General features: G+C 39.1%; 1 protein-coding gene and 1 pseudogene across 1 annotated transcript; both read left to right on the top strand.

Annotated features, from left to right (window-relative positions):
• Window positions 1–35,617: 35,617 nt before the first annotated feature.
• LOC127518879 (membrane-spanning 4-domains subfamily A member 4A-like) lies at window positions 35,618–43,397 on the top strand (annotated as a pseudogene).
• Window positions 43,398–56,279: 12,882 nt separating this feature from the next.
• Window positions 56,280–58,287, top strand: LOC127518876 (membrane-spanning 4-domains subfamily A member 12-like). Its single transcript, XM_051906092.1, has 5 exons — window positions 56,280–56,563; window positions 56,810–56,920; window positions 57,007–57,063; window positions 57,217–57,324; window positions 58,258–58,287. The coding sequence occupies exons 1-5, from the start codon at window positions 56,396–56,398 to the stop codon at window positions 58,285–58,287; spliced, it is 474 nt and encodes a 157-aa protein (XP_051762052.1). The 5' UTR covers window positions 56,280–56,395.
• The last annotated feature ends 13,802 nt before the right edge of the window (window positions 58,288–72,089 follow it).

Here is a 72,089-nt window from a genome sequence, read left to right as displayed (position 1 = left end):
CAGATCCAACAATGCAGAAGAGCTGAAGGCCACTATCAGAGCAACCTGGGCTCTTATAACACCTGAGCAGTGCCACAGACTGATCGACTCCATGCCACGTCGCATTGCTGCAGTAATTCAGGCAAAAGGAGCCCCAACTAAGTATTGAGTGCTGTACATGCTCATACTTTTCATGTTCATACTTTTCAGTTGGCCAAGATTTCTAAAAATCCTTTCTTTGTATTGGTCTTAAGTAATATTCTAATTTGCTGAGATACTGAATTTGGGATTTTCCTTAGTTGTCAGTTATAATCGTCAAAATTAAAAGAAATAAACATTTGAAATATATCAGTCTGTGTGTAAGGAATGAATATAATATACAAGTTTCACTTTTTGAATGGAATTAGTGAAATAAATCAACTTTTTGATGATATTCTAATTTGAATTGATATTCAAAACAAACATTTAACTTACCCATGTTAGAACACAAGAAATTCGAGAAAAACAACGTAGGACAATTACGTGGTCTCGCGAATCCTGTCGCTTCCCTCCTAAAATGCTCCTGGTGTGAGTTGGTACCGCCTAGAGGACAAAACAAAACCTGGAGCCATGACGCACCGCAGACGTGTGCAGTGTAAACAAGGCTTTAGAAAAGAATAAGGTTAAGGGTTAAGTTTGGAAACATCCGAAGTTGAAGCTTTATTTCTCGTTGATTTAGCCACAGCATCGAATAAATACCTAGGGTTGAATTTGTTTGTTTGAAAAGTAAGCAGTTACACTGTTCTACCACGAAATGCAAAATAACTTGGTAACGCTTTAGATTACAGCCCGGAAAGTATACTGCATAATTAAAATTGTGTAATTTACAGCATAACTTTCGATAATTATAATGTACCTATAAAGTAAGTATGTGTAAGTATAGGGGAACAATATGTAAAGTCTTGGGAATGAAGGAGTAACAACCAGGAAAATAACAAATTATTTATATTGTAAGTATTTTAGAACTAAGGGGTACTTATACTATTATGATAGACAACAATCTTACGTTTGTTGTCAGTTTAGCGAGAAAGTGCACTGATTAAGTTGTTTCATAGCAAGTAGAAAGAACTATTGCAATCTTTTTTAATACATGGGGAAATATACTTTTGTTTCATGTAGTTACAGGGTAAGTATGACATTAAGGGCCGTAAATTAAAGTGGTGTTTGTTACACTCTTGTTTCATGTAGTTACAAGGTAAGTAATAATAATTTAAAAAAACCGCAAAGGCCTTCATTTTTGTGTGAAAATTTTCAGATTTATAATAATAATAATAATAATAATAATAATATGTTTATTTTTTTATAGCACCTTTCAAGAACCCAAGGTTGCTTCACAAAATGAATACAATCAATAGACAAACAATAATACAATCAATTGACAACAAAATATAACACAGTCAGAGGGGACATTCAGAAGAACAGAAATTGACAACAAATAACTACAGATAATTAACATGAAAGGTCAAGCAATCAGATGATAAACATCACTTAGCCTATATCAAGAGAGTGGTCGTGTAACATACAAACAGAAAAAAGGGAGACAGAGAAGCAGGAAGGGAAAAGAATTATTTACCGAGCAAAGTGAATAGATGAGTTTTAAGTTGAGACTTAAAGGTCTGAAGAGAGGAGGTAGCACGAAGATTATGGGGCAGCTTATTCCATAGCTTAGGGCCTATAATACTGAAAGCCCTACTACCCACAACAGAGAGTTTATACTTGGGCACGACAAGCAAGTTATCATTGCTAGATCTGAGGGTCCGGGCAGGAACATAAGGTTGCACTAACTCGGCAAGGTATTGAGGTGAGAGGCCATGACAGGCCTTATAAACTAAGACTAAGAGTTTAAACTGGATACATTTGACCACAGGAAGCCAGTGAAGTTAGTAAAGGATGGGAGTGATATGCGCAGATTTTTTGTTATATGTAAGGGCTCGAGCAGCAGAGTTTTGTACCATTTGAAGGCGTCTAATTGCTTTGGCAGGTAGGCCGCTGTATAAGGAGTTACAATAGTTCAATCTGGAGGTTATAAAACATGGATAACAGTTTCCGCATCTCTAGAATTAAATGAGGGACGTATACGAACAATGTTTCACAATTGGTAAAAGCATGATTTAACAATCTGACCAATATGTGAATCAAAACATAGCGTAGAGTCGAACAATACTCCCATATTCCGCACAGTTGTTTAAGGCCTAATCTGGACAAAATTGATATCAATAAAAATGTTGTGCTGTGAGAAGCTCTGTGATTTAGGGCCAATCAGCAGGATTTCAGTTTTATCAGCATTAAGTTGTAAAAAGTTATCAGACATCCAGGTTTTAAGTTCCTGAAGACAAGAAATAACAGAAAGTGGTGGACAAACTGAGTTGGGTTTAACCGTAAAATAAATTTGAATATCTTCAGCGCAACTATGAAAATTAAGACCATAACGTCTGATGATCTGACCCAGTGTCAGCACATAAATGAGAAACAAAAGGGGACCAAGTACAGAACCCTGTGGTAAACCACGGGAAATAGTGACAGTACGAGATCTAATCTTACCTATCCTAACAAATTGCTGTCTATCAGATATGAAGTTAACCACTGAAAAGCAGCACCAGTAATACCTATTTCAGATAGTCGAGAAAGAAGTATAGAATGGCAAACAGTATCAAATGCTGCACTGAGATCAAGGAGAACCAGGATACTGTGGGTACCTGAAGCAGAAATCAAAAGGGGATCATTTACCACTTTTAAAAGTGCTGTTTCTATGCTGTGAGAGGGGCGAAAGCCAGATTGAAATGGTTCAAAAAGATTGTGTTTCTATAAATGTGACTGCAGTTGTGCTACAGCTACCTTCTCAAGTAATTTAGCAACAAATGGGAGGTTTGATATTGGTCTATGGTTGTTCAGATAAGTGTTATCAAGACCAGACTTCTTAAGAATTGGGGTGATGGCAGCTACTTTTAGATCATGCGGAACACAACCAGTGGAAAGAGTTCTGTCTATAATATGAGTAATAGGTTGGATAAGTGAAGGCAAAAGGGTTTTAAGTAGGTATGTTGGAATAGGATTGAGTGTACTGGAGGCAGAGTTAGATTTGGTGATCAGTTGTTCAACCACAGATGTATTTGTGAGTAAAAAAGCGTTTAGTGGACGACCTATTAGACATGGAGATGAGTAGGAAGAGACAGTTGGGGAAAAAGCTTGATAAATTTTATCAATTTTACGTAGGAAAAATGACTGAAAGCTTTCATCAACAGAGCCATTAATAGCTACGGATGATGGTTTGACAAGTTTGTTTATCTCAGAGAAGAGAGATTGAAAAATGAAAAATAAAAAAACTCTAATATATTCTAAAACTCTAACTCTAAAAATATTTTCACCTTTCCCATTCATTTGTAATTTGACCGTGAGTGCGCCTTTTTCTTTACATACCTTTAGAACAACCAAAGCAAGCCCAGTTTTTTTGTTTGTTTGTTTGTGTGTGTGTGTGTGTGTGTGTGTGTGTGTGTGTTTACATAATGTAACAAAAGTCACAAAATCTCATGCCACTGAGATGAAGGGAGCAGTGTTTTTTAATAAGGGAAACATCATGACCCTATGAGGCACAAAGGAGCAACCATGTCTAAAGTGTTGGAAAAGAGAGAATCAATAGTTATTACAAAAGTTATTTATCTATAAAGGGTAAGATTTTATTTCTATGTTTATAGTCTGAATACTTTTTTTTTTTACACATATAGATTTCTAAGGAAGAGGCTCATGAGCAATATAATCAGTCTGATCAGTTCTTCAGACAGTAGTTGGGAGAGGAGTTCCAGTAAGTAGACTGTCAGTTACTTTATTCAAAAACATCGGATGAAGTGATTATTTTCTCTTTAATGCAGACGATGCTGAGTAATTAGTATATAAAAAAAATTAAAAAATGATGATAACTGATGACGGAACTGGTTTTCCGTGAGTCTGTTATGTTAGCGATTATAATGTTACCTAGCTTGTTTACGATAGCTTGTTGGATACTAAGTCACCCACACCAACAACAACTAACATTGTGATAAGCATAAGTGTGAACTGTAATAAGGCTAATAGATTTACTGTTGTGTGTTGGGTTTTGCTCAATGTGTATTCATCGTATTTTGGTGACTTGGTTGTGAACAACTTTAAAAATATTAGAATAAATAAATGGTTTTGAAGAAGAATATTTTGGTCAATTTAGTCAGTTTTTTTTTTTCATTGAACCAAAGAGAAACATTGAGTATAATGGCACAGTCTCCATACACTAATAATAGTAGTAAAGTTTACTTCTGTGTAACGTTACATATATCCTTTATAAGTAAAATTTTGGCTGTATTATTTGTGTCCCCTTCAAAAATTGCTCTTGAGAAATTTTATGTTTACTGTTACTGTCAGATGAAATTTACGCCCCTGCATGTTTCCCATGTGTTTGTAGTCAAACTCGAGCTCTAAATGAATTTCAGGGAATTTAAAGAGTATGTTCACAGTTAACACACAAGACTCAACAGAGCATCAAATCAATGAGTCACCATGGAAACGGACTCTAAGAAAAAGTGTTTCATACTTCTTTCTTCTTTTGTTAATGGCTGTTTACATACTTATTGCATATCGCCAACTGTTTGGTGGTTGTGCAATCAGTTTTCAATCTTTTCAAACTATATTGTTATAATAAGAACTATATTATTTGTTTGATGCTAATTATATAATAAAAAGAAAGACTGATTAAACTAAACTGTTTGTGTCTGTGCAAGGGTCTGCCTTGATGGAGGACTGAGACTTCCCAATTTTAATATGTATTATTGGGCAGCCCAATGCAGGCATTTGACATGTGTTCCCTGTGTCTCCATTGTTGTTTGTTCACCATGTTTCCCTGCCACTTGTTAGTTACCATGGACACACATTGGACCACGCCCCCTTGTTAGCTTGTTACCTCATTACCTTGATTAGCTCAACAGCCTTGTTAACTCTGCCTATATAAGCCTGGTTCACTCTTCTTTTCCCAGCGAAGTATTGTATGTGTAACTCTGTGATTTTCTGGTTCCTTGTGTCTTGTTTTTTTTTCTGCCCCGTGTTCTGGATTTCTCTTTGCCTATGTACCTTGCCTTGTTTTGTGTTTCTTTGTTTGGACTGCCTCCCTGTGTTCTGACCCTGGCCTGTACATTAGATTACGATTGTGGATTACCCTTCTTCAATAATCTGCGTTTGGATCCTCAACCTTTGAGTCTCAGAGCAGTACATTACAAATACAGAGAAATCGGAGATAAAAGAAGAGTGTCCTGCCAATATATTATACAGTTGTGGTCAGAATTATTGGCACCCTTGGTAAATATGATCAAAGATGACTATAAAAATAAATCTGCATTGTTTATCCTTTTAATCTTTAATTCATAAAATTAGCAAAAGTCTAACCTTTCATTGAAGGAAAAGAATTGAAAGTGGGGGGGAAATCACATTATGAAATAAATGTTTTTCTCCAAAACACGTTGGCCACAATTATTGGCACCCCTAGAATTTTGTATGAGTAAAATATCTCTGAAGTATATTCCCATTCATATCTACATTTTTTTTTAGCACACCAGGGTGATCATGAACATAAAATTGTCCAGCCATGACTTCCTGTTCCACAGGAGTATAAACATGAGGAAACACAAAGGCCAAATTCCCTTAATCATTCATCACAATGAGAAAAACCAAAGAAATATATTCTGATGTGCAGCAAAAGATTGTTGAGCTTAGAAAATGGCTGTAAGAAAATAGTTAAAGCATTGAAAATCCCCATTTCCACTATCAGGGCGATAATTAAGAAGTTCCAATCAACTAAAGATGTTACAAATCTGCCTGGAAGAGGACGTGTGTCTAAATCGCCCTAATGCGCGGTGAGGAGGAGAGTTTGAGTAGCCAGAGACTCTCCAAGGATCACAGCTGGAGAATTGCATAGATTAGTTGAGTGTTGAGTCTCAGAAAGCCTAAAGAAAATTATCAAACAGCACTTACATCACCACAATTTGTTGGGAGGGTTACAAGAAAAACCCTCTGCTCTCATCCAGAAACCATCTCCAGCATATTCAGTTGTCAGACAAGACTGGAACTTCAAACGGGACCGGCTTCTATGGTCAGATGAAACTAAAAAAAGAACTTTTTGGCAGCAAACCCACCAGATGGGTTTGGTGCACACATGGATAAAAAGTACCCCATGCCCACAGTTAAATATACTGCTGGATCTTTAATGTTGTGGGCCTATTTTTCTGCTGGAGGTCCTGGACATCTTGTTCAGATACATGGTATCATGGATTCTATCAAATACCAACAGATAAAAAATAAAAACCTGACCGCTTCTGCTAGAAATCCAATAATGGGCTGTAGTTGGATCTTCCATCAGGACAATGATCCAAAACAAACACAAAACCAACACAAAAATGTGTCACTGAGCACAAAATGAAGCTTCTGCCATGGCCGTCCCAGTCCCCTGACCTGAACCCTAAAGAAAATGAGTGGAGTGAACTGAAGAGAAGAAGCACCAACATGGAGCTGGGAATATGAAGGATCTAGAGATTCTGCATGAAGGAATGTTCTCTGATCTCTTGTCAGGTGTTCTCCAAACTCATCAGGCATTATAGGAGAAGACTCAGAGCTGTTATCTTGGCAAAAGGAGGTTGCAAAAAGTATTGAATAAAAGGGTGCCAATAATTGTGGCCAACGTGTTTTGGAGAAAAACATATATTTTATAATGTGATTTCCCCCCCACTTTCAATTCTTTTCCTTCAATGAAAGGTTAGATTTTTGCTAATTTTAATGAATTAAAGATCACAAGGATAAACAATGCAGATTTATTTTTATAGTCATCTTTGATCATATTTACCAAGGGTGCAAATAATTCTGACCACCACTGTACATGTGGGATGGCAAACTGATCAAAACAAGAACCAATAACCCCATGAGTATTCATTCAGTTCAGACTTGGTATAAACTGCGGTCGTTGCTGGGACAGGGTAATTTTCTTGCCCCTGAAACACCTTTATGGGGGAACAGATTGCTCCCAATGATAGCAGATAAGGGAATTACATATTTGGAGTATTGTTTTGGTGATTATGTTTCAATGTCATTTGAATATTTTTAAAAATAACTATAATTTGAGTAATAAAGAATTATTTGGTTATCTACAATTATGAGATTAAGTGTCAAAGCAAAAACCTATACCTAAGGTACAGGATTTGACATGTATTGAGCAACTCTGCTATTCTGATAAACCACTATATAAAAGAATCTCTAGAATATATGAAGCTCTGGGCCCGTATTTATCAAGCCTCTGAGATTGCTCCTGTCTGCCTCGCTGCTCAGATTGGTTTGCGTCTGTAACTCCGTATAGCTTTGTTTTGAATCTCTTACTTTTATTCATTGTTGCTTATTTTTTTTTATTACCTTATATGTAATATTGCCTACCACACTAATCTGACGTCGCTAGCTTGTAATATTTGAATCTAAATCGCTGTTACAACGCATTTGCATTTGCAGCGCTAGCTTGTTAACTTGTTAACAGTCGCTCGCGCGCTCCTTTTTCAACGCGTTCTTCAAACAGCTGTGGTAAGTCGGATCAGTCTACAAACACGGTGAGTCATGTCATCCTCTCCCAGCATTGCTACCTGTTCCATTTGCCACATGTTTACCATAGCTCTCTCTGTCAGCGACGAGGGATTTACATGTCATAAATGTAGGGAAATAGTCAGGCTCACAGAGAGAATCTCAGAATTAGAGACACGCATCCAAACTTTAATCGAGGATAGTAAGAATGCAAGGGTTTCAGATACTGTTTTGGATGCGACTAGCTTAGTGAACTCTGTACATTGTTCAGTTCCGGCTGTAGAGCCCGCGCAGCAGGGCACTTGGGTAACGGTGAGGCGGCCTAGCCGCGGAAAACACCACTCTTCCGTTCCAATAAGAACATCAAACAGGTTCTCCCCACTCAGTGATACACCCACTGAGAATCCTGTTGAAAGTGCCCTAGTTATTGGCGATTCTATTACACGGAACGTGAAAATAGAGACACCAGCCACCATAGTCACATGTTTGCCGGGAGCCAGAGCACCTGACATCAAAGCAAATTTAAAAGTGCTGGCTAATGCTAATCGTAAATACTCTAAGATTATTATTCACGTCGGCACTAATGATGTTCGACTTCGCCAGTCGGAGATCACTAAAATTAACATTAAAGAGGTGTGTGAACTCGCAAGTACAATGTCAGGAGAAGTAATTTGCTCTGGCCCCCTTCCTGTTCGTCGGAGTGATGAGATAGTTAGCAGATTATCATCACTCAATGGCTGGCTGTCTAAGTGGTGTCCGCAAAATAATATAGGTTTCATAGATAATTGGAAAAGTTTTTGGGGCAGACCTGACCTGTTAAAAAGAGATGGTATTCATCCCTCCCGGGATGGTGCTGCTCTTCTCTCTAGTAATATGGCACATAGTCTTAGAACTGAAACATGACAAACTGGGGCCCAGGTCAGAAAGCAGACAGACTGGCTAAACCGACCGTCTGCTAGCTGCCTCACGTTACAGAAGTCAGAAAATTCAGATAACTCTCAACACATAGAAACTCTTACACCTAGATATTTTCAAATAGAGACTGTGTCTGTACCCCGAATTAGTAAAAACAAAAAACTTCCAAACCCATTTAATGGTAAAAATTTAATTGATGTTCAACAAATAAAAAATAGAGATAATAATGCTAAACAAATGATAAAACTCGGGTTGTTAAACATTAGATCCCTTTCTTCAAAATCACTTATTGTTAATGATATTATCAAAGATAATAATCTAGATGTGCTGTGTTTGACAGAAACTTGGCTAAAACCGGACGATTACATTACTTTAAATGAGTCTAGTCCTCAAGGTTATGATTATCGACACAATGCCCGTCAGAAAGGCAAAGGGGGAGGTGTTGCTGTAATCTATAGTAATATTTACAGTATTAGTCAGAAGTCTTTCAAATATAATTCCTTCGAAACTATGGTACTTTACGTAACATTATGTAAGTTGACATTTGTGCTGGCTACTGTATACAGGCCACCAGGACACAATACAGACTTTATCAAAGAATTTGCTGACTTTCTATCAGAGTTAGTACTAGCTGCAGATAAAGTCCTTGTTGTTGGTGATTTTAATATTCATGTAGATAATAAAAAAGACGCATTAGGATTGGCATTTGCAGATATTCTAAACTCTATTGGTGTTAGACAACATGTGTCAGGACCCACTCATTGTCGTAATCATACTTTAGATCTAATATTGTCACATGGAATCGATATTGATGCTGTTGAAATTCTGCAGCAGAGTGACCACATCTCAGATCATTATCTAGTCTCGTGTATACTACATTTAGTCAAGGCGGCTAAACTGCCTCCATGCCATAAATATGGTAGAACCATCACTTCTACCACTAAAGATTGCTTTATAAATAATCTTCCTGATCATTTTCATCGCCTTAGCATACCAGACAGCTTAGAAGACCTCGATGTTGCAACAGAAACTATTGCCTCTGTCTTTTCCAGCACATTAGACTCAGTTGCTCCTTTGCGTTTAAAAAAGATTAAGGAAATTAATCCAATGCCATGGTACAATGACCACACTCGGGCCCTAAAGTTAGCAGCCAGAAAAATGGAGCGCAGCTGGAAGAAATCAAAACTAGAAGTATTTCGTATTTCGTGGAGAGAGAGAATGATTGAGTACAGAAAGGCCTTAAAATCTGCTAGATCTGCCTATTTTTCAAAACTCTTAGAAGAAAATAAACACAACCCTAGGTATTTATTTGATACAGTGGCTAAATTAACAAGAAATAAAGCTTCAACTTCTGATGTTTCCAAAGAGCACAGCAGTAATGACTTTATGAACTTCTTTACTTGCAAGATTGATAATATTAGAGAAAAAATAATAACCATGCAACCGTCTACTACAGTATCGTGTCAGATAGTGCATTGTAGTGTCCCTGAGGAAAAATTCAATTCATTTACTGCTTTAGGAGAGGAAGAATTGTCTAAACTTGTTAAATCATCAAAATCAACAACATGTATGTTAGACCCTATACCGACTAAGCTATTGAAAGAAATGCTTCCAGAGGTCATAGACCCTCTTCTCAATATCGTCAATTCATCTTTATCATTAGGATACGTACCAAAAACTTTTAAGCTGGCTATTATTAAACCTCTTATTAAAAAACCACAACTTGATCCTAGAGAATTAGTCAATTACAGGCCGATCTCAAATCTCACTTTTCTGTCAAAAATACTAGAAAAGGCAGTATCATCACAGCTATGTTCCTTTTTAGAAAGAAATGGTATCTGTGAGGATTTCCAGTCAGGATTTAGACCGTACCATAGTACTGAGACTGCTCTCATTAGAGTTACTAATGATTTGCTCTTATCATCAGATCGTGGTTGTATCTCTCTATTAGTGTTACTGGATCTTAGTGCAGCATTTGACACTATTGATCACAATATTCTTTTAAATAGACTCGAAAATTATGTTGGCATTAGTGGAATTGCATTGTCATGGTTCAAATCATACTTATCTGACCGTTATCAGTTTGTAGTAGTAAACGAAGACATGTCATATCGATCACAAGTTCAATATGGAGTACCACAAGGCTCAGTACTAGGACCGTTACTGTTCACTCTGTACATGCTACCCTTGGGAGATATCATTAGGAAGCATGGCGTTAGTTTTCACTGTTACGCTGATGATACTCAGCTCTATATTTCTTCGCACCCTGACGAAACTTACCAATTCACAAAATTAACGGAGTGCATAGCTGATATAAAAAATTGGATGACCAGTAATTTCCTACTACTAAATTCAGAAAAAACAGAGATTCTAATTTTTGGACCAAAAACTTCTTCACGTAATAACCTAGAATACTGTCTAACACTTGATGGCTGCTCTGTTAAGTCTTCGTCGTCAGTTAGGAACCTGGGTGTGCTCTTTGATACCAATCTTTCATTTGAAGGCCATGTTACTAGCATCTGTAAAACCGCACTCTTCCATCTTAAAAATATATCTAAACTACGACATATGCTCTCAATGAAAAATGCAGAACAGTTAGTTCATGCGTTCATGACCTCAAGGCTAGATTACTGTAACGCTCTACTGGGTGGTTGTTCTGCTCGCCTGATAAATAAACTACAGCTCGTACAAAATGCAGCAGCTAGAGTTCTTACTAGAACCAGGAAGTATGACCATATTAGCCCAGTTCTGTCAACACTGCATTGGCTTCCTGTTAAACATCGTATAGATTTTAAAATCTTGCTAATTACTTACAAAGCACTAAATGGTTTAGCTCCCCAGTACCTGAGCGAGCTCCTAATTCATTATAGTCCTTCACGTCTATTGCGATCTCAGAATTCAGGCCAGCTGATAATACCTAGAATATCAAAATCAACTGCAGGTGGTAGATCCTTCTCCTATTTGGCACCTAACCTCTGGAACAATCTTCCTAGCATTGTTCGGGAAGCAGACACACTCTGTCAGTTTAAATCTAGACTAAAAACGCATCTCTTTAACCTGGCATACACATAACACATTACCAATTTATATTTCCAAATCCGTTAAAGGATTATTAGGCTGCATAAATTAGGTCAGCCGGAACCGGGAACACTTCCTATAACACCTGATGTACTCGTTACATCAGAAGAAGAATGGCATCTACGCTAATATTAGTCTTTCTGTTTATCCCGAGGTTCACCGTAGTCAACCGGATCCGGGCCGTATCCAGGTGAGACCAAGGACCTGCACCTTGACACGACCACAACGCAGCCCTGAAGTATCAGCAGAGATTGAGTCAACTAGATCATCCCCTGTGAAGGCCTCATCGACACGACAGCCACGACACAGTTCCTCAACAACCATCCATACCGGCGTGATGAATACGATCCTCAATTGGATGGAACTGAAATAAATAGTCAAGTCAAGTCACCTTTATTTATATAGCGCTTTTTACAATGTAGATTGTGTCAAAGCAGCTTTACATTGATAACTGGTACATTGTTTGACTGCACAGCAGCTCTTAAAGAATAGTGTCAATGCAGGCAGATCAAAAGCACTGTTGAATATCAAAATGTCAAGTCAAGTGTCCCCAACTAAGCAAGCCAGAGGCGACAGCGGCAAGGAACCCAAACTCCATCAGGTGACATCAGGTGGCAGACAAGTGGCAAATTGGTGTTAAAATGGAGAAAAAAACCTTGGGAGAAACCAGGCTTAGTCGGGGTGCCAGTTCTCCTCTGGCCAACAGTGCTTTGTTACAATTCAGGTTGCTATCATAAGTCCAATAGGATCGCAACATTAAAAGTATTTATTTCAGTTCCATCCAATTGAGGATCGTATTCATCACGCCGGTATGGACGGTTGTTGAGGAACTGTGTCGTGGCTGTCGTGTCGATGAGGCCTTCACAGGGGATGATCTAGTTGACTCAATCTCTGCTGATACTTCAGGGCTGCGTTGTGGTCGTGTCAAGGTGCAGGTCCTTGGTCTCACCTGGATACGGCCCGGATCCGGTTGACTACGGTGAACCTCGGGATAAACAGAAAGACTAATATTAGCGTAGATGCCATTCTTCTTCTGATGTAACGAGTACATCAGGTGTTATAGGAAGTGTTCCCGGTTCCGGCTGACCTAATTTATGCAGCCTAATAATCCTTTAACGGATTTGGAAATATAAATTGGTAATGTGTTATGTGTATGCCAGGTTAAAGAGATGCGTTTTTAGTCTAGATTTAAACTGACAGAGTGTGTCTGCTTCCCGAACAATGCTAGGAAGATTGTTCCAGAGTTTAGGTGCCAAATAGGAGAAGGATCTACCACCTGCAGTTGATTTTGATATTCTAGGTATTATCAGCTGGCCTGAATTCTGAGATCGCAATAGACGTGAAGGACTATAATGAATTAGGAGCTCGCTCAGGTACTGGGGAGCTAAACCATTTAGTGCTTTGTAAGTAATTAGCAAGATTTTAAAATCTATACGATGTTTAACAGGAAGCCAATGCAGTGTTGACAGAACTGGGCTAATATGGTCATACTTCCTGGTTCTAGTAAGAACTCTAGCTGCTGCATTTTGTACGAGCTGTAGTTTATTTATCAGGCGAGCAGAACAACCACCCAGTAGAGCGTTACAGTAATCTAGCCTTGAGGTCATGAACGCATGAACTAACTGTTCTGCATTTTTCATTGAGAGCATATGTCGTAGTTTAGATATATTTTTAAGATGGAAGAATGCGGTTTTACAGATGCTAGTAACATGGCCTTCAAATGAAAGATTGGTATCAAAGAGCACACCTAGGTTCCTAACTGACGACGAAGACTTAACAGAGCAGCCATCAAGTGTTAGACAATATTCTAGGTTATTACGTGAAGAAGTTTTTGGTCCAAAAATTAGAATCTCTGTTTTTTCTGAATTTAGTAGTAGGAAATTACTGGTCATCCAATTTTTTTTTTTTTTTTTTTTTTTTTTTATATCAGCTATGCACTCCGTTAATTTTGTGAATTGGTAAGTTTCGTCAGGGCGCGAAGAAATATAGAGCTGAGTATCATCAGCGTAACAGTGAAAACTAACGCCATGCTTCCTAATGATATCTCCCAAGGGTAGCATGTACAGAGTGAACAGTAACGGTCCTAGTACTGAGCCTTGTGGTACTCCATATTGAACTTGTGATCGATATGACATGTCTTCGTTTACTACTACAAACTGATAACGGTCAGATAAGTATGATTTGAACCATGACAATGCAATTCCACTAATGCCAACATAATTTTCGAGTCTATTTAAAAGAATATTGTGATCAATAGTGTCAAATGCTGCACTAAGATCCAGTAACACTAATAGAGAGATACAACCACGATCTGATGATAAGAGCAAATCATTAGTAACTCTAATGAGAGCAGTCTCAGTACTATGGTACGGTCTAAATCCTGACTGGAAATCCTCACAGATACCATTTCTTTCTAAAAAGGAACATAGCTGTGATGATACTGCCTTTTCTAGTATTTTTGACAGAAAAGTGAGATTTGAGATCGGCCTGTAATTGACTAATTCTCTAGGATCAAGTTGTGGTTTTTTAATAAGAGGTTTAATAATAGCCAGCTTAAAAGTTTTTGGTACGTATCCTAATGATAAAGATGAATTGACGATATTGAGAAGAGGGTCTATGACCTCTGGAAGCATTTCTTTCAATAGCTTAGTCGGTATAGGGTCTAACATACATGTTGTTGATTTTGATGATTTAACAAGTTTAGACAATTCTTCCTCTCCTAAAGCAGTAAATGAATTGAATTTTTCCTCAGGGACACTACAATGCACTATCTGACACGATACTGTAGTAGACGGTTGCATGGTTATTATTTTTTCTCTAATATTATCAATCTTGCAAGTAAAGAAGTTCATAAAGTCATTACTGCTGTGCTCTTTGGAAACATCAGAAGTTGAAGCTTTATTTCTTGTTAATTTAGCCACTGTATCAAATAAATACCTAGGGTTGTGTTTATTTTCTTCTAAGAGTTTTGAAAAATAGGCAGATCTAGCAGATTTTAAGGCCTTTCTGTACTCAATCATTCTCTCTCTCCACGAAATACGAAATACTTCTAGTTTTGATTTCTTCCAGCTGCGCTCCATTTTTCTGGCTGCTAACTTTAGGGCCCGAGTGTGGTCATTGTACCATGGCATTGGATTAATTTCCTTAATCTTTTTTAAACGCAAAGGAGCAACTGAGTCTAATGTGCTGGAAAAGACAGAGGCAATAGTTTCTGTTGCAACATCGAGGTCTTCTAAGCTGTCTGGTATGCTAAGGCGATGAAAATGATCAGGAAGATTATTTATAAAGCAATCTTTAGTGGTAGAAGTGATGGTTCTACCATATTTATGGCATGGAGGCAGTTTAGCCGCCTTGACTAAATGTAGTATACACGAGACTAGATAATGATCTGAGATGTCGTCACTCTGCTGCAGAATTTCAACAGCATCAATATCGATTCCATGTGACAATATTAGATCTAAAGTATGATTATGACAATGAGTGGGTCCTGACACATGTTGTCTAACACCAATAGAGTTTAGAATATCTGCAAATGCCAATCCTAATGCGTCTTTTTTATTATCTACATGAATATTAAAATCACCAACAACAAGGACTTTACCTGCAGCTAGTACTAACTCTGATAGAAAGTCAGCAAATTCTTTGATAAAGTCTGTATTGTGTCCTGGTGGCCTGTATACAGTAGCCAGCACAAATGTCAACTTACATAATGTTACGTAAAGTACCATAGTTTCGAAGGAATTATATTTGAAAGACTTCTGACTAATACTGTAAATATTACTATAGATTACAGCAACACCTCCCCCTTTGCCTTTCTGACGGGCATTGTGTCGATAATCATAACCTTGAGGACTAGACTCATTTAAAGTAATGTAATCGTCCGGTTTTAGCCAAGTTTCTGTCAAACACAGCACATCTAGATTATTATCTTTGATAATATCATTAACAATAAGTGATTTTGAAGAAAGGGATCTAATATTTAACAACCCGAGTTTTATCATTTGTTTAGCATTATTATCTCTATTTTTTATTTGTTGAACATCAATTAAATTTTTACCATTAAATGGGTTTGGAAGTTTTTTGTTTTTACTAATTCGGGGTACAGACACAGTCTCTATTTGAAAATATCTAGGTGTAAGAGTTTCTATGTGTTGAGAGTTATCTGAATTTTCTGACTTCTGTAAAATACTTTTAATGTTGCGATCCTATTGGACTTATGATAGCAACCTGAATTGTAACAAAGCACTGTTGGCCAGAGGAGAACTGGCACCCCGACTAAGCCTGGTTTCTCCCAAGGTTTTTTTCTCCATTTTAACACCAATTTGCCACTTGTCTGCCACCTGATGTCACCTGATGGAGTTTGGGTTCCTTGCCGCTGTCGCCTCTGGCTTGCTTAGTTGGGGACACTTGACTTGACATTTTGATATTCAACAGTGCTTTGATCTGCCTGCATTGACACTATTCTTTAAGAGCTGCTGTGCAGCCAAACAATGTACCAGTTATCAATGTAAAGCTGCTTTGACACAATCTACATTGTAAAAAGCGCTATATAAATAAAGGTGACTTGACTTGACTTGAATTACTCACAAGAACTGCTAAGAATTGACTTAAGAGTAAAAAAATTCTTGGCTCAAAGCTGCGCTTAAAATTTAGTTATCAAGCATCTCTGTTGTAATTTAAGTGAAGTGTAGCACTAAATCTTAAGTGTCAGTCTTAGAGATGATTGACAACACTGCTGTGCTACAAACGGGATTTTGGATGACAACATAGGCATGGACCAATCACTGAATAGATTTCCTTATTTAAGAATATTCTCAGATAAAATCACATTGAATGGTGAAATTCCTAAGAGGAGTTTACATTCAACACACATCTGACAATAAAGAATTTTCAAGAGAATACATTATGATATACACATTGGAAATGAAAGATAAACACGTTTTCCACCATGTTTTAATTGCAAATTAGCTGTTAACTGACCTGCCTATATATAGCCTAGATTTTATGATATAATCAGTCACCATGCCGCGCCACTTTCTCCTCCTTTCCACAAGCGCTTGTGCTCCTGTGGTGTCTGTCGTTGCTGTGCAACCATGAACTGCGCTCTCCACGATGACGAGGAAGTATCAGCAAAGGATTAATTGATTTCAAGCCCTTGCATTAGCTTTACTACTAGATATATTTATGAAGATGAGAAATAAAAATAAGTACAGCTACGATCAGCTTTTCGGCTGAGTTTTCGATGTTACGGAAAGGCCGAAGCTGATCGGTAGGTCCTTGTCACACGACCTACGTTGTGCTTATCCCATTTCTTCTTTGTCTGGAGGGGGTGACTGTGCCCTGCAGACCCATCTTCTAATTTTATTGCTTTCTATGGGAGATAAAGGAACCTCTCAGATTCCATCAAAAAATATCTTAATTTGTGTTCTGAAGATGAACAAAGGTCTTGTAGGTTTGGAACAACATGAGGGTGTGTACTTGATGACAGAAATTTAATTTTTGGGTGAACTAACCCTTTAAATTGGTACATTGTTTAAACTAATACATTGTTAGCTAACTGCATGATTTGTGTATGTACAGTTCTGTAATATTTAGTCACCTCTGATAACAGATCAATCAAAATTGTAATGTAGACATGCATTTTCTGCTTTGAAACGATATGTATTAATTGTGAAAAGCGCTATACAAATAAATGTGAATTGAATTGAATACAGTGTAAGAGAGCAATAGCCGAAATCACTACTGCGGCAGCGAGAAATAAAGTTTTGGTCTGGATGCTGTTGCGAGAGTGGTGGCTGAAATCACTGCTGCGGCAGTGGGGAATAAAGTCAATCTGAAGACTGATCAGAGAAAAACACTTGGAAGAGCGACTGGGAGTGTGAGGAGGTACGGATATATTGGCCAGATTGCGGATTGAGTATATTATTTTGAAGTATTCTATATAAAATTAATGCTATGTCGATTAGTTGTATCATAAATATAATTATTCTTATGAAAATACCTGAGAAGACTTGAAGAACACAGATAAACCATATACTCTCGCAGTCTTGTGTTTATTGTCTTTATACTTAATAAGTCAAAGCGTTTCTATCTTTTTATTTATTTAGCTTTTATTATCCTCGAATGCCATAAGTCACATTACTTCTGTGAGGCATATTTAGACTTTCTGCATGAGGGCGCCCTCCGGCTTCCAGTATGAATTAAACATACATAACATTTATAATGATTTAAAGTTATAGGCCGTCTGCATTTTTCCCCAGAAATAAAAGCTTTCTGTATGGTATAATTATTACTATTATTATTATTATTATATGCAGCCCTACAAGTAGGCACAACAAACCTGGTGTCCTTTATATTTTTTGTGAATTTTGAATAAAAATTTTAACCAGAAAAATCACAATTAGATGCAGCCCTTGTTGCTTCTGATATCAGCATGTTCACAGCTGTTTTGTTGTTTTTACAGGGACCGATGCCACTGATGAGTCCTGCTGACTCAAACTTTCTCAAGTCTCTTCAAACTGTTACAGCCGTTTAACACCGCAAGCATGAGCAGCACAAGCTGTGCATATTTTTGGGGGCGTGCATGTTAACCAGTGACTGCATTCACACCGGGAGCAGGAGCAGTGCATGAGCAGCAGTGAAGCGGGGGTTTTAGTGCAAAACTCAGTGTTACTCACATGATAAGGAATCAAAGCAGCCTCCGCATCTGTTTTCAGGCCTTCCCTCTTAGCTCTCTCCAGCGCTAGAAAGCTTTTCTAATATAAATGCAGGTCCTAAATCGCTTGCCCAGTCATAAACCTTCATTCCAGTGATATTCTTTTGAGCTGTTTTGTATTGTGTCCCATCTCTTGTTCTGCAGTTTTTTTTTTTCTTATATTCAAATCTCCCTCTTGCTCGTTCTCTCTCCTTGACCGTCATACGCCCCCTAATGCTGATTGGTTACATGTTTGTTGTTGGTCTCAGCCTGACTAACTTCCAAACAGTGTTTTTGAAATTCTACTGACTCCACCTTTAAGTTAGGAGTTATAAATACTATTAAAGTTTAAGAATTAAACTGCACAAATCAATAGTCATGTTTCCATCCATCCAACCTATTTATTTGTATTTTTTTTTGCATTTTGGTATATTGCATAAAAAAAAAAAAATGCTGAATGGAAACGCCAAGATGCGCAAAAATTCTAAAAATGCGCATAAAAAAAACGTATGCGCTCAAATGAGTAGGATACATTTTTATGCGATACGAAAAAATGCACATAAACTACAAAAGAAAAACTTTTGCTGAATAAATTCCTTGATGCGCATAAAAAAAGACGTGACTTTGCGATGGGACGGCATAACTGGAACAACCAGCAGACCGATCTTGTTGCACAGTTTCTGTTTTGGTCATTCTGTAATGCCTGAGCAAAGTCTGTCGTTAAAGTAGTTTAGTGTTATTCCCTCCCAGAAGCGCCTCACATGATTGCGTTCACAAACACCAGGCATCTGAATGCAAGATAACACGACAGTGTTTATTGGGTTTCATCTTTGAAGCACAAATAATTTATTATATACAGCGGCTTCTACTGCAGCAATTTCCATTTTTCTTAGTGATATTTAGTGCCAGTTTATCAGGAAGTGACTATTTTGTTCTCTTCGACTCACTGGATGGAAACAGTGCTTTATTCGCAAATGTTTTATGCGATATTCCAAATTTGCACACAAGTTAAATACACAACTTTGGATGGAAACATAGCTAATGAAAGCGTGCAGCTCTGATAAACCATATGCGCACTCAAGTTACTATATAGAGTCCTTATTAAACATTCCACACACATCAATATGACTGTGATGCATGTGAAAACTCCATTCATGTGTACCCGGTCATTTCATGTGTTCATAGAAATATTGTAGAACGAGGTATCACATTGCCAAGTTCAAATGAAGTTTTTAAAATACAAAATTTTGCCATATTCAAATAAAGAATTTAAAATACAAATGTTGCCATATTCAGATAAAGGTCTTGAAATACAAATGTTGTCATATTTTAAGAGTTTAAAATGTGTCTCTAATTAAATAAGTATATGCTCAGCTAATTGTCAGCCTCTTACATGTGTGCATCCTGTAAACAATTAGCAGATATGCATATAAACAGCCTTTTAATTAACAGACCAGAAAAATCATGGCTGATGTGCAAGATGTGCGAACATAAAAGAAAACCAAACTGGACGCAAGAACAGTTACTGTTACTTCTTGCCCAACTTGTACATGAAAAGCATGCTCCCGCCCCCCACTATTCTCAGAAACTGAACATGCTTAAACAGACAATCTCTTGAATAAAAACATTACATTAATTTGTGTTTTGACTAATTTGTAAGATGCAAGATAAAGCTACAATAATTGTAATTTAAGTACTTATTATAGCTTGGTAATCCAAGGTCCATGTATCTACACTATTGCACTATTCAAGCTGAAAAGTAAATCTGCTAGTCTGTGATTCTGCTTTTATTGTTGTTGTGATGGTTTACCCAAAGTATGTATTGACAAAGTGGTCCCTGTATGCCAGTCCACTTTGTAGTGTGTGAACAGCCACTCTGCCTTCATCATCATCTTCAATTAAGGTGTTTATGTGACCAATATAACTATAATTTCAAAAAGAAAGAAAGCATTTTGTTAACTTACCTGTTGTAATTTAACTGAGGTCCTGGTTGTGGGTGGATGTGAGGCGTGAGGAGCCACGTCATGACATCCAGCTGGAACATGACGCTTCTCAAACGGGGGTCATGTGCTGTGCCTGGCCACTTGGCGACAATGTCCAGAATATTGTAACTGGCATCAAAAAACACCTGTGCGTTAATACAAGTAATTTTTTTTTTTCTGTTTACAAAATGTGTGTTCATCTTCTGATGGTACAATGATTCAGACATGTGTCCCATCTATAATACCAGGTAGTCCAGCTATGGCCATGAAGCGGGCTTTGTTTCTTTGTAGTTGGCGAACATCAAGGGGAAACCATATGAATTGTGGGATGATGTTTGGGTCTAGGAAGGGCATTTAATGTTTGATGCAATATTCTACTAACAGATGGCTGAGATATACGTAGTTCATCTACGCTGCATAGCTGCATTTTCCCTGTGGCCAGGTAGTGCAGAGTTGACAACTAGTAGGAACTAGTTTTAGCTCTAAAATGCTTTGTAAAATACTCTTAGAGCAAAAATGTAAGAGTCCTAAAATTAGGACTGACGCCCATTATTTTTTAAGACTTTCTCTTAAATCAGCAAGTTAGGAGCTACTTTTAGCCTTAAGATGTTTTGTGAATACGGCCCCAGATGATACATACAACATATTATAAGGTTGTTTATAAAGCATAATGCATGTATTATAATGCATTAAGGATACCCTTATAATGCATTATAAAAACAGGCGTCATAGAAAGTGTTACCAGATTTTTTGTTGTTGTTGAAATGTTAAAAATGCTGTAGTTGCACGCACTGAACTTGATTCTAGTTAGAATCACTTGGGTGCGCTCTGGTCAGTTTATTAGCGCTCTCAGTTTGTAATTGTAAACTTTTGATTATTCGTTGCTGTATTTAACAAGTTTATCACATTCTTTTGTTAAGAGAAAATTTATATAAGTAATTTCCCTATAAGTTTGAGTGCATATTTATGTTTAATGAGTCAACCTTGTTAGATCACTAACGATCACCTTGTGCAGTGTGTCTGTTCTTTTGACAGCAATCATGTTAAATCGTTAATATATATATTCTGTATAAGGGCTTAAAATAACTCGGCTCTTGTTTGAAGCACAGTCTTTTGCCACTAGATGGCCTTAGATGACCTCAATATGGAGCAAATGTACTGTTCCCCTGGGTCCTAAAGTCAAGTTTCTTCAGTTTTTCTCTTTTGCAGGGTGGCTGCGGGTCCTTAAAAAGCCTTAAAATGTCTAAGTTTTCCTATTAAAAGGCCTTAAAAAGTATTAAAATGTCTATAATTCAGATTTGATGGGTGTTAAATATCTTTGGTCACATTACCGCTAAAATTTCTCCAGTCTGACGGACCCATGTCTGTTTAAAATCATTGGACACACCAAAGTTTTTTTTTTTTTTTTCCCAGCGATAGTTACTGCGTCATCAGAGAGAACTGAGGTAGCAGAAAACAGGTCGAACTACAGCTAGCTCAGCTGACCAGCCTTAGCCTAGGTTAAAAAGGGTAAATGCAAGTTTACTGCAAAATGGCTCAAGAACAACGAGTTCTCGTGGTGGTTGAAGCGTGTGCTGGAAATGTCTATGAGGCAAACTGCTCCTTGTGACGGAGATGTTTTAAACTGTGTAGTGTACAATAGGCATCATCAAGGCGGTGGAATCACACACGCAGAGTGCAGGGCTCGACATTAACGCTTGTCTGCTTGTCCAGGACAGGTGGATACATTTGAAGGAGCAAGTGAAAGAGAATTTTACTTGCTTGACCGGACAAATAGCCTGATTAAAACTTAAGTGAAAAAAATAACCAGTGAAGCATCGAAACGCAAGAATGATTCTGCAAGAATGATTACATTCAGTGTAACAGCAACTGATTATGGATAGTGTATTTCTGGTAACACTGTTGAGCCTCGCGCTGCCGGTCTCTTTGTGAGAGACAGGATTTTTTCATTGGGGTAGCCAGGCAGGGGCAGCAACCAGTCTGGGGTGGCACATAAATCTTCATTATTTCAACATAAAAAATGAGTCTGACTATAATGTACTGGACTGTGCCTACAACACAACTGAATACAGTTAATTTGTACTTAATTGTAATTGAGTGAATTAGATCATGGAATGCTGAGTGATTTTTTTTTTTTTTTTTTTTAATTATTCCTCACCTGCAGGCATATTAATAAAGGGGCTCACACTACAGCTGAATTTCAACTTGTTCAGTCAGCTTGTTCTGGTTCTCAAAACCCCCAATAGCTTGTTCTCCATTGTTGCATCTTCATGGATGAGACATGCAGATAACTACATACTGTAGTGTAGTTCAAAGATTATTCAACCTTCATTGAATTTTATGTATAATCAATGAACTCTTCAACAATTCTGAGTTTGTCTGTTTCAAAAACTAACCGAAAAAGTAAACACTAAATGTTTAACTTTCTATATTGTCAAAATAAATAATTGCAACAGTTCTATCATACCTAAATTAAACTCAGTACAAAGGGGGGAAAAAAAGTGTTCTCTTTTGAATTCCCATTTGCAAGAATGTGAATGAGGGCGGAAGTCAACAGCACATGAATGCCAGAATGTAAAATTAATTATTTTATGCATTTAAATGTGATACATTTTTGTTTGTACTTTATAAATTAGCACAAAATTAGCATCTTCTAGTACAAATGCACAGTGCTCACATTTATTTATGCATAAAAAAATTACATATCAGCTTGTGTCTTATATTGTGATATCACGTAGCAGAATATTTTAGTCCAGAGACATGTGACGCATATATATATAACAAATACATACATGCATGCACAGTTTTAACGCAGCTTTAATCGCCTTTTTGGTTATTTCATGACTTAATTGATGACAGAACTATGACATTGCATGCTCGTAATTTCTTTTGTGCTTTATTTATACTGAAATTATATACAGAGCGCCGTATCTGCGCGATTGAAAAGTGCGCACCGCGAGCGCAGTATAATGGCTGACACGACAGGAAAGTAAATTTTTTCTGAGTTTTACTGACATATAGCCTGACAACATATCATCTGATCGCAGATACTAACTGAATAAGGACTGCGTTTCTCTTAACATCTGACAGGAGTGTCACCAGCTTTCACACGTCTTTCAAAATAAAAGTGGCATCAGAAAAATAGAGTATTATGTTTGGCGTTGTTGTTTCTTTGACTGCACGCAATGCGACCCACACAAAATGGTCTTGCAACCCACCAGTTGAGAAACATTGACGCAGGCTATATATAATGTTAGCCGTTCACTGTTGTTCTGCTGAAGATTATTCGGCACCTGTATCCTTTCCATGCACGTATGACTTGCTCCTGGAGCTGAGGCGAAGTTGGAGTGCGCGTCTGAAAAGTCTCCCATTTTTTGTGGTCTAAAGCCCGGGATACACTGCACGATTTTAACAATCCTATAAGATCATTACAAATCACACTGTCCGACATGGATCTATTAAACTTGGGTACGACATGCATGTAGACTGTACGATGATGACACCTGTTGACTCGTAGGCTACGATTCAAGTTTCTATAGAAGAATAAAACGTCATCAGCATGCGCTACTGGTAAACAAATGTTGAATAACATTTTGGCAGTTGTAGTTTTTATGTGTGCTGAAAAAAGAGGAAGCGGCAAAAGTAGAAGGAAAAAGAGCTTGAGGTAAGCAGTTTTAAATTTTAGCGCCATGTCGCTTTGATTTCATGTCGCATTTTTATTGGTTGGTCAGTAGACGTAGGTCGTAGCAGCAAACACACTAGGCGTTTCTCAATGTCAAGGATACTTCCTTGGCAGGACTGGTCCTTCCAAGTCACTTCCTTCAGAGGCTAGGCGAGGCTCCTCTTTAGCATTCGGAGAACACGTAAATGGAACAGACTAGCAAGTGCACGTCATTGCTTCATTATGTCAGTGAAAAGGCAACCAAGCTAACAATTAAATGACGGTCCGGTTCAGTTAGCCATCAATAACGTAATTTATATTTGTATAATTTATAATATCAATACGGTAGTAATTTGTACTGGCATTTAAACGTTAAACTTTATTTATCTGACATATTTACTACAGTTATAACAAATGTTTGGTAACGTAAATATACTTACATTTGAAAGCATATTACCCGCTAACGTCCGACATTTCTTTAAAATTTTTTGAACAAGATCGGAAAGCTGCGCGCATAGGATTGTGGGTGATTTGAGAGCGTGCAAAGAGCGCGAAGGCTACACATATGCATCCTTTCCTGTATATGGGATATTTTTCGAACGAAGGACTCAGTCCTTGTTTGAAATTCTGAGGATCCTTGACATTGGAACAGTCCTTCGACGGATGTCGATGACGTAGCATCCTCGAAATTCTGGTTTCCGAGGATCCTTCCTTGACATTGAGAAATGCCTACTGTGCGTTGATCATGCTGAATTTCTGACACTGACAGAAAATGATCGTAGGCTATCTTTGGTCGCAAGACCGGGAAAACGGCCGTCTTTGAACCTCTCTCACTGTACGACAGGACCACCGATTAAGAGCCACGATCACAGAAATCGCCACGATTGTTTCACGATGGTAATCTTTCGTCTGGGACAGCCAAAAATCGTGCAGCATGTCCCGGGCTTTAAAGAGACGGTTCTGCGATTAAATAAATGCAATTCTTGTCAAGAAAAAAGGAGACAGTAGCAGCAGTTGTGAGCGGGGTGGCCAAGTTTAGGCCACGGCCACCCCCTAGCTCTGCCCCTGAACAGCACACATAAAGAAACCTACAGAAACATACTGAGGAAAAAAAATTTTTTTATTTGTGATATGAAATAGTTAAGTAACATAACACTATTTTGCCGAATATTCTCATGATTACAAATGTTACATTGATTTTAGTTCAATAAACAAGTAATTTACATTTTGGACACAATATTGACTGTTTTGTTCTGTTTAACCAACGAAAATACTCCCAAACAAAGATCACAGCAGAACTATTGCATATCTCAAAGCAACTCTTAGCGGTGTTTTGTTACTGAATGATTCAGCGTTTTGAACAAATCGGTTGAATTACTCAATTACTCATTAAGTGACTTGCCACCTACTGGTGGTTTAGTTTCTTGTTTAAAAGTATGCATTTTCCCCAACATTTCTTTATTTGTATATTCAAAAATGTATTTAAAATATTAATCTCATAACATTATTCATTGCAATTGTAATTTTGCAGCGTAAATTTAATTTAATCGATAACAGCCCTATAATGCATTTATCAAATGTAAAATGTATGACGCAAAGTTAAAAAAGGTTAAAACATTTTAATTTGCCTTTATAAAGGTCAAGAACAAAAAAAAAAATGCAGATTTAAGTATGTAAAAGCTGATACAACACTGATGAAAATATTTCTTCACAATAAACTGTTTACATCACCAAAAATCTCAGTGATGCTGTGCTTTTGAGGGATTTTTTTGTATAGGATATTGTCTACTGATATGAAAAGTTCACTGTGTATCATAATAATAAATAACATTTATGACAGTGATGATAGTGTGTTTCCTTTTTATATTAAACACATTAAATATTACATATATGTACGTACTATAATGTGTATTTCCATCACAGGTTTGCTATTAAAAGGTTTGGTGGTATTAAAAAGGTCTTAAAAAGTCTTAAATTTAACTTGTTTATATCTGTAGACACCCTGGTATGCATTCAGGTTGTTACACCTGTCAGCTGCGGATGCCATTATGTACCAGCAGATGGCAGCCTCATCCCTTACTGTCACCATAGACCTGTGGTTCTCAAAGTCTACATTCAAAGGTCCCAATCTGGATTTTCATCAATGTCAAAGGTCCGGAACAACTGGTTATTACAAAACTTGTTTTTAATAAAAATGCATAACCATAACAAATCAACACAAATTTTTAAAAAAAATAAAGGGCATTTTGCATTCAAGGCTTTTATTTATTTATTTTTATTTATTTTACGTTTATATGCAAGTGTTGTACACCTCCCCATGTTAAACTTTCAAGACTCTCAAGTTTATAAATGACCAACAAATTTATAGCTGTCTTTGTAAAGAAATGCTCACTTTATATGCAGCTTGGAGCCGCTGCTGTGACGCTGTACAAACGCTTCCAGTGTGAATACTTGCGCGTCTCTACAGCTGTAGTTCACGCTCACGCGCTGCTAACGCGACGGAACCGGCCTAAGCCTTGGCTGTGAGTGCAGCCGAGAACTTACAGGACTTGGATGGGAGACGCAGACGACCCTGCTAAGTGGCAGCATTTTGCGGGCACAATTGCTCCGCAACTGCATACTCCACCTGTGGGATCTCCACGTACCCTTTGAATGCCACGCCATTGAGAGAAGTGAGAGTGGAGGAAGCAGTGGACATCCAGGAAGAATGGCACTGGAGTGGGATGCTGCTGTTCAGCATGCCCTACCCCGAGATGTACCATTCATCCAACCTTGAAGGTTCTGGACACAGTGAAGTGTTTCACTTGAAAAAGTAGACTTCCATAATGTACTTAAAAATTTTCTCCCACTAATTTTGTACTTAATATACTAAAAGTTCTTCTCTTAAGAACTAAGTGTACTCAACTGTGCTATTTTGAGACACCATGAATATGAACTTAAATGTGCTTTTAACATAATATCTCTGTATTACAGAGATAGTATGTTAAAAGCACATTTTAGTTGGTCCCCACAATGTAGGGTTTACCAGGAACACACACACACACACACACACCAGTGGCATAGCCCACCCAGATTTCTGATCGCTTAAAACAAAAATATTAAGGAGCTTTTGCTGGCTCTGAGACACTCGCTTGGTATTTCTCCTGCTCTTTGTCTAGCAAAAAAATCCCTCATCACTAAATGAAAGCTTAAAATGAAGGCATGATTATTTCAGGGGCCTTGTCACAAGTCCATTGTTTTTGAATTTCTGTGTTATTTTTGCTATATTTTCACACTTAAAACAATGATTTGGTAATCCTCTTGTAGCACTGTCCTCTTTTGTGCTAAGAAATAAGTCTCCTGACAGTTCTCTACCAAGTGCTTCCATTGTTGTCAGCATTAAGTCTGAGAATGATTCAGTGGGCTATATAACACCTTTAATTGTCAAGAAATTACTTCTCTTTAAATGTTTTGGTTCAACATACTTACCTGTTGATCAAACATTGCCTTAAACTTACACCAGAAATTTTTTATTTCATTTTATGTAGTAACTTTTAGGAGGGTGTACTCATTTTTGCTACACAACATTTTATCACCTTGATAAGAAAATCTTATTTTCCTGAATAATTTTGACATGCTTCTTTGGTAATTGATTAAGCAGACTTGCTGGAACATTATATCTCTAAAGAACCATAACATGTTTTCTAAGTAATTGAGTAATTGCTGACTTTCAGAAGTTTCAGAGGGGGTGTACTCATTTATGTTCTGTACTGTATATAGGCCCCCTCATTTAAGATGAGCCCCCCTAAAAAATAAAATTCTGGCTACACCACTGACACACACACACACACACACACACACACACACACACACACACACACACACACACACACACACACACACACACCTGTCATTGGTAGGTGTTTGTGGTTTGTGCTCAGTTTCGTCCTCTACACCTGTTCTCAGTGTTTCTGACCAATGTTTCAGTAAACAGAGTAAATGGTTTTGATATCTCAAAAGTATAGATATTGATCAAAATATGATATAGTGTGTTGCTCACATTTCTTTGTTTGTTCTCAAAGGGAATCCAATTTGGTCAATGCTGTAAAAAGAACATTGCATTTTATTGATGTTGTAAAGTTAAGTCTGCTCAAGTTAAAGTTTTATAGATAAATATCTCTCATTACCTAAAACATCAAATGTACAGCTAGCAGGATGAAAAGGAACTATAAGGCAACCACAGATGTGGCATAATAAACCACCTTTAAACTGATTGGTTTGAATCTAGAGCAGTCTACTGCAGAAGCAATGCTAGATTTCTGATCAGTTCAGATCTAGGAACCTTTCCATCGAGCTTTGTCCCGTTATGTTTTCTGTAATATTGTGTATTAAATATTCGTTGTATTGCTGTTGTTGATAAAATTAAAAGTGTGTGATGAGTCTAATGTGGACTAAGTAACTCTAAGTGCCTAAATTCTAAACGGAGTATCCAATGTGACAGAGCAAATAATGACTTGTATTGTAACTATGGCTGTCAACCAATAAAACCGATTATTTAATTTAATTTATAAATAATTACTATTAATTATAATAATATCTTATGAGTGCCAGATTTACTAAACAGGGAAAATTAGAGTGAGAGCGCAATTCCAAAACAGCACAGATGGCAGTGGAAGTTTCTGAACGTCATCAGTAGATCACACACAGAACTTTCCATTCCCATTTGCGCTCTCACGCTAATTAAGGAACACAGACGCAGCTGGATCATTTCCATAATGACCACCGCAATCTACCAAGAGCAGTGCAAATTAGCACCTGGTTTAAGACAAGCTCTTTTGGGGCATTAAATGATGGCGCAAATACCAAAATATTGATTAGCGTAAACATTAGTAAATCACCTTGCATGATTCATTTAAAAACTCTCCACCCATAAATTTTATGTCTGAAAGGAAAACTCATGCAATAAGGTCAGCCACAAAAATAACCCTGTCCATGCCTTTTCAGCACTAATTTTTCACTGTGTGTCTTTAGTAAATCCTGACAGTAGTTTTTAACGACAAAAGAAAGTTTGCGCTGGCACAAGCTGTTAGTAAATCTGGCCCTTAGTATGTAATCAAAATGTGTGTTTTGAACACAGACACGTGCTGTTGCTCTTCAGTCAAAATAATAGTTTGTTTAATTAACCTTTTTAATTAAATTAATAAAAATTGTATTAGGTTGGCTCAACAAAACATTATTTGTTTAAATTAACTCGTTTCATTCTTATTGTACTGACCTAAACTAGTTGTGTGAAAAAAATATTAATTAATTTAAGCCGTCAGCCGACATATAATGCCGTTGTGCTTCGGGTGACCCGAGTTCGAGTCCCAGCACTCAGACCTTTCCCAATCCCATCCCCCATTCTCTCTCCTACTTCGCTTCCTGTTTGCTTACTGTCCTATCATAATAAAGGCAAAAATGCCAAAAATAAATTTAATTAAGTTAATTAAACTAGACTTGAAAAGATTAAAAAGACTAGTGTCAGTACTGACATTAGTATCGTTATTACTCACTAGATGAAGCAACTAAACTATCATGACTATCATGTGCAGTAGCTGCCCACAGCAAGCACAAACCCCACGCTTGAGCACTGGAAACCACAAAATTAAAAAACATTACAGAATCTCTTCTAAATGTCCAACATAACTGAACACTAAACTTGTCTTTCTATTTACTGAAAAACACATAATACTTTTGTACATTTGCTGTGGTTTGCTGCAGAGTTGGTCTGTCTGCATTCATTTCCATTCATGGGGCATTCATTTGCCATTTAGTTCAACAAAATTATTGTCTGTGTGTGTGTGTGTGTGTACAGATATATGGTTCTTGTTGTTATTATTATTTCTTCTTCTTCTTATTATTATTATTATTATTATCTTAATAGTTCATTCTCTATTATTTAGCGAAGGGAGATAGAAATATTTGGTAACACTTTATTTTAAGGTCTTTTAACTAGTTGCTTATTAGCATGCATATTACTAGAATATTGGCTGTTTATTAGTACTTATTAAGCACATATTAATGCCTTATTCTGCATGACTTTATTCTACATTCTTAACCCTACCCAATACCTAAACTTAACAACTACCTTACTAACTATGAATAAGCAGTAAATTAGGAGATTATTGAGGGAAAAGTTGTAGTTAATAGTTTATATGTGTTCCCTATACTAAAGTGTTACCAAATATTCTTGTCCTTTATCAATGACCATAAGTTATTCTATTTTCATCTATATGTAAAGCACTTTTTTTTATTTTAAGAGGAAGGAGGCCATCAACAGAAACTTTTAGCCCCTCCTTAACTGTTCTTCAAAGAGTCCACACACACAAAGATGCATCAAAAGAGCTACTAGACATCAAAAAAAATCTAAATTCAGGTAATATATCTATATATACATATATGTTAATAACCTAAAATATTTTATAAACTTAATTATAAAATTATAACAATTAGCATCTTTGTTCTTTGTTTAGATTGTGTTTGTGTTTATATACCATTTTTGATACATTAATTGAATTAATGTTTGGTTACACTATTTCGCTGGTCCACTTTAGACACTCTACTAACTATAAGTAACTTTGCAACTACATGTCAACTAACTCTCATTAGAGTATTAGTAGACTGTAGTAGACTAGTAGTCTGTTAGGTTAGAGTTAAGCGCAGTGTTCGCGTTAGTAGAATAAGTTGACATGTAGTTGCAAAGTTACGCATAGTCAGTAGTCTAAAGTGGTCCATCGTAATACAGTGTTACCTAATGTTTTGACTAATATTATCTTTTTATCTACTCCATTTAAATGTTTTGTAATTTGTTCAGCATTAGTCTACAAAAACCACAATAATATAGCCTATTTCAAAATCAAATGAAATACAATGTAAATTTTGATCTCTGACCTTTTCCAAAGGCGTCCTTGTCAAAAAGAATGCATACATGTAAATTAGTTATTTATCAGGCAATCAAAGGATTTTCATATGAATATGATTCTGAAAGACAATGTTTTCACACACTTTTCTGGAACAGAAAAAAAAAAAATCTATGACAAGCACAGATCTTTTTGTCCTCTTTAAATAGCCATAATTTCTCCTGTTCATATATTTCTTAATGAACTTGAATAAGATTAAATGAACATGCTTATTACAGGTGAAATCCAAAACTTTTCCTAGAATGGAAACTATCGAAGTCATCTCAACCGACAAAGCTACAGTTGTCATCCAAGTGAATCCACAGGCGGATCAAGACAGCACTATTTTTGTTGATGGACAGAAGGCCAGAGGAACAAATCACAATGTGGCTCTTAAAGTATTTTTCAAAGCACAACCGAAGGCATTAGGGGTAATGTATTTAATGATGAATTAGAATTATATGGTTTTAATAATATTCTTAATATTTAATTTCTTCTAGGTAATTTAAAATGAAGGAAATCTCTTGTCATATGCCTCCAAGTGCAAAGCTATGTGTTTGATTAAGTTTTGACTCTAGTACATTAAACATCAATAGCTTCTGTTTTTTGTGTATCCATTCCATGCATGCGTATTATGCCATCATGAATAAAACACCTGACCTGTGTCTGCCTTCTAGACTGTCCAGATAATGATTGGAGTGGTGATCTTCTTTATTGGTATTCTACTCACCATCAGTTACCATCTTATTGTTGTCTTTAGTGGAATAACCTACTGGGGATCTTTCATCGTAAGTTTCACTTAATTGTTTTGCTTTACTTCCCGTTTAATTTTAATTTCCAGAATGAACTTTATCATGCCCTGTGTTTCTCTCAGTACATCAGTGCTGGATCTCTGTCTGTTGCTGCAGAGAATAAACTCAATCTGTGTGTGGTACGTACACCCAATGATTTTACCACATTATAACTTTTCTTTTGTCACATTATTTTCAATGTATTTCCACACTGTTATTAGTTATGACTGTGCACTTTAAATCACCTCTGTTTTGAAGTAATTTCCTGAAACTAACACATTCTTTTATTGTAGGTGAAAGCCTCTCTTGTAATGAATGTGATCAGTGCTATAACTGCAGGACTCGCCATTCTTCTGATGTCCATAGAATTAATATTGACGCATCCATGGTTTTATCCTGAGGTATTACATGCACAATGTGCAAAACAATTTCTGTCAAATCCTGATTATTGACACACTCACATAATTAGCTCAAAATGATCCCTGCTTCAATATATTTTTAAGAAACTCACTCAATATAGATGTTATTTCTGAAACTACTTTCATAAATGGGCATGTTGAATGTTTTGCAGGCTTTGCGGATCGTTGTAATATTGCTGGTGTTCACCATTCCTCAGTTCATCATCTCCTTATATATCTCAGGATTTGCCTGCAAAGCCACCTGCAACACAGACTCTACAGCGGTCAATGTTTTGCTAAACTAGGTCAATGATTTAGTTGTGGTGATGCTATTAGTGCTATTACATGCTTTGCAATCATTTTTATCAGAACAATCAATAGTTATTTTAATTTAGACCTTTTTGTCGAAGTCAAAGTTTTTAGAGAACGATGCCACTCCACTGAAGCAAGCAGAATGTAAAGGAAATATAAAGCAACCATAATATTTCATAGTAAGCTGACTTTAGTCTTAGTTCATATTTTATAATTATTGGAAAAGTGAACTAATTATGCTTCTGCATCAGGCAAGGCCCAATGTTTTGTTCATTTCATGTTTGACATGGACAGAGATTGTATTTGTTAACCAAGATTCTGAATGATTATATCCTAGAGTCATCAGAGAGACCAGCACAGTGATTGACATACTGCGAGAATTGAAATCAAATTATTTTTATTGTTGTCACAAAAAACATGCACTTTTGTGTCTTTTTTGTATTTTAATAAGTTACTGTCAGTAATTGTCTACTGCAGTCTGCTCGTGTCAGATAAAGCAATAAAGCAATCCATCCTCAGTACGGCTGATGAGCAAAAATATAGCTAGCAGAATGGAAAGGAAATGAAGCAACCACAATGGTAAACTGCCTTTCACCTCATGGGTGTGAAACTAAGGCATTCAGCTATAGTTGTCTGACACTGACATTATTCATGATTACATTATATCTAAATTACTATTCATTATTATACATTTGATCAGTTAAGCTTATATATTTAAAGGAAAACTTAAACTAAAAAACTTTTTTTTTTTGTAATTTTTTGTGCTCCATTGACCCTCTCATGTCTCATCTTATCACTAATAAGTGAAATTTAAGATTCGTTGAGTTGAGTCAATAATTAAATTCATATAAATGTATATATATATATATATATATGTTGACGGCCCTTTGAAGGCCATCAACATAATATACATATAACACAAACACAAGCTCCTCCTCAGTGGTTCTTCTCCACACACACAAAGATACGCCATAAGAGCGATCAGACTTCCACATCAACAACTCATTTCATTTCAGGTAAAATATTTCATGCATCAATTCATATTTATGATTTTATTATTATTATTATTATTTACACACGTTGATCTACATCAGTTAAAATTAACCATAATCTTTTGACTTTTGTGATTCTTCACACCATGATTGTTTTGGTGCAAATTATTGTTCATTTATTGTTGCTCTTTGGTGTATAAAATTAAATTTGAATGTTTTGAGATTTGTTTGGAAATTAGGCTACAAAACACTATTATTATGGACCATAACTTTTACAAAACATACATTTTAAATTCTGATCATTCAGATGAGAGGACAAACTCCAAAGGCATCATATCAAAAAGACTGTACACATTCACAACTGTTTTATCTCAGACAATTAAAAATGGGAACAATTTGCAATAAGGTCCCATAAGTTAGTTATAGCTAACATTAACAAAACATTTGTTACAATATTTATTAATATTAATAAAAATAAATAAAATAAATAGATCATAATAATATTAATAACCAAAAATGCAACTGTTCATTGTTAGTTAATGTCAGCTCAGGACCATTAAATAACATTAACATATACAAATTTTGATTTTAATGAAGTATTAGTAAATGTTGAAATTAACATGAACTAAGATTAATAAATTCTTTAGACATTTTTCATTGTTAACTAAGTTTCATGTTAACTAATTGAGTTGGTTACAACTAATGTTACAAAATGGAACTTTATTTTAGTGTTACTTTAAAACATTCATTAATAAATCATCAACAAACATATAATGTTTAACAGATCATTGGTTATTATATATTCACATAGCTAGAAATATGAGATAATGTGCTTGTTAATGTTTACTAGTAAACTTATTAAACATTACATAATAATAATCAGATCATTATTTAATGTAAATTAAAATGCTTACAAATGTCATTCAACTTTAGTTCATATATACCTGAAGCACTTTTTTTTTTTTTTTTTTTTTTTTTTTTAGATTTACAAAAGTACAAATGCAAAAAGGTGTTTAGTAGCTATACATGATCTAGATGTTCAACAGAAAATCTTACTTTTTATTAGGTGTCTTTAACTACTATGTACTAATATAAAAATAATAATTGTTAGGTACAATGCACTTATTGTGTTCATGTTAAGCACTTGCTGCTATTGAGGTGTGATATGGGTAAGGTTAAGAACGGGTTTGGTGGTACGGGTAGGTTTAAGGGTTGGTTAAGGGGTCAACAGTGTACAGGGGTTTTAATTGACAGGTCAGTTTCAAACTGTTTATATTACATTGTTTTGATAAATGAACAAGCGTTTTCTCTTGATGTATATGATTCAAGGAATAACCTGTTTAAGGATATAGTATACTAAGTGGTGAGGTAATAAAACATGTTTAGCACACAACTTACAATTTGTTATTATTATTGTTATTATGATTGTCGCAAGCATTTGGCTAAACTTAACTAACCACCCCATACACAAACGCTGTTACAGTAGCTAAAAGTAGGTAGTAATGATTAATAACATTTATAAACATTTGCAAATGATGAACTTTAGAATCAGTACTGCAAAAACATGAACAGATAGTTAATAAATGATTTGTAAAGATGTGTAAATGGGTGAATTCAGAGCATTTGGGACACTTTTTCCATTGAGAAGACTGGGGAAAAGTGTCTTAATAGGTTCTAAATTAATTATAAACATAAACATATAATGAATAGTTTCAACTGTAGATTGGGTACTGCAAAAACATGAACAAATCATTAATACAATGATTTGTAAAAAATACACACCACAACAAATGAAGACCAAACGTATGGTTTTTATAGACTGTGGTTATGAGTTAATGAACAATATGTTAAATTACTAATTAAACTATTTTTTCACAACTTTTGTAAATATAAACAATTCCATTAAGTAATATATGAATCAAAGGTTAATGGCATCTGTAAGCATTTTAATTTACATTAAATAATGATCTGTTAACCACTAGTTAATGTTTAATAAGTTCATTAGAAAACATTAACAAGCACATGATCTCATATTTCTAGCAATGTGAATATATGTTAACTAATGATCTGTTAAGCGTTATATAATGTTTGTTAATGATTTATTAATGAAAGTTATTTTAAAATGTTACCCCTGCCTGTTTCCCTGTATTTCTCTGTTTGTCTGTATCTTGGACTCTGTCATTGATGGCAACATTTTAGCTGTACTTTAAATATAAATGCAGATTTACAGGAAAAGCAGAGAAAATCTGTATTAAGCGTATTAAATCATATTAGTTATTAATAAATGTGAGTTGTGAAAAGCATAATTTTAATGCTTAATTTCTGCAGGAGAAATCCAAAACTTTGCCTAGAATGGAAACCAGCAGGGCTCATCTCAACTGACAAAGCAACAGTTGTCATCCAAGTAAATCCACAGGCGGCACAAAATGCTGTTATTTGTGATGATGGACAGGAGGCCAGAGGAGCACATCACAATACAGGCTCTTAAGGGATTTTTTAAAGCACAACCAAAGGCACTGGGGGTAATGCATTAAATTATGAATTTTAATTATGTATGATTTTGGGAATATTTTAGCATCTCATTTTTTTCTGTGATAAAATGAACAGAAAATAAAAATCTGTTGTCATATGTCCTCAAGTTAATAGATGTGTGTTGGTCTGATTGCCTTTAGACTGTAATGCATAAAACATTAAAGAGTTGGTTCACCCAAAAAATTAAAATTCTGTCATTAAGTACTCACCCTTATGTCGTCCCAAACCCATAAGACCTTCGTTCATATTCGGAACACACATTAAGATATTTTGATGAAATCAGAGGGTTTCTGAACCACACTTAGGCAGCGATGTCATTGCACCTTTTGAGGTCCAGAAGGGTATTAAAGACATCCATAAAACAGTCCATGTGACTACAGTGGTTCAACCTTAATGTTATGAAGTGACTAATATTGTTTTGAATACTTTTTGTGTGCAAAAACAAAACAAAAATAATGACTTTATTTCACAGTTTGAACTGTTGTCATACGCAGTTGACGTTGTGAACGCAGTTCAGCACTTTCGCATTTACGGCTGAACGCTGGTGTCAACTGCGTGTGACAACAGTTCAAATTGTTAAATAAAGTCGTTATTTTTGTTTTGTTTTTGCACACAAAAAGTATTCTTGTCGCTTCATAACATTAAGGTTGAACCACTGTAGTCACGTCAACTGTTTTCTTGATGTCTTTAAAACCCTTCTGAAGGAGCAATGTTGTTGCTGCCTATGTGTGGATCAGATCAAAAATATTTTCATTTGTGTTCCGCAGATGAACAAAGGTCTTACAGGTTTAGGACGACATGAGGGTGAGTACTAAATGACAAAAACTTCATTATTGGGTGAACTAACCCTTTAATATAGCTTCTTCTGTGTGTGTGTGTGTGTGTGTGTTTGTATCCAAACATGAAGGATATGCCATCATGGAAAAATATATAAAACTTGACCCATATTTGCCCTCTCTAGACTGTCCAGATAATGATTGGAGTGGTGATTTTCTTATTTGGTATTGTACGCACCAGCAACATCAACAACAATTACCATTACCCAGCTATTTCTGTCATAAGTGGAATAACTTACTGGGGATCTTTCATTGTAAGTTTCATTTAATGGTTTTATCTTTATTGTCTCTAATTTTAATTTCCTGAATGAACTGTAAAAAATGTCATGTTTCTCTCTCAGTACATCAGTGCTGGATCTCTGTCTGTTGCTGCTCAGAATAAACTTGATCTGTGTGTGGTATGTACATACAGTGTGCTGAATTCTGTTGGTGATATCTTTTTTTTGTCACATTGTTTCTAATGTATGCATACACTATTATTCACATTCCCAAGTAATTGTTGTGCAAGCACAAAGTGCTTTAGTCATCTGTTCTTTGAGTAAAGACTGCATGCAGTATAGGGTATAATGGGGCTATGAAGTAAAAGGCCATTGAGATTTTATTTTCATCCCTAAACACTAAATAACAAAAACAAACAAACTAACAAACAAACAAAAAAACACAGCACTTTCCTACCTTTCTATGGCTTTATATTTACGTTTTTAATGAAAACTAGGCTTTCTTAGAACAATAAGGATCTGAAAAGGATATCTGATTCATTATCAATTTACATATTTAAAGATTTAGTTCAGGTCATTTCATAAGTGTACACCATTATTATCACTATTTCACTTTTCACATGTCAGCTTTTCTTCCTGTAGGTGAAAGCTTCTCTTATAATGAATGTGATCGGTGCCATAACTGCAGGGATAGCCATTCTTCTGATGGGCATAGAAATAGTAGAGTTTTCCCATGTAAGTTGCTACAATGTCTATGTATCACACTGTCACCATCATGTTCTGTTTGTTTCGGTTTCCATTCGTCACACGTGTTTCCTTTGTTCCAAGTTCCCGCCACTCATCAGTCACCATGGACACTAACTCACAGCGGTGCATCATTAGTTCATCATCTACACCATGTATATCTGTTCCTACTTGTGTTCTGTTCATTGTCCAGTCTCGTTTCAGTTTGATGTGTGTGTAACACTGCCTGTAGGAACTTTGTTATTAAAACCTCGTATTGGATTATCACTCTTCTTCGTCTGCCTGCCTACACACCACTCGTTACAGAAGACCGGACCAAATATGGATTGCGCAAATAAGTTTGTGTTCGTGGCTCAGGAGAGCCATGATTTTTTGTTTTTTTCTAAGGAGTTTTTTTGTCTTGCACTCACCTGCCCCTACAACACCGAGACCTTGAAGTCGATGTTCTGGATCGGGGCGAACTTTCACCACACTGTTGACCTCCCAGACACCTCCGGATTAAACTGGAGAGAAGCCATCATCCGGTGTCCAGAACACAGCCAGACCCAGAGCCTATTCCACCACCTACGACCATGGAAGGATCACTTGAGTCCCCCGCAGATGGAGAGCTACCGCCCGCTACGATGTGTCAGCCAGACCCCGAGGACAAGTGGCCTGCGCGGAACCTCGCCCCGGAGGAGCCCCCAGTGAATCTAATCAGGCTGAGGGGAAACTGGTGGAGATATGGACTGAGCAACATTTTTCTTCAACCAGTACCCCCTATCAACAACAGGACACTTTCATTTCAATGCATTGTTCCCTTCTATCTGCGTCATATTTCGAGTTTCGCGTAGCTCAATTGGCAGAGCATTGCAATATATAACAATATGCAATCATGTGATCATGCGATCGTGGGTTCAATCCCAGGGAACGCATGTGCTCATAAAGTGTATATGCATTATAAATCACTAAGGGTAGGTTTAGGGGTGGTGTGGGTGTAGTTGTTAATTAAAAAATGAGTTTTGCTAAATGGAAATAGGACAAATGGTGTAAAAAGTCCACACATTGCATTTAAATGAACACACATTTTGATTGGTAACGACAGTCATACGTCATTTCATGGCAACAGACGTAACATGACACTGTCATTATTTTTACGCCAGCTAGAGGGCACATGACTTTAAAATGTAAATATAGGTCGTAATAAAGTGCTTGAAAAATGACCTATAGGGTTGTTTTTTTTGGAGGACAGTCTGGGACTGAGGACTGGCTGATAGACTTCAGCGCGGAGGTATCATCACCCACCCTACCCCACCCCGTTTCTCAGCCTTCATCGCTGATGCCAGACAGCACAGAGACTTGCATGGACTATACTCTTCATCCTACCCTTCCAAGTCTCCTTCTGCCTCAGTCACCGATCTTCCCAGCCAGCCTTCCAGCCCCACTTCAGCTGGAGGTTTGCTGCCCTTCACCGTCTCCGGAATCGCCATGCCGTGACGTTGAGCCTCAGGTCACGTAACCTCCATCAGCGCCTGATGGAGTGGATCCTGTGACTCCGCCTCTGATCGCCTCACTCCGTCTCGGCCCCTCGACCTGGCAGCTCCGCCCTGGCTCCTCCCATCTTCGGCTCCACCAGACCCCCTCGGCTTTTCAACTCAACTGGGTTCCCTCGTCCCAGCGGCTCATCACTGGTCATTGTCTTACCACCTCCGCCATGGACTTGTGGACCTGCTGCTATGCTCCGTTCCTCCACCCCTATGGCTGCTGCGGGCTCCTCCTTCCCTTCTTACTCGTCTCGGTCCATAGTCACACTGGTTCGTCTTAGTCCTCGGGTTATCGCGCTCCTTCTCCAACAGTCATTGTTGTGATGTCGCCTAGGCCTCAGAGGCCAACAATGTCACTCTGCTCCATCGGCTCTCCATCTGCGCTCCGGGGATCCATCGGTTCCACCTACATTGGTTGCCCAACAGATTTTGACAGTCCTGTCTACACCTTGTTGCCTCCCTCCCTCGTCTCCACCGTGGGCTGTCATCACTGCCAGGCTCTGGGTCTGCGCCATCGGCTCTCCACCATCAGCGCCGCCAGGGGATCGTCGTCCTCCCTTCACCACTCCTCCGGCACCATCACCTCGTCCACCTCTAGAACCCCTTCCGGCCCTCCCTTTGATGTTCTGTTACAGCACGAGGGCATGCCTTGCCGGAGGGGGACATACTGTCACATTGTCACCATCATGTTCCCACCACTCATCAGTCACCATGGACACTAACTCACCATCACAGCGGTGCATCATTAGTTCATCATCTACACCATGTATATCTGTTCCTACTTGTGTTCTGTTTAGTGTCCAGTCTCGTTTCAGTTTGATGTGTGTGTAACACTGCCTGGTGGAACTTTGTTAATAAAACCTTGTATTGGATTATTACTTCACTTCGTCTGCCAGCCTACACACCATGCGTTACACTATGGTAGTTCCACTGACACCTGTTTCCATTTTAAGGTATTAAATGTACAATGTGCAATACTATATTAATTTTATCTGCTTAATTTTGTTTTTTCACTTAAAAATGACAATTATATCATCATTTACTAATTGAACTTTTTATAATTAATAAAGATTGTGCTGGCCAGTCTTTTCCATATGCAATTACAGTGACTAGCAACTGGAAATTTTATGCTTCGGAATGACATCATAAGGCATCATAAAAGTATTATAAAAATGACAAAGTAGTCCATTCCACTTGTGCACTATGTTCCAAGTGTTCAAAAGCCATATTATGCCTTCTTGTATATACAGTAGTTACATATGTAACGACTAAGACAAATCAGACACAATTATTTGTTATAGTTAACCAATAATGGTTTAAAGCTCACTCTGGGGTCTGTCCCCCATCCCCCGAGAAGTTCTCAGTTTTATTGCGCTAAAGAATGTTGGTTGCCACATGGAAGAGCAGAGAACAAAGAGACACACAGAAAACCTGCATCTTTCCTGCATCTTTCCCACAGAAAACAGACTTACCTGCATTAATTTATAGACAGACTGTTCTATAAACTAACATGCATATCCCAGGAAATGGTATCCATTATTACTGTTTGTTGTACTGTACTCAGTATTGTATTCACATGTTTTATGATACATTTAAGGTAACCTCAATTATGCCATGTTTAGTGTCTATGGGTTCGTATTGAGAAGATTTAAATGCTTGTGTATGCGATATGTCGATACCTCATGCAACACATCAGTATTACAAGAATCTTTAATAGTTCTTCTTCAAAAACTCAGCCAGTTAATCTTGCTCGGTCGTAAAAGCCCTGACAGGAGGCGTGTTGTCGCCCGGAAATACAAAATCTTCATTGGTCAGGTCAACCCTAAGAGGTGTGACTTTGACCAGAGGTTAAAAGTCAGTGCACAACGCCCCTCCCTCTCTCCTTCTTGCTTCTTGGACAACTGAAGAGACCCCCTTTTTGCTCCAGGCCTCTTCAGGCCAAAGCCTGTGGGCCTGGAAGGCCTGTAGACCTAGGCCTGCAACCCAGCCATGTGCTCATCTATGAGAGAGAGAAAGAACTCTTTCCCCACTGAGAGTCAAATTAACAGCTTAAGTTGTTTCATATTACTTCATCCAATGCAGAAGATACTGACTACAACTTCGGACTGAATCATTAAGGACTCCTCAGCCTGCAAATCCGATGCTCCTCGACCTAAAGGCATCTTGCAAGTATCGTACATTTGAACACTAAACAGCGATTTAGTATTAATTTGTAAACCACCCGTGTCAGCAAAGGTGTTTTATTACTGCGGAAACTGATGATTCTTTTCCAGATTGTCTATGACTTTTTTCCTATAGCTCCATTTCCGGTCCCACTTCCGGTTCAACTCTATCATTGCTCATTTTTACCTACGTATGTGTGTGACCTGCGTGTATGTTATGTGTTTGTTAGTTTAGTTATGTGTTTGTGAGTTAGTTAATAAAGATTGTGCACAATACATGTTTGGTTCTGACTCCGTCTGCTAATAAATTGCCTCTTAAATGATTTAGATCTTGACTACATGCTCTGAGTAGTACTGTACAATAAGAATGTTGTTTTTCCATAACCTGGAAATGAACATTTCTTAGAATTAATAAACAATTAAAACTGAGTGTTCACTGGACGAACAGGTTAATTGATTGTAATATTAATTTTAATGTAGCTACATCAAGTTAATCTGATTAACTGATTCACATATTCATAATTAATCATAATTAATAATCATAATGAGTTATGAATAATTATTAATATTTCCCCTTTGAGTTAATTCGCTACACCTAAGTAGTTTTTATTTGTTTTATAACAGTTATATTTGATTTGTATTTTTAGAGAAGGATCCCCAATGATCTGGGGACCAACGGAATATTGCTGCTGTTCTCCATCCTTCAGTTCATCATCTCCATCTGTATCTCAGGATTTGCCTGCAAAGCCACCTGCAACAGAGACTCTACAGTGGTCAATGTGGCACTAAACCAGGTAATGATTTACAACATGCTTCATTGTAAATACATCCTTTTTCCTACTGCTAGATTGTTGAAGTGGGTGACAGTAGGTTTTTCCACTTTGTTAATTTAATGATCTGTCTTGGCTTCAGTTTCATTTCCACTTTAGGCTTTAGGCTTGACTTCAGACTTGATCTAATTACTTCAGACTTGACTCGACAAAAAGTACTCATGAATATTTCAAAAACAACTCAAGTATTTTATCCCTAACTACTGATATCATAAAGAAAGAATTTATGATTTGTTTGAATGGTTTCATAATATTACTCCTGTGTATTGTGTGTAAACTCTGAAATGTCATAAAACTCCCATGAAACGTGACGGGAGCCACCGTGCCATATATTCTCATATTTGGCTTTATTAACATGTCAAGTCAGGCTAGATGCAAAGAATGTGGGAAAACAATTAGAGACACTGGAACGACAGCATCAAATTTTATTAGACATCGCATCCACAAAGGTTAGTCACATTACAATACTGTGGTATAGCTGCATGGCTCCTTTGGATTGCCAGGCTGTTAAAATATGGAAAAAAAAAAATCTAGCCTTTAAACTTAAAGTTTACTACTGACTTAAAACAGCTGGAAACATTCGGAGGTTTGATATTTTCTGATAATTATTGTTGTCAGTGACTATGCTATATAACAAACTTCTGTAAACCGTGACTGGCGCCATCTTGCGTCCACTTAACAACTGTATTGAAAATGACTACTCGTCTAGTTGCCAGAACGATTTTGTACTTTGTAATGGATTGTAACAGGCTAGATGTCTTAGTACCTCTATTACAAACAAAACAGATAATAGAAAGATCATATTTTTTGTTTATATAATACAACTAGGATAAAAATAGGATTTTTCAGTATGATGTTTTTTTTCAGGGTTTTTTTTTTTTTTTTTTTTAAAGTAAGGCATGAAATAACTTGAGACTCAACTCGGACTCATGACAAAGACTCCAGACTTGACTCAGACTTCAGATGAAAGACTTGTGAACATCTCTGAGTCAGTTTGTGTTATGTGTGGATCTACAGTAGTTAAAACTGATAATGATTGTGAATGTCATGTAACTTATCTTGTCTGTTACTTCCCAGGAATACTGAGTCACAGTGAGAAGATCTTACCAAGGTTGCAAGGAATTAAAATCTCATATTGTTGCTTCCAAGCAAGTTCTCCAAAAATTGAGAATTGAAAGTACATCAAATGATGTGTATACATTAAATGTTTGCTGACACAAAGAAATTTTTGTCTGTGGTGTCTTTATTTTTAACCTATAATTAATAAGAAGAATTGTTATTATTATTATTTCAACAAAGGCATACAGTTTAAATTTAAATGTCGAAGCAAGTTAAACCCAGGTTCAGTGAACAAGAAGCTGTCCCAGTGTGCATGAAAAGAAAACACACCATTAATGGTTGTATCTGCAATGCCACCTGTATCTAGTGCCAATGTTTCACTAAACAAATTAAAGATACAAAAAAATCCCAACTGAATTTAATTTATAAATAATTTAAAGTCTTTCTCCTTTTAATGATAAATGAGTGCCCAACAATAGGATTATGTGTGTTCTGAACAGAGAAACGTGCTGGTGCTTTTAAGAACAGAATTCATTTAAACTTAACCTTGTAGTTTTTATTAATATGTAAAGCCCTTTGAATTTTAGGAGGAAGAGCATCAACATAATCCTTAAAAGTATAAAGCAAGTTCATATGCAGCAAGCTCCTCCTCAGTGGCTCTTCTCAGTCCAACACGCAAAGATACACCGTAAGAGAGAGACTGCTGCACGAGCAAGATCTTACGTTAGAGAGAGCTGTAAACATGCTGAGACTACTCACGCAGAAGCAAAAGAACTTAACAAACAAGATAAAACTGTGTATGCTCTCAAACACACAAAGCCACCACAAAATAAAAATAAACAAGGAAAGATCCGAACAGAATCGAGTAATTACTATGCATGTGGAAAGTGTGGCAGCAGAGAGAACGAGCAAGAGGGAGATTTGAAAATAAGAAGAAAAAAAAAACTGCAGAACGAGAGATGGGACTCAATACAAAAGAGCTCAAAAGAATATCACTGGAATGAAGGTTTATGACTGGGCAAAATGCTTTAGGACCTGCGTTTATATTAGAAAAGCTTTCCAGCGCTGGAGAGAGCTAAGAGCAGAGGCCTGAAAACAGACGTGGAGGCTGCTTTGATTCCTTATCATGTAAGAAATACTGGGCTTTGATTGTCTGGAGCTGCTGTTCTGTTGGCGATTAACAACAAACTCTTGTTTGTATTTACTCTTGTGTAGTTTGTATTTGCCTTGCATGCCAGCAGTGATCGGGCCGGGGTTCGAGACGGACTTGGAGCAGGGTGGTTAGGATTGGAGTGTGAGTTTTGGAGGCGGAGCAATGAAGAGAGGGGTGGGTTTGTTTGGTTTGATTTCAAATATCAAGTGTTCAACAACGAATTTGAGAAATCACATACAGCACCTTTAAAGAAGAACTTCTCTGCATGGAAAAACTGGGTGTGATAGCAAAGACAGAAGAGCCCACGGATTGGGTGAGCTCATTGCATATAATTGAAAAGAAAAACGGTCAGCTCCGAATCTGTCTCGATCCAAGAGATCTAAATAAAGCCATTAAGAGAGAGAATTTTAAGTTACCCACTCGAGAGGAAATTATGTCTCAGTTTGCAGGGGCAAAATGGTTTAGCAAGTTGGACGCCTCCTCATGGTTCTGGCAGATGAAGCTAGATGAGGTGTCATCAAGACTCTGCATCTTCAACACCTGTAAGGGCAGATACAGGTTTCAGCGGTTACCGTACGGCATACTCTCAGCTCCAGAGGTATACCATAAAACCATCGGAATGATTTGGCTGATGCATCCAGAGCACCATCTACTATAAAATCAAGATATGCGCAAATAGAAAAAGAATTGCTAGTCATTACATATGCATGCGAGAGATTTCACCAATTTGTCTATGGTCGAGTATTCAATGTTGAGACTGACCATAAACCACTGGTTCCCATTATGGCCAAGTTGCTGAATGATTGTCCCCTAAGAATACAGAGAATGCTCATCAGCTTACAAAAATATGACGTGACTTTAATCTACACACAGGGCAAGTTCTTGTTTGCCGCTGATGCCCTGTCCCGTGCTGTAGATAGACAAGAGAAAACAGAAACATGCTGTGCTGAAATCAAAGCTTATGTGGACATGGTGGTAGCCTCGCTCCCAGTTTCTGCAGACAGGATGGACCAGATAAAACATGAAACAGAAAAGGATGAAACAATGAGAGAACTGAAGGTGGCTATTCAAGAAGGATGACCAGGAGAAAAAAAAGACTGTTCCGTGAGAATTAGGCATTACTGGGCTTGCAGATCAGACCTCACTGTAGTGGATGGCATTGTATTCAAGGGCAGCAAATTCATCATCCCAGTGAGCCTAAGGAAAGAAATGTTAAAAAAAAAAATCATGAAGGGCACTTAAGGGAAGAAAAGTGCAAAAGGACAGCACGGGCAGTGATGTACTGGCCCAGGATTCATCAGGACATCTCACAGTCAACAACCTCATGTGAGCTTTGTTTGACCTTCAGGCCCAGACAGCAGGCAGCACTTCTTCCAAATCCTGTGCCAAGTAGGCCTTACTACAAGGTCGGAGCAGATTTATTTGAGTATGATGGGAAAAGTCACATTGTTGTAACTGACTGCTACTCTAATTACCCAGAGGTGGCCACACTACAGTCTACGACTAGCAAAGCTGTCATTGCTTTCACGAAGTCCACGTTTGCTCGCCATGGTGTCCCCTGTGTAGTCTCTACAGACAACGGGCCTCAGTTTTCCAGTAGTGAATTCAAGAAGTTTTCTGAGGACTGGGGTTTTCATCATGATACATCCAGTCCTAATTACCCCAAATCAAATGGACTGGCAGAGAATGCCATGAAAATAGTAAAATGACTCATGCGAAAGGCACATGCTGGTAAAGAAGACTTTCAAAAAAGTTGCATGATCTACAGAAGTGCACCTCTGGAGAACGGGTTTTCCCCGGCTCAAATGCTCATGGGGAGAAGAATCCGAACAAACTTGCCCATTAGAGACACTGCAGTCACTTCTGGACACTGCACATTCGAGTCAAGTAAAATGCTTCAAGCAGAAACAAAAACTCAAACAAAAGAGACTGTATGACAGAAAAGCGAAGCCACTGACAACACTGAAACCTGGTGACACTGTCAAAATAAGAGACAATAACACAGGTATCTAGTCTCAGCTGGGCAAAGTGGAAAAACTAATTGCTCCAAGGTCTTATGAGATTTTGAGGGAGGGTGGATCAAGACAACGACAGAACAGAATTGACTTAAGGCCTAAGCAAAGCTCTGAGACTGAGACAAGTGATCTAACAACAACTTCTGAGTATCTGGTTGCAGAGGCTGGACAGGTCGCCGAGACAGCACCTGAGACAGTGGTCAAGCAAAGACCGAAAAGAAATGTTAAACTTTTGGAAAGATTAATTGAAGTTATGTGAAGTTATGAGTTTGACTACAGGACTGTTCAGTTTCCAGTGGTAAAAAGAAAGAAAACAAGAAGAGAAAAACAACTGAAAGTGATTCAGAGTTGTATTGAATTTATATTTTTGTTGTTGTTGTTGACATTTATTATGCAGAACGTGAGAAAAAGTGTTTTGTCATTTCTCTGCTTTATTTTATTAATTTTCTATTTCTCTTAAGGGGGAAGATGTGTTGTTATGCATGGGGCTTTAAGGGGCATGGCCTGGAACTTTTTTATTTACAGGAATAACCATTTCTTTTACTTTACTGTTAGAGATTAAGAGACGTCAAAAAAGACAAAACATTTCGAAAGACATCCACTCTGAGTTGTCCCCTTGAACCACCAAGTGGATTAATTTGTTCAACAAGTCGCTCTAGGGCAGCACTGTCCAACGTGTAGTGATTTTGAGGAACAACTCTGGTCAGTCAAACACTGGTGCCTCCTGCATGCTTGATTCTGATGCTGGTGCCTGAAGAAGTTTCATTTGCTGTTCTTCAAAGATCTCTTCCATTGAAGTGGTTCTCTGTCCTTGTTGTTCCAAGCAGCCTTGAACAAAAATCTGCATGGGTGTCTGGTGTCGTTACATTCTCAAACCGTGGTTGTTCCATTGTCGGGTAAAGGCCGTTAAACGCCTGTTGATCCTCGGCACAGACAAAGTGAAGAGCCCATATGTGCTTTTCATTGTCTATGTCCAAGATACCTTCAGCCTCCAGGAAGTGAAAGAGATTGTAACACACATTGGTCAGTCCCCGCCACATGTCACCCCAGAGCCTCTCAATTCTTTGATTGTGAGTGCTCCTGCCTCTTATTGCGCTGCCTTTCTGAGCCACTGAAAATATTCATCATATTGCAGACATCACTGTTTTCTCCTCCATGATCAGTTCGGACTCTGGAAGGCACACCATATCTGGCCACGGCATTTAAAAAACATTGCAATACAGTGCTGCTGCGATTGTTATTGGAGGCATTGAGGAAGACTATTAAACGGCTGTACCCATCGATACCACCGTGAATGACAATTCTCCACCTAAAACATATACATATAATTAGATAGAGTAAAGTAATGTGTATTTGGCGTGCTGTCCAGGGGGAGGGCTCCGAGCTCGGAATTTCGGCCCGAACCCAGAGTACTCCCCCGGATGTGGTAATGAGAGATAGAACTAGAAATGAGGAGATGGGGTGGTGGAGGGATGCTGATAAACTGTCAACGAACAGAGGTAAGTCTGCAGTATTTATACCTCCTGTTGTTGGTTGATTAGCTAAATGCTTTCCACTTGTGCTAATTAGTCTAATTATCTGCACCTGCTCCTCCTGAATTTTGTTAATAAAACATCATTTCACGAGTTCACATATACATATAATTAGATAGAATAAAGTAATGCGTATTTGGCGTGCTGTCCAGGGGGAGGGCTCCAGGCTCAGAATTTCGGCCCGAACCCAGAGTACTCCCCTAAAAGCAAGAAGGGCAAAAGGACAGCCGCCAGACTAAAGACCCCCCAAAATTGGCGGGCTGGCGTTTCAAGAAGCCTGGTCGCTTGACTGGGAGAGCCCATGTTACCACTGACAGGAGCGTATCACTGTACCAGGCGGATGGGCCTTGCTGGCCGACAAACGAGGAGTAGCTGAAATTTGGAACGACCAATCGGGAGGGCTCTCGCGAGATCCGATGGGAGACCAAGGCTCCGGGAGACCAATGCTCATTGAATCGGATGGGTAAAGCCCTACCGGCCGATAAATGAGGAGCAGTATGATTTAAACCGTCCGACCCTAGGGGTCCGTGTTGCCTCTGACGGGATCGTGCATCGCCGGGTGGATGGGCCCTACCGGCCGATTGACGGGGAGCGCGTGATTTGGAGCGGCTGATCGGGAGGGCTCTGGTTACATCCGACAGGAGACCAAGGCTCACGGCGTCGAACGGGTGAGCCCTACCGACCGAAAGTTTCGGAACGACTGACCAAACGAAAAAGTATTGGTCAATAGTGAGGTGGACGGAATTGGAATGCCCGGCCAGGAGAGCTCTCGCAGCTTCCGATGGGAGACCAAGGCTCCAGGAGATCAATGCTCATGGTATCAGATGAGTAAGCTTCGCTAGCAGACAGGCAGAAAATAAAGCGCAGAGGCTTGATCGGGAGGCTCTCGCGGCGTCCGACCGGAGACCAATGCTCAGGGCCTTGGACGGGTAAGCCTCGCCAGACGAGAAAAGAATGAATACTGACCAGGAGGCTCTCGCAGCGTTCGATGGGAGACCAAGGCTCCAGGAGACCAATGCTCGTGGCGTCAGATGGGTAAGCCTCACCGGACAGAGAAAGATATCAAAAAGGAAGCTGATCGGGAGGGCTCTCGCTGCATCCGACGGGAGATCAAGACTTACTGTGTCGGACGGGTAAGCCTTGCCAGACAGAGAAAGGATAAAATGATGGAAGCTAACTGGGAAGGCTCTCGCTGCAACCGATAGGAGATCAATACTCACGGCATCAGACGGGTAAGCCTCGCCAGATGGAGAAAGGGAAAAGTTGGAAACTTAGCGGGAGGGCTCTTGCAGCATCCGATGGGAGATCAAGACTATCAAGATCAAGAGCATCGGCTGAATTTTTTTTTATTTTTTTTTTTTTTAAGGGTTTGATCGACTGTTAAGGGTTTGATGGGCTTTTTTGATATGGAAACGGTTGGTCTTGATGTAGCTTTGGAAAGCATCTGAAGACCATCTCCCTAGAGCTTGAATATGCTGCTGGCAGAGGCCTTTTTGGGCTGCTGATGTTGCTGCCCCAATGCGGAACGAATGACTGGAAAAATTTTGCGCTGAGATGCCGGATTGCTAGAGGACTGATTTGAGGTGTTTTTGAAACCAGAAGCGTGTAGCAGGTTTATTGGAAGCATCGATGAAAAGAGGTTCAAGAGGAGATTTAGCCTGGGAGTTTCTGAATTTGAGATGCGCTAGGACGGTTTGGTATGGTTGGATTGGAGACGAGGTTGAAAATGTATATATAGTGGCCTTTTTTAGCTTGGTCTGTTTTGCTTTGCTTAATCATTTAGATTGTTCCGCTGTCGATTACTGAAAGGTCTGAAATGGTGGGGTGGACTTTCAGGTCGAATTTTGAGGTGATTGCGATTTAAGAGCATCTGAGAAAGCTGAAAAAGGCAAGAATGAACAAGACGTCGAAGGTGCGGGTGGTATTGAGGGGTTGATAACTTGTGTGAAGGGTATGGATACATTTGGTGAGGATGTCTAGCGTTATAGGTTGTCTGGAGTCAGGGCGGGAGGGCTAGGATCGTTGGATCCCTTTGATCAGGAGGGAGGTTTGAGAGTTGTTTATTTCTGTGGAGGGGGCGCCATAAATCAGTTTGTGGAAAAATTGGACGCCACTTAGATAGCCTTTGATGGACTTGGAGACCCTTAACGCTGTTGAGATAGGAGATGAATGAGGTGACTGAAAGGAGAGAAAAATCGGGGAACTGCATGCTACAGGTGCTGGTCATATAATTAGAATATCATCAAAAAGTTGATTTATTTCACTAATTCCATTCAAAAAGTGAAACTTGTATATTATATTCATTCATTACACACAGACTGATATATTTCAAATGTATATTTCTTTTAATTTTGATGATTATAACTGACAACTAAGGAAAATCCCAAATTCAGTATCTCAGAAAATTAGAATATTACTTAAGACCAATACAAAGAAAGGATTTTTAGAAATCTTGGCCAACTGAAAAGTATGAACATGAAAAGTATGAGCATGTACAGCACTCAGTACTTAGTTGGGGCTCCTTTTGCCTGAATTACTGCAGCAATGCGGCGTGGCATGGAGTCAATCAGTCTGTGGCACTGCTCAGGTGTTATAAGAGCCCAGGTTGCTCTGATAGTGGCCTTCAGCTCTTCTGCATTATTGGGTCTGGCATATCGCATCTTCCTCTTCACAATACCCTTAAGGTCAGGCGAGTTTGCTGGCCAATTAAGAACAGGGATACCATGGTCCTTAAACCAGGTACTGGTAGCTTTGGCACTGTGTGCAAGTGCCAAGTCCTGTTGGAAAATGAAATCTGCATCTCCATAAAGTTGGTCAGCAGCAGGAAGCATGAAGTGCTCTAAAACTTCCTGGTATACGGCTGCGTTGACCTTGGACCTCAGAAAACACAGTGGACCAACCCCAGCAGATGACATGGCACCCCAAACCATCACTGACTGTGGAAACTTTACACTGGACCTCAAGCAACGTGGATTGTGTGCCTCTCCTCTCGACAGCTGAAACCCATGTCTTGCATATGTCTGTGCGTAGTGGTTCTTGAAGCACTGACTCCAGCTGCAGTCCACTCTTTGTGAATCTCCCCCACATTTTTGAATGGGTTTTGTTTCACAATCCTCTCCAGGGTGCGGTTATCCCTATTGCTTGTATACTTTTTTCTACCACATCTTTTCCTTCCCTTCGCCTCTCTATTAATGTGCTTGGACACAGAGCTCTGTGAACAGCCAGCCTCTTTTGCAATGACCTTTTGTGTCTTGCCCTCCTTGTGCAAGGTGTCAATGGTCGTCTTTTGGACAACTGTCAAGTCAGCAGTCTTCCCCATGATTGTGTAGCCTACAGAACTAGACTGAGAGACCATTTAAAGGCCTTTGCAGGTGTTTTGAGTTAATTAGCTGATTAGAGTGTGGCACCAGGTGTCTTCAATATTGAGTCTGTGTGTAATGAATGAATATAATATAAAAGTTTCACTTTTTCAATGGAATTAGTGAAATAAATCAACTTTTTTATGATATTCCAATTATATGACCAGCATCTGTAAGATGGCGGACACCAGCGAACTCCATGTGCGTCACTTAACTCACATTACAATTAAATGATCCGTTTAACCATCAAAATAACAATAAAATAATTACTTTAAACTATATATTGTCACTCCGGTGCACAGTAACGATCTTGGTTCAATACAAACTTCCACCACAGTTGTCTCGCGTTCTATCTACAAGTAATTACAATACAGTCGTGGTGCTCAAAACTACCCAAACCACCAAAACTACAATGAAAACTGTTCATGGACCCCCTTAATTGAAATATACTGAGTTATTCTTACCTGCAAGGAAAGAAGTAACAAGCTAAAGTCAACCACATATGGAGCGTATCAATTCTGTGTGTTAGCTATCCGCTCATCTCGCATTAACTGCTGTATTACGTGTTCTCTAGCAGACCTTAGCGAGAGCTCCCCCTAGTGGTTTGGATAATTTATGCCATTGTGTACACATGACAAGATGTAACCTTCCTGCAGATAGTATCAAAGTATATAAAAAGGAGCCAAAAACACACTTCGAACACTTTCAGACATTTAGTCTTAGATTACCACTTCTGTATAGAAATATATAAAACTCAAATTTTAAATGGGAGGGTCTTCCGTTTGTCTTTTCTTTACACAATCTTTTCTTTACACTAGTGCCACACAAGACACTTACCACAAGAGGATAGATGTGCTTTACAATCAGTTCACAGGCCAGGATACACAGCCTTCAGAACTGTCTGAACTGACTGATGCCACGTTGGTGGCTTTGCATCCCTGTTAAATCCATGATGAATGGTGTACAGTAGCACCTACCTTGGTCTGGAGGCTGTAGTGGTGGAGGTGAGTGACGGGGAAAGAAGCTAAGCTTGTCTGACGTACATCACACTCTCCTGTTTGCAGACCTGATGCAACAGAACGCAGGAAGGCAAAGAGTTTGTGTCCAGTGAGGTTCTGATGCGGTCCTTTGATGTCTGGGCATCATGAAAAAGATAGCCATGAACACCGTGAGTCTTTGAATTAGTGGAAGAGAAAACTGCGCTTTTTTTTTGACCATGTAGAATTCTCTCCCCCCTGGTGGGAGTGAGGCTCACCCACAGTCCTGGGGTGAACAAATCCACACCTCTCCATCCCTGGGTTGCCCGTCTCAGGGCCACTTCGAAGGCTTATTAGGGTTCTTAGCAGTCTGTTGGTGGCCGGGCGGTGTCACCTGTTTGTGAGCTGATCGTTGGGGGGGCTGACTAATAGGCAAACTAATCTTGGCTGTGAACGTACGTGAGGATGCATTTCTGCTTCAGCATCTTGAACGGGAGCTTGTAAAGGGCCCGGTTCAAGATGCGCAGGTCCAAGATCGGTCGTAACCCACCACTTTTCTTGGGCATCCTTGTCTGTCACTGAGGTAAACCGGACACTGCTGGACCTGGGGGGATGCATTGCAAACTTAATCGCATAGCCAAATCTGATCGTCCAGATGACCCAATGAGAGGGCTGGTAAGCACTAGCCAGGTTTCCAGACACAGTGCAAGGGGGACCAGAGGGTCAGCAGACATGCCCAAGGTGGAGCAGTGCTGTGGAGCACAGGGGCCTACCTTGGAATTCACAGCGCCCCGGTGTGTGGGCCATGAGTGTGTTGACACACTTACCTGGCTCCATGGTTCCTGTGGCAGGAGATGCGTGGGAAGGCGTTGCATCTTCAAAACCACCTGTTAGCGAAAGAAGAGGGGGATGAGAGGGGCAAGGCCTTACATCGCTCACTGTCAATCCACACCTCTTGTAACCCAGAGATTGAGGAAGCTGCTTTTTTGCTGAGATTTTGGGTACCGTTGGCTGTGAGACCAGGGCAGAACAGAAATAAACTTTTTTTCACTATCTCTGGAAGAGCAGCTCCCTTCATCTCTGGGTTGCCCATCTTAGGGATGCTTTGCTGGCCGCTTAGAATATTTGGCGAGCACTGAGACGGGCGGCATCACCTTCCTGCAGGGAGTTTGATGATGCGGGGGATGCTTTCAGTGATGAGCAGGTGGGGGGCATCCCCAAACAGACAGGTATTGACAGCAGAATCCCCTCGGGGCAGGATGTGTTTGATTGTCTCCGTCTGCTTCTGTACTGCCGAGAACTGCTGGGCAAAGTTCTCAACAGCATCGATGAAGAGACAGGCCTGGGAGATGGGGGAGTCAAGAAAGCGAGCTTTGTCGACCTCCTTCATCTCGGCCAGGTTCAGCCAGAGATGACATTCCTGGACCATTAGCATGGACATCGTCTTTCTCAGGGACCGCACAGTGACTTTCATCACCCGGAGGGCAAGGTCTGTCGCTGTACACAGCTCCTGCTTCAACCCAGGATCAGAACTACCCTCGTGCAGCTCTTTAAGTGCCTTGGCCTGGTATACTTGCATGAAGGCCATGGCATGCAGGGCGGAGAGGTGGCTGTCCAGCTGCACTGTAAGCCTTGGCTGTGAGAACTTACAGGACTTGGATGATAGACACAGACGACCCTGCTAAGTGGCAGCATGCAGGCACAATTGCTCGCAACTGCACATTTTAGTTGGTCCCCACAATGTAGGGTTTACCAGGAACACACACACACACACACACACACACATACAGACAGACACACCTGTCATTGGTAGGTATTTGTGGTTTGTGCTCAGTTTCGTCCTCTACACCTGTTCTCAGTGTTTCTGACCAATGTTTCAGTAAACAGAATAAATGGTTTTGATATCTCAAAAGTATAGATATTGATCAAAATATGATATAGTGTGTTGCTCACATTTCTTCTGTTTGTTCTCAAAGGGAATCCAATTTGGTCAATGCTGAAAAAAGAACATTGCATTTTACTGATGTTGTAAAGTTAAAAGTCTGCTCAAGTTAAAGTTTTATAGATAAATATCTGTCATTACCTAAAACATCAAAGGTACAGCTAGCAGGATGAAAAGGAACTATAAGGCAACCACAAATGTGTTGTAATAAACCGCCTTTAAACTGATTGGTTTGAATCTAGAGCAGTCTACTGTAGCTGAGCAGAAGCAATGCTAGTTTTTAACACCAAAAGAAAGTTGGCGCTGGCACAAGCTGTTAGTAAATCTGGCCCTTAGTATGTAATCAAAATGTGTGTGTTTTGAACACAGACACGTGCTGTTGCTCTTCAGTCAAAATAATAGTTTGTTCAATTAACTTTTTTAATTAAATTAGTAAAAATTGTATAAGGTTGGCTCAACAAAACATTATTTGTTTAAATGAACATGTTTCATTCTTACTGTACTGACCTAAACTAATTGGTTGAAAAAATATTCCTTAATTTAATTAAGTTGTCAGTGCCGATAGCCTCATGGGCAGCGCACCGACATATAGTGCTGTTACGCTTTGGGCGACCCGAGTTCGAGTCCCAGCTCTCGGACCTTTCCCGTTCCCCTTTCTCTCTCTTACTTCACTTCCTGTCTGCTTACTGTCCTATCATAATAACGGCAAAAATGCCAAAAAAAAATTTAAGTTAATTAAACTAGACTTGAAAAGATTAAAAAGACTAGTGTCAGTACTGACATTAGTATCTTTATTACTCACCAGTTGAAGCAACTAAACTATCATGACTATCATGTGCAGTAGCTGCCCACAGCAAGCACAAGCCCCACGCTTTAGCACTGGAAACCACAAAATTCAAAAACATTACAGAATCTCTTCTAAATGTCCAACATAACTGAACACTAAACTTGTCTTTCTATTTACTGAAAAACACATAACACTTTTGTACATTTGCTGTGATCCAAATCCGAGTGTGATTTTTCCCAGTGCCCCCCGCAGAGTTGGTCTGTCTTCATTCATTTCCATTCATGGGCCATTCATTTGCCATTTAGTTCAACAAAACTACTGTGTGTGTGTGTGTGTATACAGACAGTAGTTTAATACTATCATTAAACCTCTAGCCTTATGGTTCTTGTTATTATTTAATATTATTATTATTATTATTATCTTAATAGTTCATTCTCTATTATTTAGCCAAGAGATATATTCTTGTCCTTTATCAATGACCATAAGTTATTCTATTTTCATCTATATGTAAAGCACTTTTTTTTATTTTAAGAGGAAGGAGGCCATCAACAGAAACTTTTAGCCCCTCCTTAACTGTTCTTCAAAGAGTCCACACACACAAAGATGCATCAAAAGAGCTACTAGACATCAAAAAAAATCTAAATTCAGGTAATATATCTATATATACATATATGTTAATAACCTAAAATATTTTATAAACTTAATTATAAAATTATAACAATTAGCATCTTTGTTCTTTGTTTAGATTGTGTTTGTGTTTATATACCATTTTTGATACATTAATTGAATTAATGTTTGGTTACACTATTTCGCTGGTCCACTTTAGACACTCTACTAACTATAAGTAACTTTGCAACTACATGTCAACTAACTCTCATTAGAGTATTAGTAGACTGTAGTAGACTAGTAGTCTGTTAGGTTAGAGTTAAGCGCAGTGTTCGCGTTAGTAGAATAAGTTGACAGTAGAATGTTTAAAGGGCTCTATTGAAATACGGTGTTACCTTTTGAATAATATTATATTTTTATTTACTCCATTTAAATGTTTTGTAATTTGTTCGGGTATTAGTCTACAAAAACCATAATAATATAGCCTATTTCAAAATCAAATGAAACATACAATGTAAATTTTGATCTCTGACCTTTAAGTAAAGTGAATTCCAAAGGCATCCTTGTTAAAAAGAATGCATTATGATGTGTATATGAATCTGAAAGACAATGTTTTCACACAGTTTTTTTCATATATCAGGAACAGAAAAAAAAAAAAAAAAATCTATGATAAGCACAGATCTTTTTGTCCTCTTTAAATAGTCATAATTTCTCCTGTTCATATATTTCTTAATGAACTTGAATAAGATTATATGAACATGCTTATTACAGGTGAAATCCAAAACTTAGAATGGAAACTATCGAAGTCATCTCAACCGACAAAGCTACAGTTGTCATCCAAGTGAATCCACAGGCGGATCAAGACAGCACTGTTTTTGTTGATGGACAGAAGGCCAGAGGAACAAGTCACAATGCGGCTTTTGAAGTATTTTTCAAAGCACAACCAAAGGCATTAGGGGTAATGTATTTAATGATGAATTAGAATTATATGGTTTTAATAATATTCTTAATATTTAATTTCTTCTAGGTAATTTAAAATGAAGGAAATCTCTTGTCATATGCCTCCAAGTGCAAAGATATGTGTTTGATTAAGTTTTGACTCTAGTACATTAAACATCAATAGCTTCTGTTTTTTGTGTATCCATTCCATACATGCGTATTATGCCATCATGAATAAAACACCTGACCTGTGTCTGCCTTCTAGACTGTCCAGATAATGATTGGAGTGGTGATCTTCTTTATTGGTATTATTTTCACCATCAGTTACCCTGCTATTGTTGTCTTCAGTGGAATAACCTACTGGGGATTTTTCATCGTAAGTTTCACTTAATTGTTTTGCTTTACTTCCCGTTTAATTTTAATTTCCAGAATGAACTTTATCATGCCCTGTGTTTCTCTCAGTACATCAGTGCTGGATCTCTGTCTGTTGCTGCACAGAATAAACTCAATCTGTGTGTGGTACGTACACCCAATGATTTTAGCACATTATAACTTTTCTTTTGTCACATTATTCCCAATGTATTTCCACACTGTTATTAGTTATGACTTTGCACTTTAAATCACTACTGTTTTCAAGTAATTTCCTAAAACTAACACATTCTTTTATTGTAGGTGAAAGCCTCTCTTGTAATGAATGTGATCAGTGCTATAACTGCAGGACTCGCCATTCTTCTGCTGTCCATAGAATTAATAGTGATGCATCCATGGTTTTATCCTGAGGTATTACATGCACAATGTGCAATAAAAATTCTGTCAAATCCTGATTATTGACACACATAATTAGCTCAAAATGATCCCTGCTTCAGTATATTTTTAAGAAACTCACTCAATATAGATATGTTATTTCTGAAACTACTTTCATAAATGGGCATGTTGAATGTTTTGCAGGGTTTGCGGATCGTTGTAATATTGCTGGTGTTCACCATTCCTCAGTTCATCATCTCCATCTGTATCTCAGGATTTGCCTGCAAAGCAACAGAAATTAATGATCTGTTAACCATTATATAATGTTTGTTAATGATTTATTAATGAATGTTAATAAGTGGTCAGTGTGGCACTAAACTAGGTCAATGATTTAGTTGTGGTGATGCTATTATTTCTATTACATGCTTTGCAATCAGTTTTATCAGAACAATCAATTGTTATTTTAATTTAGATAGACTTTTTTGTTGAAGTCAAAGTTTTTAGAGAATGATGCCACTCCACTGAAGCTAGCAGAATGTAAAGGAAATATAAAGCAACCATAATATTTCATAGTAAGCTGTCTTTAACTTTAGTGCACATCATAGTGTGTGAAATAGATAGGAACTGTAAGACAATCACAACATGCTTCATTGTAAAATACAGCCTTTATTTTACTTCTAGACTATTTTTTTATTTATCAAGACAGCACAGCCTATAAAATATGGTGTTTATTGTCTGTGGTTCTTGTGAGCAGAAATAAAGCTGATAACGAGTCTGAGACTTTTGTGTACTAACATGTCTTATCTGTTAATTTCATTTGAAGGGATATTTGTGCATATTTTATAATTATTGGAAAAGTGAACTAATTATGCTTCTGCATCAGGCAAGGCCCAATGTTTTGTTCATTTCATGTTTGACATGGACAGAGATTGTATTTGTTAACCAAGATTCTGAATGATTATATCCTAGAGTCATCAGAGAGACCAGCACAGTGATTGACGTACTGTGAGAATTGAAATCAAGTTATTTTTATTGTCACAAAAACATGCACTTTTGTGTCTTTTTTGTATTTTATTAAGTTACTGTCAGTTATTGTCTACTGCAGTCTGCTCGTGTCAGCTAAAGCAATCCATCCTCAGTACGGCTGATGAGCAAAAATATAGCTAGCAGAATGGAAAGGAAATGAAGCAACCACAATGGTAAACTGCCTTTCACCTCATTGGTGTGAAACTAAGGCATTCAGCTATAGTTGTCTGACACTGACATTAATCATGATTACATTACATCTAAATTATCATTCATTAAGCCTAGCTTATAATTTTTAAAGGAAAAGCTTAAACTAAAAAACATTTTTAGTAATTTTTGTGCTCCATTGACCCTTTCATGTTATACTTATCACTCATAAGTGACATTTCATTTGAGTTGATAATAAATAAATTCAAAGTCATACAAAGAAACCCCCCCCACAGGATTATTGTGTGTGACCATAATTTATCTCTGAAGGGCATCAACATACATGTATAGTATAACACAAGCTCCTCCTCAGCGGTTCTTCTCAGTCCACACACACAAAGATACAGCATAAGAGTGATCAGACTTCCACATCAACTCATTCATTTCAGGTAAAATATTTCAAGCATCAATTAACATTTATGATTTTTTTTTTTTTATTTACACACATTGATGTACATCAATTATCATTATTATTAATTTATTGTTACTCTTTGGTGCATAAAATTACATTTAAATGTTTTGAGATTTGTTTGGAAATTAGGCTACAAACATTATTATTATGGATCATAACTTTTACAAAACATACATTTTAAATTTTGATCTTTCAGATGAGAGGACAAACTCCAAAGGCATCATATCAAAAAGACTGTACACATTCACAACTGTTTATCTCTGACAATTAAAAATGGGAACAATTTGCAATAAGGTCCGATAAGTTAGATAATACATTAACTATCATTAACAATAGGCAAAACATTTGTTACAGTATTTATTAAGATTAATAAAAAGTAATAAAATTAATAAATCATAATAATATTAATAACCAAAAATGCAACTATTCTTTGTTACTTAATGTCAGCTCGGGACCATTAAATAACATTAACATATACAAATTTGATTTTAATGAAGTATTTGTAAATGTTGAAATTAACATTAAGATTAATAAATTCTTTAGACACATTTTTCAAGGTTCATGTTAACTAATGGAGTTGGTTACAACTAATGCTAAAAAAATGGAACCTGGGTAACACTTTATAATAACATTCATTAATAAATCATTAACAAACATTATATAATGGTTAACAGATCATTAGTTAACATATATTCACATAGCTAGAAATATGAGATAATGTGCTTGTTAATGTTTACTAGTGAACTTATTAAACATTACATGTAGATTGATTAACATATTATTTAATGTAAATTAAAATGCTTACAAATGTCATTCAACTTCAGTTCATATATACCTGAAGCACTTTTTTTTTTTTTTTTTTTTTTTTACATTTACAAAAGTACAAATGCAAAAAGGTGTTTATTAGCTATACGTGATCTAGATGTTCAACAGAAAATTCTACAATATAAGAAAGACTGGTCTTACTTTATATTAGGTGTCTTTAACTACTATGTACTTGTGTAAAATAATAAAATAATAATAATTGTTAGGTACAATGCAAAATACTGAACCATTTTTCAAACCTGAACCTGAACCTCTTGAAACTTTTTTTTTTTTTTTTAACTGACAAAAGTATAACGAAAAGATTTCCAATGTTTTCAATGACCAACATAATTGTATTTTGTGAATACAAAAAAGTGGGGACAGAGGCAAAATAAAAGTGAAAAGATTATATAATATCCAAGTTAAACTGTTTTTAAACAGTCCACAATTAGCAGGTGAATCGGTTAGGTGAGGGTATCATGTTTGGGTGTAAAAGAGCTTCTCAGTCTTTGCAAGAAAAGATGGGTCATGTCTCACCACTTTGTGCCAAATGTCATGAGAGAATTGTCAAACAATTAAAAAAAAAAATCACAATCACAATTTCTCAATGCAAGATTGCAAAGAATTTATGTCGTTTACCATATACCATAAATAATAATTTAAAAAGATTCAGGGAATCCAGAGAAATCTCAGCTTGTATAGGGCAAGGTAGAACACCTCAGTTGAATGTGCCTGACCTTTGAGTCCTCAGATGGCGTTGCATTAGAAACCGTCATGCTACTCTGTTAAATACAGACACATGGACTCGCTAGTACTTTGGAAAACAGTTGTCACTTAACAGTCTGAAGCTGCATCAAGAAATGCAACTCAAATCTCTGTTACACAAGGAGAAAGCTACACATCTGTTCTATGCAGAGATGCTGCTGAGTTCTCTGGGCCCGAGCTCTTCTCAGATGGTCTAAAAGACAGTGGAAATGTATGCTGTGCTCAGATGAGTCCATGTTTCAGCTTGTTTTTGGAAAAAAACTGACATTGAGTTTTCAGTCCCAAAGATGAAAGGGACCATCCAGACTTTCATCAGCGACAGGTGCAAAAGAAAACATCTGTCATGGTATGGAGGTGCATTAGTGCAGACGGCATGGGTGACTCGCATATGTGTGAAGGTACCATAGAGGCATACAGTTGCAAGAAAATGTATGTGAACCACTTGCAGAATCTGTGAAAATGTGAATGATTTTAACAAAATAGAGATCATACAAAATGCATGTTATTTTTTATTTAGTACTGTCTGAGTAAGAAATTGTACAGAAAAGATGTTTATATAGTCGACAAAAAAAAAAAAAAAAAAGCAGAATTTATTAAAATAACCCTGTTCAAAAGTTTGTGAACCCTTGATTCTTAATACCGTGTCGTTTCTTGGATGATCTACGACTGTTTTTTTTTTTTTTGTTTGTTTTGTGATGGTTGTTCTTGAGTCCCTTGTATGTCCTGAAGAGTTAAACTGCCCAATGTTATTTAAAAGAATCCTCCAGGTCCTGCAGATTCTTCAGTTTTAAAAAGTTTCAAACATTCACTTATGCTCCAGAAGGAAACAAGATGCATTAAGAGCCAGGGGGTGAAAACTTTTGAACAGGATGAAGATGTCCAAATTTTTCTGATTTTGTTTAAATATAATTTTTTTCATTTAGTACTGCCCTTTGGAAGCAACAGAAGATATTTGCATGTTTCCCTGAAGACAAATTAAGTACAATTGACCTTGATCTTTAAATTCAAAAGGTTTTCACCCCCCGACTCTTAATGCATTGTGTTTCCTTCTAGAGCATCAGTGAATGTTTGAACCTTATTTAATAGTTGTGTTTGAATCCCTCAATTGTCCTCAGTGTGAAAAGATGGATCTCAAAATCATTCAGTCACTGCTGGAAAGGGTTCAAATAGGCAAAAATTGCTTGAAAACTGAAGAATCTGCAGGACCTGGAGGATTTTTCTGAATAACAAGACAAAATAACTTTTTTTTTTGTCTTGTGGACTATATGTAAACATTTTTTATGTAAAATATCTTACTCAGGACAGTACTAAATAAAAAAAATTGCATGAATTTTGTATGATCTCTCTTATTTTGTTAAAATTGTTCACATTTTCACAGATTCTGCAAGTGGTTCACATACTTTTTTCTTGCAACTGTATATTTGGATTGTACAGAGACTGCCATCAAGATAACATCTTTCCTGGGTAGCAAGACAATGCCAGGCCTCATTCTGCACATGCTACAACAGAGTGGTTTCTAGACACTCTACACCTGCAATCCAGATATGACTCTTATTGAAAAAGTATGGCCCATCATGAAAAAGAGAATCGGACAACGATGACCACAGACTGTTGAGCAGATGTCTTGTATCAGGCGAGATTGAGTAAAAATCCCACTTGCAAAACGGCAACAATTAGTTTCCTCAATTACCAAATGATTAAAAATTGTAATTAAAAGGAAAGGTGATGTGACACAGTGGTAAACATGGCTCTGTCCCAACTTTTTTGGAGTGTGTTGCAGCCATCAAAATCAAAATGTGTTTATACTTGCAAAATACAATAAAGTTGTTCAGTGAAAACATTGGAAATCTTTTCTTTGTACTTTTGTCAGATAAATAGAGGTTCAAGAGAATTAACAAAATCACAGATTCTTTTTTTTTTTTTTTGCATTTTACAAAATGTCCCAACTCTTCTGGAATTGGGGTTGTACTTTAAATATAAATGCAGATTTACAGGAAAAGCAGAGAAAACGTCTCAGGTTACGTATGTAACCATGGTTCCCTGAGAACAGGGAACGAGACTCTGCGTTTGCAAACGCTATGGGGGAACGTCACGTGACTCGGTGTCTGAAAGCCCACTATCCAATAACTCCAATGCCTATTGGCCGGCGACAGCCTATGACATCATACGGCGCGACCCGGAAGTATAAACGGCGCGCCTGGGGAAGCAGTCATTATCCGTCGTCTTGAGGGACTGTTCAGCAGGCAGCTTGAAGCATGGCAAGGAAACGCAGAGTCTCGTTCCCTGTTCTCAGGGAACCATGGTTACATACGTAACCTGAGACGTTCCCTTTCGAAAGGGAACTTCTACTCTGCGTTTGCAAACGCTATGGGGAATGACATACCCACGGCGCCATGCTTGAGGAGAGTGCCTGCCAAAGAAATATGGCTGAGACAAAGGCTCCAGAGCAGTTAGAGAACTGCTTGGCAACTCCCCCTCGGGTCACACCAGGCTGTCAGTGACAGCATTCCCTTTGGCCAACAGCCCAAGCTGAACTTCAAGAAGGCCTTCCTCAGAGGTCCTACAGAAGCTGCTAAGGCGTCTGGAACCAGCTTTTCCGAAGAGAAAGCGATCCCTTTAAGGGAATGTGGCCAAGGAACCGAAGGAAACCTCGGTCAGTCACTAGAGGGGAACGAAGTCACCCCCAATGCCACCAGGGAGGCTGACCTGGTCTGTCACGAGACAAACTTAGTCTTGGCCAATCCTGTCCGAATACAGAGCCTCTAAAACGCATTCTTAATAGAAGATAGTAAGTAAGAGTGACTGCAAAGAGGCAGAAACAAACTCAAACCCACGCGTAGAGACGGGCATCCCAGAGAGCAGAACTCAGCTGAGTGCTATGAACCCTCGTATTGAGAGGAGTACAATCCACTCATCCTAGGATCTACTCAGTGCTTAATTAACGCACTGAGGAGGCTGTTTGCTAGAGAACCCTGATCCAGGGGAGCACAGACCAGCCTGAGGCTGAATCTTAGAAGGAGGCCTGATTAAGGCCTACCAATATGATCAGCTTAGGGAGCTAAGCACTATTACAAACGTAACCCTAAAAGGGAAGTACGAAGCTCACCTAACAGGTAGACAATACAATGGGCACATACTCATGGAGGCTGAAGAGGGGCCTACAGCATGATAGTAGTTATAAGAAAACAGAAGTCTTATACAGAAAGTGGCCTGGTTTTAAAGGCCACCCTGAACACCTGTCTTGTTTTTCTGGGTAGACAGACGACTTCAATGGCAGCATAAGAGGCTGCAAAGTGCCCGCATGACAATCCACCTAACACAATCCAACGAGCAGTGTACTCAGTAAAAAGCACCTTTTACTCTTTAAAGCAAGAGGAGTACAGCGTACACCAACACGTATTAAGGAAGGCCTGGAGGGGCTTATAACCTCAACAGACACGTGGCATCAGCTCGTGGCAGTGTTTAGGCCCCAAGGACGATAAACAACCAGACAAAAAGGAGGTTGGATTTATCACTTAGGCCTCTGGCCAATGAAAGTGTATACAGATAATTCTCAAAGAGAAATACACCCAAACATACTCCAGTGTGTTCAAAAAAGGCGGCCCATAGGCCTAGCAACCTCTAATACACACAGCGTAAGTCTCGTGGCCATTTCTAGGAGCACAAAAGATCCACCCTAGGCACTAGGTGGCTCTTAGCTCAACTAGATTAGAATCAGACTCAGGGAGGCAGATGTAGGTTAAACCAACCTTCCGTAAGGTTTCACTAGCATAATCAACCTGAGGGGCTAGCCACTCGGAATACTCGGTAAAAAGCACCTTGTTACTCTCACAGCGAGAGGAGTACATGACTGAACTCCACGTATTACACCGGAGGCCGAAGTAGGCCTGCCTTAGTAAACACGTGGCATCAGCAAGTGGCTACCATAACCATACCACCCAAAGGCCATGTATTAGAAGTTTCCAAGATGATTAGTACATGAAAAACGCTGCCGAACATCGTGAACAGGCCTGTTAGGGCCTATTCGTCAGCGATGGGGTGTGGCCGATGGTGGCATGGTTTCCCAGGCATCCTGCCAACAAGTCGACTAGAAAAGGAGGCCTTAAGGGGCCTCCATTCCCGCATCAAGTGGCGATCAGCCTGCTCACAGATTAAAAAACACAAACTGTGCCATCATGTAAACTAAAAAGGAGGCCTGAAGGGGCCTGCCAATTCAATAACACATGGCTTCAGCTTGTGAATTTAAGGGAACCAAGCTACAGGGAACCATCTCTAACCCAAATAGCTATGGGAAGCTAACTGCGACCTGCGCTAGGCTACACATTCCAACAGGCAATGTACCCTAAATATTTGTGACTAAAGGGAAGCAAACAAAGCCAACATGGTCTAAGGGAGGCTAATACAAGCCTACTACCTCAACAGACAAGTGGCAGGGCCTGTGGCAGCGTAAATCTGTGAGAATATGTGAGTATATTATGATCAGTCAAACAGCATTGTAAAAACAACTGCTAACTAGAAGGAGGCCGAGTATCATAAGGCCTACAATCCGAGTTATATGCAATATAGCTGTTAACAAGATCACCAAAAAGGGAGCTAATAGATACCAACTTTCCTCAAAAAAGTGGCTCTAACTACCTTGAGTATGCAATCCAACAGGTGATGCACTCAGTGACACAAATAAACCTCTTAACTGGGGAATATAAGTCACCATATACTCAAATAGAGGCCACTATACAGCAAAAGGGCCTGCTATCATGAGAGCAGGTACTAACCTGTGGCAGCATAAATAAGCTCACATACAAATGTAGGGCAAAAGTCTAGAACTCAAAGTAACACAAACTTTGATATACATGCTGTCTTTGAAAGGAAAAACACTCTCTGTACAGATTCTCAAATCTGATCTAGGACCTAGAGGACAGGAGCTAAAAACTAGCAACGTCAACTCAAACTTGATAAATACAAAACATCATGTGGCTCAGAAGAAAATAATTTCCTTTAGCATGAAAGTTCTAGAAAATGGGGCCTAGCACACATCTGCATAACTTATCTACGTGAAGATAAGGGCCTACCACCTGAGAAACAGCATCAGGGAGTCAAAAACTGTCTACAACCTAGCTGTTAAACTCACAATTGCACCTACACAAGCAAGGGGATAATTGGGCATACGGCCTAAACAACTCCCTCGGGAGGAAGCCAGAACTAGGAACTACACATCCTGAAAGGATAGTAAATACATATGGGGTTACTTCATATACCACACATCACCTAGCTCTAGCCTGGCTGCTAAGCTATAGGCCTATATACTACAACAGGCCCATAACAAAGCCTGATCTTCACTTCCAAATCTCATGATGAGAGAAATAAAGTGAAGCTCAAAGCTAAAATGTCAGGCGGCCGGTTAGGGCCGCCGTAGACATATAAACTGAAGTAATGAGTGCCAACTCAAACTATACTGAAAAATAGCCGAGAGGCTACTCATATATATAGAAAAAACTAAGTGGCTGCCATTTTGTGGCCTGCTCAGTCAGTCTCAACACTCCAGTTTTGCCCAAAAAAACCCTAAATAGTTTACATTTTACTGTTACATGTTCAGGAAATTTATACAGGAACAACACAAGGTCAAACATTTAAATAATTAAATCAGACCTTGTCTTACCTTTCTGTGGCTCGAAGACCAAAGACTCCTCCTTCACTTATTTGAAATGGGAAGGATGAAATCCATGGTTCTAGAAGCCCAAAGAACCCTTTCACTATCAAGCCAGAAGGCGGGCCTTCAGAAAAATTTCATCATGGGCCCGGCCGTCAGCCTGACTGTTCAAAGGTGTCGTCCTGAACATGCACAGTGATTAAAAACGCCCAGGAGGCCGAGGAAGAGGGGCGAAGGCAGATGTAGAATTATCTTTGCCAAGAGAGGGGATCAATCAGCGGCCTTGCTGGCGCTGGTGATCAATCACCTCCCTTAAGTCCATCTTCCTCTTCCTCATATCCCGCCGCTTCTGCGACTTGCTCCGAGGTGGAGGAGGCGCTCGAGCGGCGACACTAGACTTCTGGCCCTGCCTCTGAGCCTCGGCTCGAGACGGGCCAGGGCCTCCCGGCTGTCTGGGCCCAGGATCGGACCTGAGCGGTATGCAATTTTTGTATGCTGCTGAGCGCGCCTTCGCCTCCCTGAACTTTCCGACAACCGTTTCAACGGAGCCACCAAAAAGTTCAGTTGGCGAAACCGGGGCATCGAGGAGAGAGCCCTTCTCTTTCTCCCCGATGTCTGCCATGTTCAGCCACAGATGCCTCTCCATGGCCACCATGGCCGCCATCGATCTCCCAATCGATGCGGCCGTCTGCTTGGTGGCCCGGAGAGCGAAATCTGTGGTGCGGCGCAGCTCAGCTACCGCATCAGGGGACAAATCTTGCCCCTGATCCAGGTCCTTCAGCAGGTCAGCCTGGTAGGCTTGCAACACCGCCATAGTGTGCAAAGCCGCGCCAGCCTGACCTGCAGCAGCATATGCTCTGCCGTTCAGACGAGATGACAGCTGAAGGGGTCTGGATGGCAGAACCAGAGCTTTTAGCATCAGTGCCCTGCCCGTGACAAGATAGTTGGCAAACGTCTCGTCAATGGGCGGCAGTGACACATACCCATGCTGGCCTAATCCCTCCACATCAGCGAAATTCCCCCGCTGATGTGGATGAATTCTGGCCGAGTATGGGTTCTTCCATGCCTTCTTGATCTCTATGTGAAGATCTGGAAGGAATGGAAGGCTCACTGGAGTTACGGGGTTGTGGTCAGAGAGAAACCGTTCGTCTAACCTGCCGCGAATGGGCTCTTTCCTCACTCGCTCCCACGGCAGCTGCAGCCTGCCGGCGGCATGCTCCACAACCTCCAGTAACTCGGCATATGCTGGGCAAGGAGGCTTGGAGAAAGAAGAAGTCGCAACTTCTTCCTCCTCCATTGCCATCTCCTGCTCACAGTGGCTAGCAGCCAGAAGAACACTCGCTCCTGGATCTGATGATGTCAGTGATAAGACATCATCGTCATCCAGGAGCTCATCCCCACCAGCCGCCACCAGAGGTTGAGAGACTTGACACCTCTCTCAAACTTGGCGGCGAGCTCCACCTGCGAGCCCCATGAGTGCTGCCGCCGCTCTGCCTCGGCACGAGCAGGGCCAGACCCACCAGGCGCAGATGTTGACGCCTCTTCCCTTGAGAAGAGAGCCAGGCGGGAAAACGCTCACAACTCTCACAGACAGCGCCCTCAAGCACTGTCCGTGCGTGTTCTTCTCCCAGACAGTGTACGCATAGGGTGTGTACACACTTCCTAATACGTTTCTCTTTGTCCTCAGACATAATCAGAGATAGATGTACTCACAAGTATAGCAGAGTTATACACGACAGTGGCAAGACACAGACAGTCCCGAAAGACGATGAGATAATGACTGCTTCCCCAGGCGCGCCTTTTATACTTCCGGGTCACGCCGTATGACATCATAGGCTGTCGCCGGCCAATAGGCATTGGAGTTATTGGATAGTTGACTTTCAGACACTGAGTCACGTGACGTTCCCCCATAGCGTTTGCAAACGCAGAGTAGAAGTTCCTTTCGAAAGGGAATCTGTATTATTAGGCTTATTAAATCATATTAGTTATAATTAAATGTGGATTGTTGTGAAAATCATAATTTTATTGTTTAATTTCTGCAGGTGATATCCAAAACTTTGCCTAGAATGGAAACCAGTCAGGTCATCTCAACTGACCAAGCAACAGTTGTCATCCAAGTAAATCCACAGGTGGCACAAAATGCTGTTATTTGTGATGATGGACAGGAGGCCAGAGGAGAACATCACAATACAGCTCTTAAGGGATTTTTTAAAGCACAACCAAAGGCACTGGGGGTAATGCATTAAATGATGAATTATAATGATACATGGTTTTGTGGATATTCTTAGCATTTAATTTCCTCTAGATCAAAAAAGTTTGGGTTGGTCTGATGATTCCCTTTAGTGCATAAAACATTGCTTCTATATTTGTGTCTCCTGCCTTATATCTGCCATCTAGACTGTCCAGATAATGATCAGAGTGATGATCTTCCTACTTGGTATTGTACTCACCCCAAATGTCTACTGTTTCGGTACTTTTTATGTCATAAGTGGAATAACGTACTGGGGATCTTTCATTGTAAGTTTCATTTAATGGTTTTGCTTTATTGCCTCTGATTTTAATTTCCTGAATGAACTCTGAAATGTTTATTTATTTATTTCTCAGTACATCAGTGCTGGATCTCTGTCTGTTGCTGCACAGAATAAACTTCATCCCTGTGTGGTATGTACTGTACATACAGTAGCTTGTAGTGTGCTGAAATCTGTTGGTGATAACTCTTCTTTTGTCACTTTGTTACTTATTTTGCATTGCAATACACTTTTGATGTTATAGAGGTGGGATACAGGTAAAATTATGGACAGGTTTGTGTTTGGTGGTATGGTTATAGGTTTAAGAGTGGGTTAAGGGATGGACAACAGTTTAGTTACAGCTGTAATTACATGCAGGTATTTTTATAAATATGAGTACAATGTAAAAACAGACACTGTATACATAATAAGTGCATTATATCAAATGATTAATTTATATGTTAGTACAGGGGAGTCCTGGAAGGCCAATGTCCTGCTGAGTTTAGCTCCAACCTTTCCCAACACACTTGCCTGGAAGTTTCTAGTAACCCAAAGACCTTGATTAGCTGGTTCAGGTGTGTGTAATTAGGACTGGAGCTAAACTCTGCTGGACAGTGACTCTCCAGGAGCAGAATTGGACACCCCTGCGGGGTGTTAAACACACCTGATGCAGCTTTGTGTTTGTACATAGTAGTTTGACACTTAATATAAAATGGGACCGAAAGGCATGTGTCACAGACACGCCAGGCTCTACACTCACCCAATCACAACGCACTCCCTCTCCTGAGTATTAACCAGCCACACCTGACACTCATCAGCACTCATCACCACAGCAGCATAAAACACACTCCTGAACACTCACTCTCTGTCCAGTCTCGTTAATGCATACTGACCTGTTATGCTTACCTTCAGGACTCCTTTATACGACTACTTACCTGTCTCCAGCGTCCTCTGTGATTCCTTGCGTCTCCACGTCTCCTGTGAGTTTCAGTGTGTTCATCTGCTCTACGTCAATCTGCATCCACGCTCCCTGAGAAAACAAAGACAAGTATCAGATCCAGTATCACGTCCAGTCAACATATCCACCTGCTTCAACTCACCTGCACTCTGCCTGCACGCTCTGTTGCCTTTCAATAAACTCTGTTTACACTTAACAGTGTCTCCGCTCCCTTCTGTACGTAACAGAAGACTGGACCTACACCGTCTGAACAACCAACATGAGCAATCCGGACCCGTTTCAAGACTTGGTTGATGCACTTCGACGCACATTCACCAGCACTTCCACGGTAACAACACCAGCGAGCACTTCCGCATTCACCGCTGCATCTCCTTCACCATTTGCGGTCGCCAGTCCCATGGCCAAACCGGCGCCCTTCACTGGTCTGGCGGAGGACTGCAACGGATTCCTCTTGCAGTGCACGCTGGTCCTGGAGATGCAACCGCACTTATACCCGGATGATAAATCAAAGGTGGCCTTCATAATCTCTCAACTCGATGGAAAGGCGCTTCGATGGGCTGAACCTCTCTGGAATCTGAATAATCCTGTTGTATTATCCTTGTCGAGTTTCATTTCCCACTTCAAGGAAGTTTTTGAAAGGCCCGCTTGGGATTCATCAATTGGTGAGAGATTATGTAAATTGAAACAAGGTTCACTAACTGTTTCTGATTATGCCCTCCAGTTTCGAACCCTAGCTGCTGCAAGTGGCTGGAATGAACAAGCCCTTATCACCACCTATCGTCAAGGCCTCGATCCACGTGTGCGGTTGCATCTCGCTGCATACGAGGATTCCATCGGGCTCGAGAAATTCATCCAGTTATCCATCAGATTCGCCACTCGTATGCAGCTGTGCCTTGAAGAGCACCAGGGCCAGCCGTTATTTCCATCCAACCTCCGCCAGCCAGAATCCGTCAGCTCCCCAGAACCAGCAAATGATTCCATGCAAATAGAAAACTCTCGTCTTTCGTCGACTGAGCGACAGAGGAGGCTGACCCAGAATCTTTGTTTATATTGTGGCCGTGCTGGGCATTACATCTCTGAATGCCCCACTCGTCCAGTTCGGCCAATGGTGAGTGTCATTCTGCCCACAATGAATAAGATGAAACCACTCACAATTGTTGTAAAACTTACTGCTGCTGATTTCTGTCTTCCAGTCAGTGCGCTCCTCGATTCTGGGTCAGCTGGAAACTTTATCTCCGGAGCCCTCTGTCGCCAGCTTAACCTCAAGACAACCCCCATGCCGAAGATCTACCAGATCCACGCGGTAACTGGAAAACCCTTGCGGAAAGTACGTTACAGTGTGGGACCATTTCTTCTCCAAGTTGGAGTTCTCCACATGGAGGAGATCCAGCTGCTGGTTCTGGAGGATTCAACAGCTGACGTGATTCTAGGGCGCCCATGGCTTGAGCAGCACAACCCCACCATCTCCTGGAGGACAGGAGAGATCCTGAAGTGGGGTAACCAATGTTTCCAAGACTGTTTTCCTGAGTTCCCAGTTTTTAGTTCTCCAAGTTCCAAAGAAATCCAAGTCTGTGCTACTACAGTGGAAAGTCCACTTGAAAAACGCTCTACTGACATTCCTGCCTGTTATTTCCACTTCAGTGATGTCTTCTGTCCGAAACAAGCCTCCAAGCTGCCTCCCCATCGGCCATGGGACTGTGCCATCGACCTCATCCCAGGTGAGCCAGTGCCCAGGGGGAAAATATATTCCCTATCCATCCCGGAGGAGAAAGCCATGGAGGAGTATATCGACGAGGCTCTAAAACAAGGCTACATCCGACCGTCCACTTCGCCTGCTGCTTCAAGCTTTTTCTTCGTGGCGAAGAAGGACGGGGGCTTGCGGCCCTGCATCAATTACAGAGCTCTCAATCAAATCACTATCAAGTTCCGTTACCCCCTTCCTCTCGTCCCATCAGCTCTGGAACATCTACGCGGCGCCACTGTGTTCACCAAGTTGGACCTCCGCAGTGCGTACAACCTCATGAGAATACGTGAGGGGGACGAGTGGAAGACAGCTTTTGTGACACCTACTGGCCATTATGAATATCTTGTCATGCCGTATGGACTGGTCAACGCCCCCTCCGTGTTCCAAGACTTCATGCATGAGGTGATCCGGGAGTTCCTGCACAAGTCCGTCCTGGTCTACATTGACATTGATCTACTCCCGGAGCATGGCCGAACATCGGCAGCACGTTTCCTAAAGGCCGAGAAATGCACTTTCCATCGGCCCTCAGTGCAATTTCTCGGATATAACATCGATCGCAGTGGCGTCCGCATGGACGAGAGGAAGGTTACTGCAGTAAAAGAATGGCCCATTCCCACATCTCTAAAAGAATTACAAAGATTCCTGGGGTTTGCAAACTTCTATCGACGTTTCATCCAAGGCTACAGTTCCATCACCAGTCCACTCACCAACCTCCTCCGTAATAAGCCCAA

This window comes from Ctenopharyngodon idella, chromosome 9 (genome assembly GCF_019924925.1).
Source record: "Ctenopharyngodon idella isolate HZGC_01 chromosome 9, HZGC01, whole genome shotgun sequence".
Lineage (NCBI taxonomy): Eukaryota > Metazoa > Chordata > Actinopteri > Cypriniformes > Xenocyprididae > Ctenopharyngodon > Ctenopharyngodon idella.
Note: the sequence above shows the minus strand (reverse complement) of the source record. Positions and strands in the feature narration are given on the sequence as shown.

Excerpts from the sequence above, each read along its gene's own strand:
- LOC127518876 (XM_051906092.1), top strand. The coding sequence starts at position 56,396 with ATGGAAACTATCGAAGTCATCTCAACCGACAAAGCTACAGTTGTCATC. Across the intron at positions 56,921-57,006 it reads CCTACTGGGGATTTTTCATC|TACATCAGTGCTGGATCTCT; the intron begins GTAAGTTTCACT and ends TGTTTCTCTCAG. Across the intron at positions 57,064-57,216 it reads ATAAACTCAATCTGTGTGTG|GTGAAAGCCTCTCTTGTAAT; the intron begins GTACGTACACCC and ends CTTTTATTGTAG.